Genomic DNA, 54,611 nt, shown 5'->3' with positions numbered 1-54,611 from the left:
TATCCCTCCAACCAGACAATAAACATTCTGCATGGGAATGAAGCCATCAGCACCTACCACTTCCACCTCCACCTCATAAATGGCTCCATCTTCCTCAAAGTCGATGAAGAACCACTCTCCCTTTGGCTGCTGCTGCAGCAGTACCATGGTGCGCCAGTCCTACCACCGATGCCAGAGCAAATGGCCTCCCGTGCCAGCTCAAATACCACCGGGATTTTTTTTTTAGATATGACTTTAAACCGCTCCAAAAGCAAGTTTCTTCGGTTCAAGGGTTCGTTTCAAGGGTTAACTCAAGATGCTTCTTGACTTTATGATGAAGGTTTTAAAGGTTATTTGTCTCCCCTGTTTGAGTGGCTTCCTCCTACTCCTGATTCTGTTTTGGATGCAGACCCTGAAGAAATGTGATGGAATCCCTGCAAAGTTCTGCACCACTGACAAGTGTTCTAAGCCAGACCGCAAGCATTCCAGTATGACAGTATGAACACAGCCTCCTGCCCCGAGACTACCTGCAATCTGGTCCCGCCCAACTCAGCGGTCATTGGACCTCACTTCGTAAGCGACCCTCCTTTATCCAATAATTGCTCTAATCTGTCCACTGATGCACAAACCTTCAATTAGCTGTTCTGCCCAGAGTACAAAACAGGCTTGAATAAGCTTCAACAAAGAGAGAGAGAGGGGGGGGGGGGGGGGAGAGAGAGAGAGAGGCATGGAAGGTTTCCCAGTTACAGTTTAGGCTGGTTGGGCCAACACTACTTTATAAAGGTATCAAGAGGTTTCTAGTGATATCTTATTTTTGGGTCTCATCTAAAGTGTGCCTGAGTGTCTATCTGGAAACAGATATTTCTGTAAAAAAAGCCCATATACAATGCCTCAAGGTTATTTTTTATATGGTTGGTATTAGCATAGGGCTCGTGGTGTTGTAAGATAAGCTCAATATCACTAACAGTACTTTGTTTCAGAGAATCATACATGTAAAGCTTTTAAAGAGAGACTTATGTGAGAATGTTGAAAATTATTTGAGATAGACAAACCATTGACTGGACAAGCACAAGTCCATTCACTGTGAGAGGGATAAATATCGCAGCCAAGCTGATTACTGTGTACTTGTGTGTATATTAGCGAGTGTGTGCATGTGTCTGTGTCTGAGCTCTTTGACGTAGTGACGTAGCCTTGTGCAGTTACAGTGTGATTACAGATCACAGGGAGAGTGCCAAACTCAGCAGGATGGCAGTTCATTCATTAGTCTCTATGTGTATGTGTATGTGTGTGTGTGTGTGTGTGTGTGTGTGTGTGTGTGTGCAAAAGGGTATAGGCTAGAATATAACATATAGATGCATTAGAGTGGAGCTGTAGGTGTACGCAAAACACCAATTCTATGCGCACACACACACACACACACACACACACACACACACACACACATACAGTACACTCACTCACTCACCGTGGAGTGCTTCCAGTAGCGTAGGATCTCTTGTAAGTTTGAAGCAGCACTAAATAGGAAATGTTCTCTCCATTCACTCCAGTCCACTGTCATGGTGCCATCAACATCAATACTGTACCAGTGCGAGAGAGAGAGACAGAGAGAGTGAGAGAGAGAGAGAGGGAGAGACAGAGAGAGACATGTTTAGTATTTTTTAGCAACACATCTCAGCTCAATATGTTTATATATGCATGGGTGTGTGTATTCTGTTGGGAGGCGGCTGGGCAAACAGTGAAAGTTGGACAGCTCCTTTGCCTGCATGAGTCCTTGGGTCAAATCCCAACCTAGTTTACATCACGGATACAGATAAAGCACACCATGGGAGCACTTCCAGTCCCGCTAGGCCCAGAGAGGAGTCAACACCTTAATTGGATTACTGCACATTATGTGTCCATCCCTCACACGCATACTGTATATCTGCCCGTCATTCACTAACTGTGTCCAGTGAGATGTAGAATGACACTTCATCACCCGTCTACACATCTTTTTTGTTGTATTATAAGCCTTCAATAATATCTACTCACATCATGCACTTAATAAAAACAAACAAATGTTAGCATTAGTTAGCATTGGTCTCCAAGAACACCATGAGTTCCCAAGAACTGAAGTCTGAGTTACCATGCTGCTAACCTTGAGTTAACTAAACTTTTGATTCATCTCAATAATTGATTAAAATTTGTTTGTTCACAGTTCAATTTGAACTTAAACCAACTTTGGTGCATATATTCAGAAATCTACATTAATGTAGGCATTGGTGCAGGCCCAGAGTAGCCTACTAAAACTTGAAGTAATTACCTGCATAGCCTCCATACTTGTCTAGTGAGTTTTCCGGTTTTACTGGCAAAACCACTATCACCACTACTATCACCAACCATTTATAAATGAACTACATAACAGGCCATGTCTATGTCTATACTAAAACGACGGGTACATTTTTTCTTAGCGTCGTTTTCACACCTTTAACAACACTGATGAAAAAAACTTGCGTCCGCACAAAGAGGTAAAAACGAGCGAAAACGCTGTAGCGCAATATGCCAGGCACTGTAGATGTCGCAGTAGCGATGTTTCACGCAAATTTCATATTTTATAGAATACGCCTATAGAAATTAACTATATTATAGTCTACTCCGAAGCAGTGGAGTGAGTTAAGCATTCCTGGACACAATTTATTTTTTAATTCAACTGTAAAACTAATAAAGTTCATTTTAAGGTTTGTGAAAGGTGCAGTTTAGTCCTTTATTTGGAGAATGGAGGTGCACATAATCTCCTTTACTTTCTTTGGTTATAGTCCGCGCAGGGGTCATTTTTTCAAAACCATGACAGAAAACCATGCTGCTGAATAATTTTCTTTTTCATTTTATAAGCTGGTTAGCTATAGTTTCCTTAATAAAAATATGTGAATAAATGATCACAGAGAAATTGAATTAGGCCTAAATTTGTGAGAGATATGCCTAGACATATTAAAATTAGAATCTTTTGCAGTAATCACAGCTTTCCCTCATATTTTCCCAGATGAGACCTATATTTACTGAATTATTTTCAGATTGAGTGAATAATATTATAATATATCCAGCAGATTAGTAATATCTGCTTGTGGAGTATTTGTTACAGCACTTCAAAGATTAGCTACAGTATTAGCTACTCGTATCAAATCTATAACAAACTGACTACACAACTTTCATGAGTATTCCCACCATGTCTGATAGCCTTGGTGTTATTAAGGTTCATCATGTAATCGTCCATCACAGGTTTGCTGTCCATTCTCTTCTCTTCAAGTAAATACTGTCCAGCTACTCAGAAACTCAGCATCAAGGTCTTGCAGGCAATGTTGCTTTCACCTTACTGAAAGTGTTAACTATGTCTGTCTGTCTTTTACATACACACATACACAGAGAGAGGCCCTGGGCGTTATCAGTCATTAAACAGCACTCTCCACCCAGAGCACATGATCCACTTTTTTCTTCCCAACCATTGCTCTCAGCTAGTTTAAAACTGGTCCTGGCTGATAAATGTATATTTACAACCTGTCAGCACCAATTTATTTAATCAAATACAGGACAGGATGTCTGTTAAAAACCTCAAATTCTTGAGTATTCTTTGCCAATCTCTACAGAAACTGCAGTAAACTACAACACTGGAAACCTGAGCCTTTCAATGATTGCAATGATGTAATGAAATTTATTTTACTTAGTGCTATTCAGCATGCTAGCCTTTAGTGTGCCATTTTATTGCGTATTACACTTAGACACAGTGCAATGACATGGTCCTAATATGAGGAGGGCCACTGTTGTAATCCATTATATTTAGATAAAGAAACTGGAAATATACTTAAATACTACTTTAAACTATGCCATTTATCAGAAACTCATGTAGCTCAACACATTTGTCCACAGAGTCTATTAGAAATGTAAACAGATATAATAAAGATACATGACACATGTTAATAGCCAACCTGTTTGGCTAGTCTCTCATGTTGGTGTTCAAAATATATTGGCAATAATATGATCTATAACATATAGACTATAACAAACATCAGTTAATCAAGCCAGGATGCTATCTCCACATTTTGTGAAGTGAGGTTTACAATCTCTATGCTTCATTACAATAGTCCCACAACAATGACTTATCATTAATCTGCCCTCTGGTGGAAAACAATGGTAATTGCATGATACAGAAAAAGGAAAAGGGTTGGTAATATGATTCCTCAGTTACTATAATGCTACTTGTTGGGTGTGTTGTTGCAGAATACCCAAAGCTCATTCTCGCTGTGTGACAGACTGATTCCTGCAACATTGTTGAGGTAGACAGTGAACTGTCCTTCAGAATGAGAATGAAGATTTGACAGAGAGATAGTGTAAATCAGCTTGTCTAACGTTACCTCTGTAGAATCTTCTGGGCCTGCTCCTCTGTCACATCCACGCCCATGTCTGTCAGAGACTGCCTGATCTCCTTGTAATCAATGCAGCCTGTGATGAGAAAAGTGTCAGTGAAGACACATCATGTGCTGCCATTTTCTTATAAGGTAACTGAGACAATCAGCAGTCATGTTGTAGTTCTAGCAGGTGGAGAACACTGTCTAGATGTTTAGATAGATGCCAGACCAATGCCAACTGGCCCGCTGCATATAGCTACAGTATACTAGCTCTACACGAGTCTCTCACTGTAAAAACTGTTGTACTGAAACTATTCCCATCACTGACAGCATATCACAGCCCACTGCTATTTGAGCAACAAATGAGCACTGTGTCCTATGGGGCATTATATTCAAGCAACTCAGTCATACAAAGAAACTCAGTTGTGGCAGGTTTAGTGTATGCGCTGTGTTGTTAGATGGATTTATGGAGGATAAACTTGGTTTAAAAAAATAAGCTACAGTAGCTCTCACCATCATTGTTTTTATCCAAACTCTTAAAGGTCAGCTTGAGTTTTTTTTCGTGTTCCTTCAGGTACTTGGAAAACTCGTTTAGGTCCAGCCCAGCATTTCCATCAGAGTCTCCAGATGTCATTATTTTCTGTTCAGAATGAAGGAAATGAGAAAACATCCATAAAACTATCAAGAGTTAGAGTGAAATTGTATTTAGTAGTAAAATTGTATTTAATTGTATTGTATTTATCTTTTTTATGCATTTTTGCATTTTGAAAGGTACACATGATGCATTATTCAGTTGGAACACTATCCTTGTTTTTGGACCCCTTATCAGATTTGTGTACATATGTCTTACATGTATGATACATGTTGACAGTTATAGGCTTTGACTCCAGTTACTATGTGTCCAGTAGATTCCAGGGTCTAAGTGCATTGCCACAAATGTGTGTGTGTGTGAGAGAGAGAGAGATAGAGAGTGAGTGTGAGAGAAAGAATGTGGGTGTGTGAGTAGAACAGGAGTTAATGTCAAGGAGTTACCTGCCGTAAAACCCCACCTGTAGGCTAATGTCCTAACATGAACACTTTTTATTTACAGATATCAAAGGTTTAACCAATAGGGTAATTATAACACTGGTGACTTCACTTGTGCCAGCTCAGTCCCACATGCACAGTTACATAGAACAATCGCTGCAAATATTTTGTTGAAGTAGGTCTATGTATGCAGGTAAGTGGAAGGAAGTTGACCAGATTGATAGCATTTGAGGTTACTCCTCTGGCACTAGAGATTCAGTTAACCTATTCTTCACAATATATTGTACTGAGCAACCAACCATTTAACAGCACAACATGGATCTAGCATTCATATAGGCCTATAACTCACACTAAAGTCATATGTTCAGTTTGAGTCTATTGTAAAAAAATAATTGATTTCGGCAAAGAAATTTTTTAAAAATGTGCACAGATGCAGATCTCTATGGGACAAGTATAGACTGTAGGGGGCCAAGACTAACCGCAGCTGATGCAGCGACCACTTCGCGCTTGAGCATGAGCAGAGAGGAAGAGGGTAGTTTTCCAACGTGCCTAAATTAATATCGGCGATGTGGGCCCCATAAAATGTGCAAGTGTGCTTTGTCATTCTAGCTGCCATAAAACATAATCTGATGCCGATTACTACATGCCTAAGATTAGCAGGGAGTGAACACGGCTGCCAATTGGCATGGGGAGAAGTTTTTTCTTACCTGTACTGTGCCTTTTCCGATAGCTATGCCCATAGAGGAAAGGCCTGCCTTCAACTCCGACACATCTACTATACCATCTTTGTTGGTATCCAGCTTCGCGAAGAGTTCTTCAAACGACTTTGCCGTCGAGTCGCTTAGGCAGAGAGCATCCGAGAAAAAAACTTTCCGTACAGCTTGATACATGTTGCCAGTGGAAAACGAACCCTTGGACAAATACAAAATCAAAGGATCCGCAGGAAAGAAAATATTTTCAGAATCAGGAAATGTACGAGGAGGAGGCGGCGCACCGTAAACTGCTCTAAAATGCCAATAACTCTAGCGCGTCACTGCCCACTGCTCTTCCGAAAAAGGCTACCTAGAAACGCCATAAAACGCTGTAACGGTTGCCCGCTATATAAATCCAAGTACCCTACGCTTAAAGGCTATGGTCTACTGTAAACTGACAAGAACGTGTTGGTGGAGAGAGAGAGAGATGAAGGTGGGATCATTGGAATGATTTCTCCCTTGGCCACTGCCTCTTCTACTTTCATGAGGGCACACCCTTCTGCGTAAACAAGCTCATGTCAGAACTGCCTTTACTCGACTACAGTTTGTTGAAATCATCTCGCTCACGCTCTGACATAGGCTCTATGGCCTATTTGTGTGGTGAACTCCTTTTCAGTAGCTAAACTATGCCAACACAATGCTAGTTTGGCTGCTGCTTAGGCTACTTGTTTTTCTGCATGAGACATGTTGCAGTTTTTCTCTCGGCACTGACTTATTCTGCACTGATAAACTGCTTTTGTCTTTTCTCAACAGACACACGCACACACAAACGTTCATATTAACGCCACACCATACGGTGCATGCACACCATATAAAGTAACAGCTGACAGATACTAAACAAAAGCACTCTGCCTACTCTTCAACAAATGCAGGGTTATTTATAACTCAACCCCCAAAGGGACAGATTGGACAAGTAATCTTATGCCATTTTTCTGTTATTAGACTACTGCGCTCATTGGGTCACACGATGGCGCCATAGACATTTACATCACGAGCTCAGGAAGTTAATGAGCTGCAGCTTTGCTTTGCTATGCATCTCATTTCAAAAAATGTTTCATTTATATATTTTCTTAACGTTGCTTGCACTCCCCACATCCCTTCACTAGCTCACACACAGTCAGTCAGTCAGTCAGTCAATTACCAGGATCAAGGATGTCAGTCAATAATAGGACATCCATTAATGGCCACAGTTCCACCCAGCCCCCGCTGTTATACTGCGATGAGCTGACAGAGGGGAGGACCTGCGTGTCACCCACCCCCCCAGGCCCCCAGCATATGCACACATCCCCCACTACCACGACCAACCACACCTCGCCCCCAGACCTTCACCCAACACGCCACTCTTGACCTAAATATGTACAGTATGTGAATGGCTAGGTTGAGGAATCTATCTAGTGTGTAGCATTAAAAGAAGTGGGCATGCATGGTGAATATCTGTCAGGATTTCCCCATGCACACCACACTTACCCTGTGTAAGATGTATGCCTCCTCAATGTGTGTATTAAAATAAGTGAGGCATGCAGATAGACACCTGATGAGGCATCTACCTGCACTCCACTCTTACCCTAGCCTGTTTTGTAGTTTTTGTTTATGTTTGGTGTGTGTCACCTAACATGTAGTGCGATTAAAAGAGAGTGAAGCGTGCTGTGTGCTTCCAGGACGAGGCGTGTGCATGAGCGTATGAGGAGGGTGCACACCGGGGGCCCAGGGCCAATAGATAACCCACAGGACCCAACCAATGCCAAAACCACACCGCGACCCGCCAGGACCGAGTCTCCCAAGCCATCCAATGGGGCCCCGTCAGAATAACGATGGGAGAGGCAGAGAGAAAGAGTGAAATTAGTAAAGTTTATCAGAGAATGTAAATAAAAGGGGGAGGGAAAGAAGGGGATGCTATTTATATTACTAATAATAATAATAATAATAACAATAATAGTTCCAGCTACCCTCCCCTGCCCAGTGTTTGATGATATGTGTATCTGTTGATGAAGTTTGTTATGATGGTGTGGAGATGGAACTCAGGCAAAGAGGGTCAGGACTGTAAGTAGGTGATAAAGGGGTACCAAGGAGAGGTTGTATCCTGAGTATTGATTAAGTTTGTAGTTGATAGGTTTTCTAATGATATATAGTCTGTTAACAAGTTTTTCCAATGAGTGATGTGAGCTTTGTTCTTAGATTTCCAGTTCATGAGGATTGTTTTCTTGGCGATAGTCAGCGCTACCAGCAGTGTTTTATTGCAGGAGTTGCTTAAATTTACTGTGGATGTATCACCAAGTATGCATAAGGAAGGGGATGCTGGGATGTGACAGCCAAAGATGGAAGAGAGAGATTTTGTGACACTCACCCAGAAGTGGTTGATTGGAGTGTAATGCCAAACCGCATGAATGTATGTATCTGGGTTATTTTGTGTGCAGTGAGTGCAAAGATCCGAGCCAAACCCCATTTTAGCCAATTTATGTGCAGTGAAGTGGAATCTGTGAAGAACCTTGTATTGTATTAGTTGTAGATTACTATTCTTTGTCATGAAGTAGATGTTTTTGCACATTTTGGTCCAGAAGTCGGCACCGGGAGTAATTGATAAGTCTGATTCCCATTTGTGATATGGCAGGCCAATTGTTTTTTCTGAACAAGATATAATTTTGTAAATTTGGGAGAGTATTTTTTTGGGAGAGGGAATATTAAGCAGCTCTGAGATTGGTGGGGGAATGTCAAGGTTAGCTCTCTGGATGTTAATTTTTCCTAGGATAGATGATTTAATTTGCAGGTATTGTAAGAAGTGTTTACTCTCGATGCCGTGCTTCTGGACCAAACAGGAAAATGAGGCCAGATTATTGTCTTGAAGAATGTGTTGAAGGTGAGTGATGCCCTTTCCCATCCATGTGTGAAAGTTAAGTGTTTTTTTATTGACGGTGAAATCTGGGTTATTCCAAATCGGGGTGCGAATTGATGGTGCTATAGGTGAATCAGTGATGTGGTAGAATCTCCACCAGGCTGTCAGAGTAGCTGAAATTGTTGGGGCTTTGAAAGATGGGTGTTTTTTGACCGACTGACTGCAGAAAGGGAGATCTGAGATTTTAATTTCTTTACAGATTGTTTGTTCTAGGTCTAACCAGGTGTTGTCTGAGGGGGTGGGGTGTAGCCATTTGTGGATGAAGTGGAGCTGGTTGGCCAGGGCATAGTGCTGGAAGTGTGGGGCCTCTAGTCCTCCCATTGCTTTTGGTTTTTGGAGAGTGGTGAGTTTGATCCTTGGGGTCTTATCTTTCCAGTAGAATTTAGTGATTAATGAATCGAGAGACTTAAACCAGAGTGGGGTGGGCTGGGTTGGAATCATAGAGAATAGATAGTTTATTTTGGGCAGTATTGTCATTTTGATTACTGAGATTCTGCCCATGATGGATAATGGGAGGTTCATCCAGCGTTGAAGGTCATCATCTATTGAAGTGAGTAGAGGGGAATAATTTAGGCTAAATAAGTCTGACAGCCTGGGGGAGACTTTTATCCCTAAGTAAGTGATGTAGTTAGTGCAGAGTGGGATAGGTGAAGAGTTGGCTGTCACATCCCAGCTGTTGGGATGTAATGGGAGAACTGCAGATTTATTCCAATTGATTGAGTATTCAGAAATTTTAGAGAATGTGTCAATGAGTTTGATGGTTTCTTCTACTGATGTTGTGGGGTCTTGAAGAAAGAGAAGAATGTCGTCAGCATAAAGGCTGATTTTGTGATGCATATATGGAGTCTGGACACCTTTGATGAGGGGGTTCTGACGGATGGCAGCTGCTAGGGGTTCAATGAAGATTGTAAATAGTGAGGGGGAGAGTGGGCACCCTTGTCTAGTTCCCTGGTGAAGAGTGAAACTTTGTGATGTTAGTCCATTGGTGATTACTGTGGCTGAAGGAGAGGTGTATAGAAGTTTAATCCAGTTAATGAACGACTCCCCGAAGCCAAACCTCCCTAACATTATATTTAACAGTCTGCGTGAATTTAATACCAGCAACACATCTCAAAAAAGTTGGGGCAGGGGCAGTTTTACCACTGTGTTGCTTCACCTCTTCATTTAACAACATTGTGTAAATCAGTGGTCCCCAAACTTTTTCTTCCGAGGGCCAGCTCACTATGCCTGGTTTATAAGAGAGGGCCAGAGACTCGGAGTATATCAGTAACCATAAATAGCTTAGCGCTGTGAACAAAGGCAGTCTACCTTAGTTAAATATTCCATTACATTTAATGTGAAATGACCACCATTCTAACTTTCACTCACCTGATGAGAACTTTGTGAACTCTGTATGAATATTTGAACGAGTGAATAAAAAATATAAATAATTATACCAGAAAGTTCCAGAATATTGACTTGAATAGAAGTTAGTTAGTTATTAACAATTAATTGATAAACTTTTAGAATACTTTGAGCACTGATGCAGTCAGCAGAGGCCTCTTACATTGTTTGCAGGTACAGTAGGCCTACTATACATTTCATTCCGTTTACGATGGCAAACGCGAAACAGAGCCAAAACAACCACCAGTGGACAAAAAGAGTATTACATAGAGAGAGACCCGCCATAGAGAATGAATGGGGGAAATTACGGAGGTTATAGTTTGACGATGTCGTACTCCCGTGCGGGCCGGATCCTATATAGGCCTACCACGGACATGTTTTGGGGGGCCACCTAAAATGAGGTGGCGGGCCGTAGTTTGGGGATCACTGGTGTACATGTTTAGGAACTAAGGATACCATAGAGTTTTGAGAATAAAATATATAAATTCCTGCCCGATAGAGGATTTCAGCTGCTCAACAGTCTAGGGCAGGGGTGTCAAACATAAGGCCCGGGGGCCAGATCAGGCCCGCCAGCAGGTTTCATACGGCCCCCTAGATGTTTAAGTTAGGAAGGGAAAATTAGAACCAAAGATATTCACCTCCAGATGTCTTCAACAATGAGCAATATCTCTATGATATAGTAATATCTCTATGATATTGTAACGATTTGATAGCGACTCACACAGTTGTCCAATTAAAAGGTTTATTAGCTGAAGCGGGAATCACACACACACCAAGACACCATTACATAGCAAACACAAGGGAAGTCAATAAAACAAGCACGATACACGAACAGGGTTGTCACATACAATACACCGGGTAAAACACATGAGGTAAAACCTAAAGAAAGACTACACAAGCTAACACATACATGACAAGGAAAACGCAACTACACTAACTTAAACCGACATTACACAAACCAGCATTCACACACATTGCATTCTGGGAGGCTAGCACTTAGTCCAAAAGACACCGACGTTACACAATGATACGTTGATTAAACCTAGCACTACAAACCACCCTCAGGAAGGAAGAAGCTGAGAAACTAACATGGAAGTAGGGCATTTCAAGAGAGAAATGGCAGTATATGACAGCAGTTCATTATTTGTACTTGTTTGCTCATAAGTGATATCATCAAATAACACTCTGATACTCATGCAGAAAAATGATAATGACCATGACAATGACGGGCCCCCACAAGGTCTCATTCCAACAAATCCGGCCCACTACCTAATATGAGTTTGACACCCCTGGTCTAGGGTCTTCTTAATCATGTTTTTCATTCCATGATGCACCCATTTTGACAGGTCTGGACTGCAGACAGGCCATTTTAGCACCTTGATATGGAGAAATACTGTTTAAATATGTGCAGACTGCAGAATTAATTTTAGCAGTATTTATGGTACATGTATTTGAAATAGTATTTCAAATACAACATAATTCATTTATATTTGAATTTTATTGGGTTGAAGAAAATGGCTTCGTATTTTGTATAAAAATACTTTATTGTGTTTTTTTTTTTTTAGTTGGAACCATGTATGTGGTTGCCCTGCAACATTGCTCAAAAAGTTGCCCCATGTATCACCTTAAGCAACACAATGAAAAATTCATATTTATGCCCTTTGGCGTTAATATAACACCATTTCACTAGTAATTTGCATCTGATTTTTCAACACATTCTAAAACTACACTCTCTCCTCTTTCCAATGACACCCCACTTTTTTGCCCTTTGAAAATATAGTATGTATTTTGTGAAATTGCAGAATTTCAGCACTAGAACAGCCACACTCATCTCAGGAAGGATTTTGCAAGGGATATTTCACCACATTCTGAAACTACACTATCTCTTCTTTCCAATGACACCCCACTTGTGAAATTCTATTGTGGAAAATGGCATATTTAGCCCCTCTGAAAATATAGTATGTATTTGTGAAATTGCAGAATTTCAGCACTAGAACAGCCACACTCATCTCAGAAAGAATTTTGCAAGGGATCTTTCACCACATTCTGAAACTACACTCTCTCCTCTTTCCAATGACACCCCACTTGTGAAATTGTATCGTGGAAAATGGCATATTTAGCCCCTTTGAATTTATATTATGTATTTGGGAAATTGCAGAATTTCAGCACTTGAACAGCGACAGACATCCCATAATGCATTTTGCAAGGGATCTTTCACCACATTCTGAAACTACACTCTCCTCTTTCCAATGACACCCCACTTGTGAAATTCAATCGTGGAAAATGGCCTTTTTTGCCGTTTGAATATATAGTATGTATTTGTGAAATTGCAAAAATTCAGCACTTGAACAGCAACAGACATCCCATAATGACACCTCACTTGTGAAATTCTATCGTGGAAATGTGACATTTCCACCTCTTAGAACATATAATATGTATTTGTGAAATTGCAGAATTTCAGCACTTGAACAGCTACACACATTCCAATGACAACCCCAATGTGGAACCCCCATCGCATAAAATGGCTTTTTTTTTTCCGATTATGGCCTATTTCTCTCATTGCAGTTTTTATACACTAAAGTTGGTCCCTATTGGTCAAGACTGATTTGTTGCAAACAATTCCACCCTATATGAATAGTTGAGTGTGTCCTCTTCCAATGACATCCCCCATGAGCAATTCCATCCAAGAAAATAGGCTTTTTTAATTTCAAAATCCACAAGCTATTATTCTGATTGGGGGCCAAGCAGTGAAGCTGCGAAGCATCATTACTGTTTCTACTTTTTTTTATTTTGGCCAGTAGCAAAGCCCAATTGTATATTTACGCTTTCCTATTATTCGGGACCAAGCAGTGTAGGCAGCCACTGTGTTTGTACATTTTCCTATTATTGGGGGCCAAGCATCAAAGCTGCAAGGCACCCACTGTGTTTTATATGTTTTCCCACACTAAGAACACACAATAAATGTGGAGTCTTTTTACCACTGTGGGGGCGCTATAATCACAGGATGTAGGCTCATATATCAGCAATGCTTTCGCGTACCGAAACCAAACTTGGTATATGGACTTAGGACCCCATCCCGAGGACACACAATATATTTGGTGACCTTGGACCACTAGGAGGTACTAAAGTTACAGGAAATGAGCTCATATCTTGGCAATGCTTTCTCGTGCCGAAACCAGACTTGGTTCATGGATTCGCCACACAATAATGTTGGTGATGTTTGGCCACTAGGGATAGATTAGATTAGACTCAACTTTATTGTCATTGTGCAGAGTACAAAGTCAACTAAATGCAGACACTGCTCTTGCTTGCTTGCCTGCCGGTTCACACCTCACCCTCAACTCTCAGTGCAACGTGCACCTCCACCATCAAAGGCTGATGCACCCCTCCCCCACAACGTGATCATGAACAATGCGACTACACTAACGCTGTTCACCAGCCACCAGTCTACAGCCACCAAATACCCCTCATCCCCCCTCCTCTGGACAAGGGGAAGAGTGCTGTGAGTATCATGTTCCTTGACTTCTCCAGTGCTTTTAACACCATCCAACCCCTCAGACTGGGTGAAAAACTCATGCAGATGATTGTGGATGCTCACCTGGTACCCTGGATTGCAGACTACCTGATAGAGCGGCCACAATTCGTCAGACTGAACAACTGCCTCTCCGACACCGTGATCAACAGCACTGGAGCTCCACAGGGAGCAGTGCTCTCTCCAGTCCTGTTCAACTTGTACATGTCTGACTTCTGCTACAACACAGAGTCATGCCACATGCAGAAATTTTCAGACGATACTGCAATTGTGGGGTGTATCAGGGATGGGCAGGAGGAGGAATACAGGAGCCTGGTGGAGGACTTTGTGCAATGTCTGGAGGTCTAAGCCTGCTCTGCTCCCAGTTACCATTGAGGGTGTCAATGTGGTAAGCACTTACAAGTATCTGGGGATACTGTACATCTGGACAATACACTGGACTGGTCAGTCAACACTGAAACACTCTACAAGAAAGGGCAGAGCAGGCTGTACTTCCTGAGGAGGCTGTGGTCCTTCAACGTCTGCAGCAAGCTCCTCTGGATGTTTTACCAGTCTATTGTTGCCAGTGTCCTCTTCTCTGCTGTGGTATGCTGGGGAGGAAGCACTAAGAAGAGGGATGCTGGGCGACTAGACAGGCTGGTAAGGGAAGCTGGCTCTGTTGTGGGAGCTGAACTGGAGTGCATCACTTCAATATCAGACAACAGGACCCTGAACAAACTAATGAACATTTTGGACAATGACTGTCATCCACTCCACAGTACTATCATACAGCAGAAGAGCTTGACCAGTTGGAGACTACACTCTCTGCCATGCACAACTGACAGACTGAGAAAGTCATTTGTCCCCAGGGCACAGACAGGAGGAAGAGCCATGTCCTCTCCTAAAGGTGAGCTGGGTGCAGATGTTTGGAGGCACGCTAATTATTTCCTAGTCTGGGCTTTTAAAAGCGCTTCAATGGAGACCGGGTTGTCAACCACTTCCGTTCCGTTTCTACAGCACCGTTTTGGATTTTTTTTTTAGCTTATTGTGTCACCTAGTCTTGATCCTTACAAGCTGGCTAACGATATGCCTATATCTAATCTCCCTTTCATGTGAAAATACTTGAAAAAATAGAGTCCAAACTAATCTGTGCCTTCTTACATATGAACAAAATCCAGGAACTATACCAAGCCTTTCGAGCTCACCATAGTACTGAATCAGCCTTAATTAAAGTTTTTAATGACCTCCTCATTGCTGCTGATAATGGATATGTATCAATACTGATCCTCCTGGACCTCAGCGCTGCCTTTGACGCCATAGACCATGACATACTACTTCATAGGCTTGAACATTCCATAGGCATCAAAGACTCACTTGCTTGGTTTATACCATACCTTTTTAACCATTAATAATTTGTACAGGTCCATAATGAACCATATACCCAGACTATGGTGAAATATTGAGTGCCTCAAGGCTCATTGGATCCCAGTTATTTTCCCATTATATGCTTCTCCTAGGTTCTGAAATTTGGAAACATGGCATTAATTTCCATTGTTATGCAGATGATACACAATTATACCTTTCCATAAAGCCTGATTAATTAACCCTGTTAAACAAACTTGTATGTATGTTACATGTTACATGTATAAGAGATATAAAAACATGGAGAGAATAAATATATATATATCCTGCTTTTGAACTCAGATGGTTTTAGGTCCTAAAAAGATGAAGCATATCCCATCCTCATCACAGGCTACATATAGTGATCTTCCACTGACCTCATCCACAAGTGCTAAAAATCTAGCAGTTATAATTGACCAGGACCTATCAATAAATAATCACCAACACGTCATTTTACCACTTAAGGAACATTTCAAAGATAAGGAAGTCCTTATCCTTACCAGACACTGAAAAATGAATCCACAGTTTTGTCACTTCAAGGATAGACTATTGCAATGCTCTATACAGTGGCTGCAATAATACCGGTCTAAGGAACGTACAGCTTATACAAAATGCAGCTGCTCGCACACTCACGAGGACCAAAAAATATGAACACATTTTCCCCCATCCTAGCATCTTTACACTGGCTACCTGTTAAAAGTCTCATTGACTTAAAAATATTACTTGTAACATAAAAAGCCATAAATGGCTGGGCACCTATATTAAAGATCTTTAGTACCATATTACCCACCTAGACTGCTACGATCACATACTGGACTTCTTGTAATCCCAACAGTAGAGGCAGAGCTTTCTGCTACAGCGCACCCCTCCTCTGGAATTAACTGGATTAGCAGACACCCTCCCTATTTTCAAGTCTAGACTTAACACATACAAGTCAAGTCAGTTTTATTTTTAAAGATGGATTACTTCATACATCTTTAGTGCCTCCCATAGTTACAGTAGGTATGGTGTAGTGTGCCCACCTCAGGGTTTTTATTGGAATGGACCACCTCTGCTGTGTCCTCATGTGACTGGCGCCCTAGTCATGCGTGTCATGGTGGCAACTGACCATACCTGCGCTGGTGCTGACTACCCTTCACCATGCCTTAGGTATGCTGCCATAGCATAGCGCTGTCATGGACTTTTCATGCGTCACGCCGTACAACTCTCTCTCAACTCCCCCTCTTACCTTAGTAATACCTGCTATTTATCTCTCTTTCTTCCCTTTTACCTCACTTGTTAGAAACTATTACCAGTCATCAGCCATCCTTGTGTTTGGCCCTCATCGCACCTGAAGTCCCATCCCTATGACTGCCCTATGTGATGTGATGACCCTGTGCCCCTTCAGGCCTTCTCCTGTCAGTGCATGGGAAGGGCTGGGCCTGGTTGGGCTAATACCCTCATTGATTACACCTATGATTAGGGTGGGGCTATAAGGGGTTCCCTATCTTTCTGATTAGGCATTTTTCTTACTTCTTGCAGGCACTCACTTTGATTCTCTCACACTTGCACTTTGCTCTCTCCCCTCATTTCTATCTCTACCTCTCTGTTTCTTTGTCTTTAGGCCCACTTCACTAGCTTCTTTGCATCCATACACTCATACACGCACGCCACCACTCCATTCATTTCCCCCTAGACATTTTGCTATTGGTAACCTTGTGCTTTACTTCAATAAATTAATATATTTGGTTTGAACCTTGTTGTCCGTGTCCCTCTTTATGTTTCGGTCTGGGAACGAGCTGGCCATAACACCTACCATTGCCTATTGCAGTCCCCTTGTGTGGATTCCTGGCCCGTGCAGCCTAGATACCCAGTACTGGACATATGACAATTCCTAATCCCTATGGACAATACATGCCCTACATTGGACTATTTGAATTTTCTGACACTAAATAGGATTTATGCATGGAATACCTCAGGTTGTTGTGTTCTATTCTGTACACCTAACTAACCTATTCATTTATTATGTATACAGTACAGACCTTACTGCCCTGTAACTGACCCTAGGCAGATGGGTCAGGCCCTTGAGTCTTGTATCCACTCGAGGTTTCTTCCTATATGTATCTCCAATTCTAGGGAGTTTTTCCTCGTCCCTGTTACTCATGGACACTCTCTGAATGTTTAACACTCTGTTAAGTGCCATGAGACATGAGTAATGTTTTGGCGCTCTATAAGTGACATTAAATATAAATTGAAATTATTCACTGCACCACATTATACTGATTGCTTACGCTTTTATTTTCCAACTCCACTCCATTTTGTTAAGTTCTATTCATTTATTAAAAATCTAATATATGTATTGCTACTCCGTGTGGTCTTTCCGTACTCTGTTACTTTGCTGAAAAAAACCCCAGCTATAAACCAGCTTATTCTGATTTTAGCTGGTCTTTGCTGGCTTAGTTGGTTGGTTGTCACCGGGATGCTGTTGGTAAAATATTACATACCAAAGTGAAACATGAAATCCATGAGCATCATACAGGGTTTAAGTACAGCAAAGCATAGATATTCATACAGTAACAGTGGCAAAGTCAGGAATCATCCAGGCTACCTTAATCAATGACACATGGCTGTTGACGCAAAACAGACAACAAGTGATATCAACACAGGCGCCTTACATTATCCATGTTCAGAAGAACAGCACAGATGTTATACAGGGTCGTGACGCAGACGTAGAATCATACTCAAAGTTGGTTTAACGCATCAAAACTAAACTAGGTATGAGAGGTTATGTGGTGTAAGGGGGAGGGGGTTTATCAGTGTGTGTGTGTGTGTGTGTGTGTGTGTGTGTGTGTGTGTGTGGGGGGGGGGGGGGGGGGGGTAAGTAAGTGTGATGAGAGGGGTAGCAGGTAATAGGGTGTGTGCAAGTGCAAATGCCAAAAGGAAGGAAGAGTTTGACAGTTCACTGTCCTGATGGTGGAAAGATGTGTATGCATCTAATGTAACAAAACTGAGTTGCCATGACAGCTCCTGCTCAACTGCTTGGCCCCCAAATATAGCTGCAGAGCTGCAAATCTAGAGAGAAATGGACAAAATTCAAGAGCTTTGAAGCTTTCGGAATGTTTTCACCTTGGTCTGTTGGTGGCGCTAGTGCACATGATAAAGTCTTGTAAATTGTTGGGTGGGGTCTTATCTTTTGCCTTAATCCACTGATCAAGTTTGAGCTTGATGGATCAAAGCATTGAAGAGCTATTTGCATTAATGCTGTTAAAAGATTGATGGATTTTGACCAGTTGGTGGTCCTAGATATTTAAGGTTTTGGGGGCAGTAACTTGGTGAAATTAGTCAGTGGCCTGAGTAGAATAAGTGTGTAAAGTTTGAGCATTTTACTATGTACATTTGTATGTGCTGCCATGGACTCCCATGGCACTAGACAGAAGCATAATAACAAATCCTACTAGCCCTATAGGGTCCCTACGCAGCTTCAATGCTTGGCCCCCAATAAGACAAGGTAGAAACACTAATGGCCCCAAAAATGACAGAAATGTGGGAAATGATAGGGACCAAATGTAGTGCTGAAAATGTATAATCAGAAAAATAGGCCAAAATAAATTTCCTATGACATGCATTATGGGAAGTCTAGAGCAAATCTAGTGCTGAAAATCTTCAATTTCCCAAATACATTTTATTTTCAAGGGCCATTTTTCACGATAGAATTTCACATAGGGGGTGTCATTGGAAAGAGGAGAGGGTGTAGTTACAGAATGTGGTGAAACATCCACATGCAAAATGCATTATGGGATGTCTGTCGCTGTTCAAGTGCTGAAATTCTGCAATTTCACAAAATACATACTATATTTTCAAAGGGCTTAAAACGCCATTTTCCACCATAGAATTTCACAAGTTGGGTGTCATTGGAAAGAGGAGAGAGTGTAGTTTCAGAATGTGGTGAAAGTTCCTTTGCAAAATCCTTCCTGAGATGAGTGTGGCTGTTCTAGTGCTGAAATTCTGCAATTTCACAAAATACATACTATATTTTCAGAGGGGCTAAATATGCCATTTTCCACAATAGAATTTCACAAGTGGGGTGCCATTGGAAAGAGGAGAGAGTGTAGTTTTAGAATGTGTTGAAAAATCTGATGCAAAATGACATGTAGGCCGTAGGGAATACATTTACTGTAGAAAAACTTCAAAATCTGCTACCAACTACATAACCCCACCCCCAGTGCAAAATGAACAAAGTTATTTAATAGAAAACATAACACAACATGTATCAAAAGATCCAGCACAGAAAATAAAGAAAAAGAAAAAACGACATAATCTGCCACCCTTTACATACCCCCCCCCTCTAAATTACCAAATTATTTAATAGAACACAAAAGGCAACATTTATAAAAACATTCGGCAATGGAGTCAACAGAAAAAAGATTTACAGGCTTTTGAACGTCTGTGAACATGCCTGTGTTATCGCGGATTTGCGGTCAACACTGGCCCCTTGTGGTAGAAAATTGCAATATATTAAGGTGGAATCGAAACTTAACTCCCCCGCGATCTGGAAAGTGGTGCTAACTTCAGCCTCGTTGTTGCCCTTCCAATAGGGAAAATAAATAAATACATCGTACAATGGATGCTGAATTTCGTGTAGGCCTAGATAAAAAAAAATCGCAAAGCCTAATTCAATTCCATTCGGGCACCGAAAGTGAAAGTCAGTAGGGGAAGGCCCAACTCTGTGGCTGCAGCGCTGCACGCGACCGGCACCTGAGCTGAGCCTGCATAAGCGGCCCTAAGGAGATTGTCGCGGTTGTCATATGAGACGAGTCGACTCAACGTTGTCGGAAAAGGTGAGTTTGTGATGTATAGGCTAACAAACGAACGATCATCGTCATCAAGTTTTATGAAATGAATTAAAATCTTCATAAATCCAGGCTTTGGAGTTTGCCAGTATTGAGTCACATACTGTAGCATATAGGCTACTATTTTTTTGGTAGGCATCAGGCGAACTAAGCTACATGTCTGCTGATAGTTAGTTTCTCACATTTCGTTTTAGCAAGAAGAATGAATGATGGAAGTAATGCATCACATTAATTATTTTATTCAAAATGGTTAAATGCCTAAATCCTAAAAGTATTTTGGGTATTGGGTATTGTTTGAAGCCAAGATGCCCACTGAAAAGGGTCAGATTCAGGAGAGGGAGAGACAATTCAGGGAGGCAGCAATCACTGCAGGGTTGGCTGCGAAAAAGCCAACCAGCAGGTGAGACAGAGACTTTGCACTGTGATAAAGATGACATGACACGTGTAGACGAATTGATTAATTAATCAGACTCATATTTTAGCCTAGCCTACTAATGGCAATGTTTCATAATTACATTACATTTAAGATGAGGAGCAGTCATCAGCCTCCAGACTACTGTATGTGAGAAAAATGTGGACCAGGAGGAGGCACAGTGGACAGTAAGGCCTAAGTGATGATCACGAGATGAGATGAGAGGACCATGCTAGAAAGTACAGGATTAAAGAGCTGCATGCTAAATAATTGTAATCTAAAAAAACATAGGCTATTTTAAAGGTAATTTCAAAGATCTTGCCTGAGCAGAACATAAATACCACTAGTGGGCATGAAAATAATAATAAGTTAAGGTGATTGAGTGCTGTATCTCAGTGTTTTACTTCTTATGTGTATATATTTTAAAAAAGACGCTGTTATTCTCAGTCCTGCATATAGCCCGTGAGTTTTTTATTTGGGGGGGGGGGGGGGGGGTGCCCTTTTTTCAGGTCAGAGCAACTGCCCCTCAAAATTCCTGTGCACGTCCCTGCTACGAACTTCACTTTGTGGTGACACTGGCAGAAAAGTGAGCGAGTGTGTCGGTATTCAGTTATCAGGGATGTCTACCAATACATAACCCTATAAGGCCAGTGTGAAAGATTTGTAATATTCCCTTTGCCCTTCAGCATGCACATTTTGCCCCTTTTGGTGCTTTGTAGATCAGCTATGCCACCAAAGAAGAAAAGGAACATTCAAAGCTTTTTCATTATGCAGAGTCTAATAGGCAAAGTAACTAGCCATACAAACTGGCAACTGGTGACCAGGCTTTCAAATGCGGATTTTACTGTGGAAAATAGCATTAACTGTTAGGATATTACCCAGGATATTGTCACAGCTAAACCTAGCTTCTGTAATCGTTCAACCAAGGTTAGGAGTCATGTTGAATAAGGGTGTGCTGCAGGACAGTCGCATAAAGCACAGTATAAAAGTTACCATGTCATTGACTGTTAATTGGGCTACCAATTTTGCAGTCGCAATAAACAATGGATCCGAGACATTTTCCTGTTCCTATTCTGTTTATGTAGGCTAATGTATTTGTGAATGTAGCCTGCACAATGCAAATAAATAAAACATAAACTATGGTACATTTCCATACTCATAGAAATGAACATTGCAAGACACTTATCTATAATCTCATCCCAGAAAGATTTTCTTTAACTTTGACTTATTTGAACATTCATTTTATCTAATGACATAGCAAACATGATGAATTGAATCTACATATCCTTGCACTATGCGAAACTATTTTCCACTAGCCTAAAACCGTGAGACTGAATTGCGTTACGTTCCTCTTAAAGTGACAGGCACTCAATTAGACCACAAATGTGATGATATTAAAGAAAAGTTATCATTTAAATATCAATATGATGTATTCAAATTACTAAATATGTTTAGCTATTAGTAATAACAATAAAAAGTTCATATGAATTCCAAAATATGAAAACCTATGACAACCATCACTTTCTGTGTGTGTGTGAGGGTCAATCAAATTCTATGATTGCCACTGATGTAAATGATCACATAATATTCAATATTAGGCTACTGATGGCGTCAAGGTGGTGGGGGCCCCCAAACCAAATAATTTTTTTAAAAATCGCAAAAGGACGACAAAAGTATCGAAAAGACGGCCAAAAGTATCGAGATCGAGATTTTTCACTTGCTATTGGTATTGAAACAATATTGACATGGTGACAACAGGAGTTGGGGATGTGTCCCCACTAAAGCTGAGACCAGACCTACACCCTTGCCCTATGGCCAGGACCACGCGGAGCAAATTCAACGGGAGAGTGAGGTGCGCTTTCCTCAGATCAGAAAGATTTGATCTGATTTAAGAGTGATAAGGCTGATAGCTGTCGGAGGACCACCGGGCGAGAGTTTTGAGGGCTTGATCGGACAGACCGTTATTTGCCGCAGTGGTGGCTGCACTAATCCTAAAAGAATGAGTTGAGTAACGGTCTGCTGGGATTCCGACTTGCGTTACGGAACGTCCATCGTCTGTAGCAAAGAGGGGATCTAATGCATGGGATGGAGGAACGACTTGAGTTAAGACAACTATGAGCCGCCTGTCGTCTATGGCAGAACGGGATCTAATATTGATGCAAATACCAATGAGTTGACATTCCAAACAAGCAAACCTGTCTGGCAAGATAGCCAGGGTCAAGAAGTGCTGTGCAGATTGTTCAGACCATCATTTGCTGCGGTGGTGGCTGTACCAATCCTAAAATAATGGGTTGTCTCAAGGGTTAACTTTACATGACATGCAGGGCAATGAGCTTGCAGTTGCAGAGCTTGGGGTCAGTGCAGGGAGTACAGCTTGCAGTTGCAGAACTCTGGTCAGTGCAGGGGAGTACAACTAGCCGTTGCTGAGCTTGGGGTCAGTGCAGTGGGCATAGAGGACTGATGCAGCTGCAGATGCTCATGGCATGTGATATGAAGATTTATGAGTGATTCATGAGTACACATGCCAAATTTACAATTCTGCTTGTTTGGCAAGATCCCTATAGCCAGGGTCATGGAGTGCTTTGCAGGGATCGGGCAGGAGTGTACTGCGCTGGCAGAAGTCAAGCAGGATCCATGCGATCACCACAAAAAAATGCAACCCAATTGAAAAGACCCTGGCTAGGATGATAGGCTATAGATAAGGTGACATGAAAAGTATCTAAGGACCCTGGTATCTAAGGCCCCTGAAGTATTTGAGCAAGTGCTTTGGTAGATGTCATTTGCCGCAATGAAATCTAAAACGGTCTGTGTCAATACCAATATGCATAGATCAAAGTCCATAGGTGTCCCTGTGCACAAACCTTCAGTTGAACAGGTGCAGGTGAGGCAGGTAAGTAATCCAAGAGTGAAAGATCAAGAATCACCGCACACTGATCACTATTAACTTAATATTTATTTTTTTGAACGAACAACGCGTTTCGCCTAGCACTTCATCAGGTTCGCTCTGTACCATCCCCCCTTCTTTTCCACAGGTGAATAAATCAGGTGATTTATTCCTGATTTATCCACCTGTGGAAAAGAAAAGGGGGATGGTACAGAGCAACTAAGGCACCTTAAAGATGAAGCAAGAGGGCTTTGTAAAGAGCAGAACATGAAAAGCAGAAAGAGAAACTAAAGAAACTATATAAGATTCAATAATGTTCATAGATTGACCTGGGTGTCCAATTGCGTCTGGTCCAGGTGCATGATGCGGTCAACAACACCACAAAGAACAGATAGTCTGAACAACATGCAAAGTTGGTCCAGCTGCAGAGTGCATTCTAGTTTCTACCAGAGAAAAACACCACATATTACCTTCTTTGAGGCTAAGAGTTGGGTGAGGGAGACGCACCAAGTCCAACCACAAGCGCCCCACTTCCTCTGATAACTTCTGTCATTATTCTCCTTTCTCCCTGGTGTTTTAATAACTTTTGGAAGTCGATAATACTCCAGATGTTTTTCTCAGTCTGACCTATTGGTACAACCTAAAACACGGCAATAATTAACCATTTTCCTTGATGACATTAGGGATTTACTTCAGTGCCTAATGCTTTCTTATGATGCGAGTATCTCCAATATGGCGACGTCCCGATCTGATGACACGCTGTGCAAACCCCTTATATGATTTGTTAGTATCTCTGTATTACATTTTTACTTTATTCATAAATACTAGTTTGGAGGATTAGAGCCAGCTCATACTGTGTTGATATCCATGCTGCTGCCTTGCTACGGAATCCCTAAGAGTTATCTTTAATGCCAGGTCAATAAATGACGAACTGTTCCCACGTCTCATTGCCATTTCTTGGGAAAACACAACACAGACAAGTAAAAGAGGTTACACACGCATTTGGATAACACTATGACCAATGTTTACTGACTGAATCCGGACTGCGACACAATTGGATAACACTACGACCAATGTTCACTGACTGATTCGTTGCAGCGCTGTCGTCATCTGTTTAGCTCGCCTCTGGCCCGCCTTTATCCGATACACCGATGTGATTTGGTACCCCACGATACAAGGGAAATGAGTAATGAGCATCATTACTCATTGCCAGAGTGACTTGCTTAGCAAATTCAAATTGTGCTCCTGCGAGAACTCTGGATTTCCAGGGTATGTTTTAAATGTTTTGACATTTTTTTGCAACAAAAGTTTTTAAAAACATTCAGACAAACATTCTTACATAAATAAAGGAAAATAGAATCACACTTTAATCAATGCAATACTGTAAGTGAATGTACTCTAAACAAATCAAAAATGTAGCAACAAAACAAAAGTAAAAGAAAAAAATGACTGGTGGGGGTCCTCTCGGGCTAGGCAACGTGGAAAATATCACCTTGTGTGCCATATCCACCCTTGAACTAACCCCACCTCAATGTCTCTGCATGCCTCTTCCATTGCTTGCCAAAGAGGCATGTAGGTATGTGGTTGGTGGTCATAGGCTATACTTTTCATTGGCACACTGAAAATAGTTCTTCGATAATAACTAGAAATGGGAAATAAAGGGGCAAGAACTGTACGAGGGTACTCAATGTAAAAGTACACACTTGGTCTAAGCCAGTGGTTCCCAATGGTGGGCCGCAAGAGCCTCATAAATAGAGAGAAAAAATTGTATGAGATGACATGAAAACACAATTTTTGTTTTTATTCAGTATTTGATTCTCTATTTCAGAGAAAATGTTGTAATTTTGTGCTGAAAGCTGCTTCTGCTGACCAGATTCTAAGGCTCTTTTACTGCATAAAATATCCAATTTTGTTTACAGTGCATGCTGGGAGTTTGGTACTGGGCTGGTGGGTGCCCTATTTCCGCCCACTCACTCGGCACTTCAACGGTTATGCCGGTCTCAAACTAGGCTACAGGGTTTGAAAATCTTTTACGGTACATACCATAGCATTTCGGGGGGACCTAGTGCAGGGGGGGGGGGGGGGGGGGGGGGCAGGCAAACGCTTATTTTCCATTAAAGTCTAGGCTACAGTAGTGGGGCTACATGCCCACCAAGTTCCATGTGCCCTGGTGTTTCGGTGTCCCAGGAAACGTGTAATAATTTACGAAAGAAAAAAACCCAACAATTTAACAACTCCTACATGACTGCTATGCTAGCGGTGGTCATAATAAATGTGTTCAGGCAACTGAGTATTTGGTTCACAGAATGGTGTTTTGTGTTTTAGCAATTTAGAAAAAATGTAATATGAAATCAGGACACCTGTGATTATAACCCTAACCCTGAAATAAATATTATGAGGCATCTACTGTAGGAATGGTATAGCAAAGACCTGCAAAACAAATCAGTAAAAAAATCCATTCTTTCTGTTACCAGATGATGGTACTGTGGCAGACTACCATTTTGCACATGTGGATATCATATTCATCACATCTAATAACCTGTGAAGTTTGGTGAAATATTTAAATGCTCATTTGGTGAAATGTTTCAATTCAAAATCATATCTCCTTTTCAACATACAGAATTACATATCAAAAATCCCTTTGAAACACAAAATCCGGCATAAAAGTAAAATTGATTATCTGATCATATGGTATAGTAAAACATGGGATTTCCAAATCCGGATCATTCTGATCCAGATTAATCTTTTTGAATAACTGGGCTCTGGGCGAAACCGATCTTAGCGAACATTGCCAGTCGTACTTGCGTTTCTCCTTGTGTCCACTAGGTTCGAAATGCTGAACAGACTCGTGTCACACCCGTATGGTACACACACACAGTGCGTGCGTCGCTGTGCTGTGCAGAGTGGGAGGAGAGGCTTTTGCCCTGAAGTCGTCGTAGCAACATCGCTGAATTCGTGACAAGGACAGGTTTACATTTTAAGGTTAAAGCGGCTTTTTGGTCGCCAGGGGTAACATGTTATGTACTGTTTTAAGTGTTTGCCAGCAATGAGGGGGGACTTGTGTGAAATTTCAGCAGTCGCTAGCTAACTGGGCTAGTGGACTAGCCACGCAACATCATCCGTCGCTATCACAATGTAGCAGCGATGATTTGGTGAAGATTTTTGGCGCCGTACCACCGAATTGCAGTCAGAAGGATCCGTATCGACAGCGGGTGAACAGTGAGGCCGAAATCATGATGAAGAAAAAGAAGTTTAAGTTTAAAGTGGACTTTGAGCTGGATGAGCTGTCCTCCGTTCCCTTCGTCAACGGTGTGCTTTTCTGTAAAGTCCGACTGCTGGACGGCGGCTTCTCCGAAGAATCCTCGCGGTGAGATTGGACTTTCTGTGCTGTAACGTTAGCTTTCGGTTGTAGGCAATACAACATGTTTTCACATCACAATAGTCTTTAATCAATAAGAGGTCATTTAAATAGTTTTTTGAGCAATCCAGTCTATCGAAAAAAATGAGTCACAGCTGGGAGGAGTTGAAAATCTGCTGCTGCTTGAACAGCTGATAACGTTTTCAGATCTCTTTAGGGCAGACGGCAGTAAGGTTACGATGAACGATTTAGCTTTTTATGCGATACATTTTTATGCGTTGACGATGATTTGCTGTAATGTTAGTGTAGTAGCTCTAACGTTTTATCCTCATTGACAGCCATTTGTGTGCTGATTAGGTGCTAGCTGGGATTACACACACGCACACCCAAAGATGATTTGTCTGGTCTGTTATTCAATTTCGTGTTATGAGGGAATGGTAGACAGGCATAGGAGTATTGCATGCGGTTACGCCCCCTCACGGAGCATATTAGCCCGTAGGGTCTCTGCCTGCATGCTTTTACCAAAGATCCTTTACCATTACTAGCTCCGATTTAACCCTCTGCTTTTACTGTATGCGAGGGAGACTCAGCAATGCATGGCTGCGTGCAGTTGTGAAAGCATGAAAGAGTTATGTACGTAGTGTTGAACCTCTGCGGCATGTGGTTTGTTTATTGACGAGGTTTAGACACGAGGATTGTAAATACCCGAATACCTCTGTTCAATTAATATTTGTGGCGTCATGAACCTGTCCTTTGATTTTATTTGTACTGGTATAAAGTGCCGTGTGTGTTTCGAGTCACTCACCATCTGTTCCCAATATCAAACATGCTTATGATTTAATATCCCCCTAGCTTGCACTGTAGTGCTGTTATTGGTCAGCTGGACTTAATATGGCTCCAGTCAGAGTGAGTAAGCAGAAAACTCTGGAAAGTGAAAAAAGTTTGTCCAGAAAAAGTTAAAAGTCTCCTCCACTGCAGACCTGCATGCTGGCTAGTGCATGTTTTGGAGTTTTAACAGAGTAACTGAAGCAGTATCCACCAGAATGATCTCGTATATAGGCCTAGCTATCTGGAAGAATCTCAAACATTATTAATAAGACACACACACATTCACATTGAGTTGTACATCAAACACCTGTGCAAGAAGTAGGGTGTTGTTCAGTGAAACAGTAGGGGAAAGTGGTGAAAGCTCTCGCTTTGGGACATACATAAACACACCCACATATATATGGACACTCAGACGCACATGTTCAATAGTTTAGTGATGAGTCAGTGGGATCCTCCTTGGGTTTTGCTGCTGGAGCTGGAGGCAGATGATGTCATAATTGGGCAGTTACTATGGTTGTGAAATGAGATTCCCAGATTCCTCTGATGGAGATGAAGTTATGTGCAAGTCTCTAAGTATAGTTGTAAACGCATCACAATAATTCTCTTTTTGACGGCATACGTTGACATGAATGAGTGTGATATACAAATGTATGTGTGGTGTGAAAATGGGAGGATGAGCAAATGGAGGAAGAGTTTTTACTATCTATTTATTACTTATGTTATGATCTATTTTACTCTATACTGAGCCCAGTTCTTGAGTGCACCTGATTTTCTGGATGTGTGTACAGTGACAATAAAGAAATCATATATTATCTTAATCTCCCAATTTCTTTATTATTTTTTGATTGATTGAATGGGCTATAATTTTGAAGATGATTTTCATTAATTGGAAGGTGGAGCTCATTCATGTTTGGCCTGGGCTCAGGAGGTGCTGAGGGACATGTGTTCTGTTTCACTTAATTTTCTTTTGTATTTTTTTTTTTGCTGAGCTTCACTGATGGACGACCCATTATTCTTTTTTTATCACCCTGGGTAGTACTCAACTGGAGCCCTGCAGACAGTGAGAGTCTATGACCTTTAAAGGACACCCTGCTCTGGCGCTCCACCTTTGAGTGGCCCAGCTGGAGATTGCTCCTGACCTGTGGTCACTTCAGGGAGCACTGCGCATTGGTCCTCCGCATGCCGTCTGCTATTGATGCACACTGCGTGGGATATTTTCAGTTCACTTTTCTGGGGGCTGTGCGAGTGTGTGTGTGTGTGTGTGTGTGTGCGCACTTGCGTGTGTTATTTGTGCAGGCAACTCCACTTTCAAAGCTCTAAATATAGTGTTGCCGTGGAAACAGGATGCCTACTGTGTTGGGCCAGGGATGGTTGGGGACGTCCGTGCTCACCATTAGCTGAAGGCAGTGACATGAGGCTAGAGAGGCTTGCTTTAAGCCATTTATCTCACCCCAGATGTTGCACTTAAATGCACAAATATTGCTCTACACTCATTCGTTCACACACACATACACACGCAAACGCAAACAGAGAGCAAGAGAGAGAGAGAGAGAGAGAGAGAGTCAACAGTGGTATTATTTGTCATATCTGCAGTGCGGCTGGTGATGGTTGTTTGGGCGTGTGGTTTAAAGGTGCTGGTCCAGAGCAGAATGCTGTAATTCATGTCGCCACCAGCTGGATGAAGTCTGTCTCAAGGTCCACCCACAATGGGCCACTTGTGGCAGAACCACAGAGAGAACTCTGTCTGTCACGGCTCCTTCTCTTTCTCTGCTCCCTTTCCCCAGCCTCTCAAGCTCGCCCCTTTTCGCTCAGCTCAGTGTAACTGGGTTGTCTTCAATGGAAAATAGCAGATGTTGTTTCCTGGTAAATGACCTGTAAAAGTAGACTGTGTGTGTGTGTGCGTGTGCGTCAGCTCTGTGCATGAGTGTACGGACGAGATGAGAGTAATCCACAGTTTTTTTACCCTGCTCGTTTCTCGCTCGAGGTCACCATGGCAACGGGTAGCCTACATAGTGCAAGCTCTCTTTTTTATTTTTATAGTCACCCATCCTGGATGCTGATTATCTGTGACGGTTCAGGTTTTTTTTTTTTTTCCCTTCCCTTGCTAGTGGTGTGGTGTGCTTGGGTGCTATAATGATCATTGCCCCTCACGCTGGAAGCCCTCACCAGTGCAGCGAAAAGGGTTGGCTTCTTGTCTCGGTGTCAGGCCATGGAGAGGTCAGATGAGGACCAGCGGAGTGTGTAAAGGGCCCTCACTGTGAGTCACATGACCCAGTATGGGACGCAGGGAAGCAGAAATGCACAGATGCTTCGGCAGATAAGTGGAAGCCCCCAGCTCTCTATCAGAAGGTGCTGTCCAGGCCTCTAGTGGCCGACTGAAGTCTAGATCCTATATCATTGGCCAGCAGAGATATCCCACCAATCATTGCTAAAGACACCTTGCTGGGTTATAATGGTCCTCTGCGCTGATGATAAGGCTAGAAATGGAACATGTGCAGTTGCTTCTAACCATCTTCCACCACATATAGGCTTGGGGAAATCTCAACAATCAGTAATTGAGATCACACAACCACTGTGGTTTCTTCTGATTTAGTTCTCCGACAAGAAGGTCTTGCTCATTTCACATCATTTCCTACAGTGTTGTAGCCTGACGAGCCAGACCCACATCAAGATGTAGGGTCTGGGAACTTACCATTGGCAGTGCTCAATCCGATGGGCGGGATAAACGGTTGTCTTTCAAATGTCCTCTGCACGCAATAGGATAGCGCTACAACTCATGAGTCCCATGCATTTTCCCACCAGCAGAGCTAGTTGGATAGTTGATCAAACTTTTGCCAATTTAAAAAAAGCTTAAAGGATAATTCCGGTATTTAGCACTTTGAGTCCCTTTTCTGGTTTGTTTTTGATGAACTAGTGGTGGACACCAACATTTTGACGATGGGCCCTGTCTCGACTTTTCTGACTCGTTTTGAATCGCCTTTGACTACTTCAGAGTGGCTGCCTATGGGCATGCACAAACGTGCTTAAAACAACACTTAACGTTCGTTTTCAAAACTGTGCAACTCACCGAGTGGTTAGTGGTGTTCGTTGATGTTCCAAAACAAGTAGCGTAGCGAAATACAGTTTCTGTCGTGTTTTATTTGGCATTTTGTAAAATCCCATTGATTTCTGTTGGAAGACTCATTGCACGTTGATATTACTGTGCCACCAGAAACTGAAACGGAGGCTGTTTACATTTGTTTTTAATAATTAACGAACACCACTAACCACTTGGTGAGTTATCCCACCCTTATATCAGCCAGGTCCAGGTCCTCACACATGCAATTTTTCTCACCCGCTCCACACACCCTTTCCCTGCATGACTGCCCGCGTTGCCCACGGTGCGTGATGGGTAGTCTGGTGTCCAGATGGGGCAGGGTACAGGGCTCCCCCCACCCCCCTCCCCCCCGCATGGGTCTGCCAATGGGTCGGCCGGCGTGGGAGGAGGGCGCTCAGTCACATGAAGCAAGAGCGAGGTTTGGAGTTTAATTTAAAAAGGTTTTACGACAATACCCTAGTCTGCTCCACCCTCTGAGTCATTTAGAATATCTGTGTGAGATGTTTGTGTCTCCGTAGGAAGAGCTGTTTTAGCAACCACAGTAGAATTTAATTAAAATAAAAACATGTTTGCGTCAGCCTTTATAAACATTTTGGAGATTTAATACTATGAGGAAGAGGATTTGCATAGCAGAAAATGCACTATTGCAGGCTACTTCACTTACAGTTTTTTCTGATTGCTTAAGCACATTTTTTGTAACTATGGCTTTTTTTGCAAAACTCTTCACACAAATAGGAAAACATTTCACCCAATCAGCAAAACATTGTAGTTCTCTTGCAAAAGCCAACACACCTTAACTCTTCACACCTTCGTAAAAATGGTGTTTTCTTATCAAACAGTAAACACAAGCCATAACAATAGTAAGCACACAATGTGCCAACTACACACTGATGGTATGAATAAAAAACACATCTGGCTTTTGCTTTCTTTGTGTACAAGGTAGATTATGTCAGTTTGAGGTCATACTTTTGTCATCGTTTTGTAAACATACAGGGATCCAAACTTCAAGTATTGGTGTTTATTTACACACATCAAAACAAACACAAGTGTGTTTTTCCAAGTCAAAACACAAAATAGCAATTTCACTGAGACAAAACAAATCAGTCTACATCGGGTCGTCTCTCTCAAAATTTCGTCTACATCACATGCAAATATATTCTGGAATGATGTATCCAGGCCTGACATGACAATATTTCTTTCTCTTCTTACCCTTCCTCTTCCCCCTCCTCATGCCCTCCAACTTCACCTCCTTGTCCTTGTCATCCTCTCCCTCTCACTTCTTCACCTCCACATCCTCTTTCTCCTACTTCCTCACCTCCACGTCCTATTCTTCAGCCTCCTAATTCTTACTTTTCTCACTTATAGCTCCCTCCATTGTACCCATTGTACATTACCTGTGGCTTATTTATAGTGCTTAGGCTGATTGCAAAGTGAACTAATTATCTAAAACAGTTTTCATATGAGAAAGTGTGCCAGAGAGTTGGCAAAATAGTGAAAATAATAGCCATACATGTGTATAGATTTGCTAGGAGTGTGTTGATCATTTGGAAATTGAGTGTAAAGCATTAGTTGTGTTTACAGTTCCGCAAAAAAAGAGTGTTGTGCAGTGAATTGTGCCTACAGTTGTGCAAAGTGTGTGTTACAAAATTGCAAACTGAGTGCAAAGCAGTGTTTGTGCTTTTAGTTTTGCGAACTCAGTGAGTGGTTTTGCTATAAGTATTAATAGTTTTAGAAATTGTGCTATAAGAATCACAGTTGTGTGTAAGCATTCAGAAAAAAACTGTAATGGAGGTGGTGCAGGTGTACTGTCAAATGGGGGCAACACAAATGACCTCACCGGGCTGCGTTAAAAGAGACTCCTGTCACAGACATGGGGAAGAACGGGCTGCGTTAAAAGAGACTCCTGTCACAGACATGGGGAAGACCAGATGTATCCAAAAGTGAAGTGAGCAGAAAATACATTCCCCCTCAGTCACACCCACCCACTCAGATTCGCCCACACGCTCACACATCCTCTACTCACTTCCCTCAACACCTTTCCACTCCTCACTTCCATCACCTCACAAGCACGCGATCACGTACCTGTTCATTCATTAAATCTATTGAAATAAACCACTCTATCTTTGTACGAGCTGAATCATATGAGTTCACCCTACATGTCTACAGCAGAATAGAGCACTTTGTGTACCTCTGCTGTTGACATGGATGATCTCACGTTCTTGCCTCTTGGAGTGGTTGATCTAAAGTGTGGTTCAGCACTAATGCCTATTATAAAGGCCTTCACAAGTGCACAGGTGACCTCTTACATGCAGTATACTTGTGACCTACTATTACCCAGAGCCCGCTGGGTTATATATACTTTGGATTTGTAGGAGCTGAAAGCTGATGATTGTTACGAGCCCATTAGTAGAGACAGTTGTGTGTCAGATATGACACCTAAGCTTGTTAGCAGTCCAGTTCACAGACCCTATTTACTGTGAACACAAATAATATGCACACACACACATTCTCATATGAGTATGAGTGTGTTTATAGATGGGTAGATAGAGAGCATATTGCCTGTATCCTGAAGGTTAAGAATTGTGGTAGAATAGAAACACACGAGTTAAATGGCCATCTGAGTTCCCTTGCTCTGTGCAACACCCATCATGTTCCAGTGAAATTTCAGATTAGCCTGTGGTGATGGTGTTTCCATGGAAACGGGAGTTCTTGGAACTTCTTCAGATGTCAGTTGTGAGATGGTCCTCAGGCAGACCTTCTGGTGTGTATGGGTGTTGGAGTGAAATATGGTTTGTGTGTCTGTGTGTTTGCTTGTAGTTTGCTCTGGTTGTGTTACTCAGAAGGGTTGATTTGTGCATGAGACTTTAGTGGCGTGTTTCATTAATCTCATGACTGAGCCTCAGAGAAAATCCGATTTGATAAGACTTGTGTGTGTGTGTGTGTGTGTGAGTGAGTGTGAGTTTTTGATTCAGTGGGATCACCTGGTAGGATTTGATTTGCTGAAGGGGAATGGAATTAAAATGAGAAGTGTGTATTATGTCATTCATGGAACAGGAGTAGTGATTACTTGTGAATGGTTCTCTCCATGAGGTTGAGCAGTTTTTGCCACTAGAATGATTTGTGTGTCAGAGGCCAGTCTTTTGAATGGTCATAATGCACATGGGTCATTCCGTGTGAAATCACCCAATTTCAGCGCAATTTGGCAGGTGACCCTCTCCGAAAAAATCTGAAAAAAATCAGGTGTTTGTAGACCAAATCCATGCATAGATCTTAAATAGTATATCTGTATAACTAATCGTTGCAAAACTACAGCACTTTGAAACTTCAAGTCATTTTAAGCATTGTGGTGAACAATCCTTTTTGTTCAACTTCCAGCATTATTGGCTCTTTTGGTATTTCACACACATTAGTGAAACTATTTGAATAGAAGTACATTTTCCTGTTGAATTAAAAAATCCAATCGGATCAGACGTATTTTGTATACTTTCCCCTCTGCAAAGCTCTGAAAATGGCTATAAATTCATAATGTGAAAAGACATCACCTTTGAGGGCTTCTCATTCAAAAAGTATGTGACACAAATTCATCAGATTTTTTTCCTACACATATATGTATTATAAGGTCCTGTCCATGCATTAACTTTGGTTGTTATTATTTTCATATTTCCAGAGCATTTTTTTAAAATTGGGCTTGATTTTCAAAAAGCCTGTTTTCATCTTCTCATTTCACCACGTGGACAGTTAACAGGATTTTTTTTAATTTTACCATATATCATTCTGTATGTGAGGATCATCTGCCCAAAATTTGGGCTTGTTGCTGAGTTTCTTCATTGAGATAAGATTTTTTTTAAATATTGTCTATAAATCCACTGAATTTGTACTGGATCTGCAGTACCACTTTGCACCACATGTGGTGCTCTTTTAATACAATGGAAGTCAATAGAAGAGTAAGAGAGTCACTTGTTTGCTGCACATATCCAATCTAAACACACAGTTTATGGTTCATAGTTGAATTGGTCCAAATAATTATTGCAACATGAACAACATACTACTCGTACATAAATCTTATTTAGAGAAAATAAACTGATCAAGTAAATTATACACACATAAGACTGACTGGTCATCATACATGCAGCAAGAGGATTTAGCATAATTACCATCTTTGTAATGAGTTTTCTACACCAGCTTCAACCTATCAGTGCCTATGTGAGCACTTTAATAATTTTTAGCCAGCTGGTTAGGCAAAGTCTATATTCATCGTCATATGCTTGGGATGCAGTCCTCTGTGATACATAGACAAAGAGCATCAAGATGGAGATCAGTGCTTTAACAAACAATCAAACAATGGGTTTCTAAAATTCAGTTCATCAAGGTATTTCACTTGATGAAGATGACCATGTGTGTTTCCATCACAAGTATTCATAACAAGGTTTGAGGACTCGTGGATCCAAGAGGCATTTGTAAAAAGATGATAAATCTTTAGTATTGATTTTTCTGCATCTGACAATGCACTGAATTTTAGAAACCCCTTTTTACTTGAACCATATGAACCATAAACTGTGTGTTTAGATTGGATATGTGCAGCAAACAAGTGACACTCTTACTCTTCCATTGACTTCCATTGTATTAAAAGAGCACCACATGTGTTGCAAAGTGGTACTGCAGATAAAGTACAAATTCAGTGGATTTATAGACAATATTTGTAAAAAAATCTCAATGAAGAAACTCAGCAACAAGCCCAAATTTTGGGCAGATGATCCTCACATACAGAATGATATATGGTAAAATTAAAAAAAATCCTGTTAACTGTCCACGTGGTGAAATGAGAAGATGAAAACAGGCTTTTTGAAAATCAAGCCCAATTTAATAAAAATGCTCTGACAATATGATAGTGTTAACAACCAAAGTTAATGCATGGACATGACCTTATAATCCATACATGAGTGGGAAAAAAATCTGATGAATTTGTGTCACATACTTTTTGAATGACAAGCCCTTAAAGGTGGTGATGTTTTTTCACATAATGCATTTATAGCCATTTTCAGAGCTTTGCAGAGGGGAAAGTATACAAAATACGTCTGATCCGATTGGATTTTTTAATTCAACAGGAAAATGTACTTCTATTCAAATAGTTTCACTAATGTGTGTGAAATACCAAAAGAGCCAATAATGCTGGAAGTTGAACAAAAAGGATTGTTCACCACGATGCTTAAAATGACTTGAAACTTCAAAGGGCTGTAGTTTTGGAACCATTAGTGATACAGATATACTATTTAAGATTTATGCATAGGTTTGGTCTACAAACACCTGTGATTTTTTTTTTTTTTGGATTTTTTGGGAGAGGGTGACCTGCCAGCCACTGGGTGATTTGACACGGAATGACCCACATGCCATGCTTTCATCTCAAGATGGTTTTCATATTTTTGCCCACCTGCACTGCACACTGTATAATATAGCACCTGGAGCATTGCACAGGAAATCGTGTGTGTGTGTGCCTGTCTGTCTCTGTGTGTACTTTGAAGACATGCCACTAACTTGTGCTTTGTTCTTTGTGTGTGTGTTTGTGTTTGTGTGTGTGTGTATTTCAGGGAAACGGTACATGCTAACTGTGTGCGCTGGAAGAAGAAGTTCACCTTCCCTTGTAAAATGAGCGCCAGTGCCAGCACTGGGATGTTGGACCCTTGTATCTGTCGTGTGTCTGTCAGGAAGGTGCGACACACACCACACACACACACACACACACACACACGTCATCCCTACTCTGTGCTTTATCACTGTTCATGAATGTCTGTCTGTTTTTCTCCCACAGGAGCTGAAAGGGGGGAAGACCTATGCAAAGGTACTAGCAGAAGTGTTTCCTCCTATTTCAGTTTGACAGTTGACAGTTTTCAGTCTCTGTGTTGTAAATGCTGTGTGGTAAATGGTCAGTTGCCTTCCTCTTTCATTTTCTGCTTCAGTTGGGGTTTGCGGACTTGAATCTGTCTGAGTTTGCAGGCTCTGGCAGCACGAAACGCAGGTGTCTGTTGGAAGGCTACGACACCAAAAACACACGGCAGGACAACTCCATCCTGAAGGTGTGCCTCAGAGTCTTAACAGTCAGTGCATTAATGCTTGATTAATCATCACATTGAATGAACTGGACTGTCTATGTGGGTGTGTTTCCTCTCTCAGGTGATCATCGGCACTCAGTTGATGTCTGGAGATCCCTGTTTTAAAACGTGAGTTGTGTCCCTGTCTGTCTTAGTGCGTTCATGTGGCGGGGAAGGGGAAGGGGGAAGGTCCCCACTTTGGAACTCCATACTGAGAGCGTTCACTTGACATCAACAAACGGGCAACGTTGCTAATGTTCATAGGCTAGCTAGTGTAAAGATTAACCGATATGTATCGGTATCCGTTTTTAACGTGTAAGATACGGCTACATCGATACGTGAAGCCCCGTATCGGAATAAAACTGAAATGAACCGGTCGTTATATCGATTTACTTGTTACAAATCGGTTCACAACCTTTTCTGCTCGCTCAGACTGTCATTTACGTTGCAAGCAGCGCGTTCATCCCACTTCCGGTTTTGAAACTACACGTGCCACGGATTTGTGGGTAATGCAATTAGTTTTGGGCTACATTCATTGCCCAAAGTTGTCTCAACTCTTCATTACCCATACATCTACTGCAACTTAAGCACGTGACAACTCGCACTCGGTCGTTTGTTTGACAGTTTTTACTCTTTTGTTTTTCAAAATCCAGCGCGAAATTAAACACTTACTATAGCATTCCTAAACAGCAAGGATAGTCTGTAGAGTAGCCTTACGTTTGATGAAGGGATTTCCTTAATGTTAAAGAATAATTTGGCCCTTGCTGTTAAAACAATGCACAAATTATTATTAGCCTATTTTGTTCATATTCACTCAGAATTGGAACAAAATAGGCCCAGTTCATTGATATGTAGGCCTATTTTATTCTTGTAGGCTATATGAGAAAAGGCCAAGATTGTCTTAAGCACTGTTTTATTTTATTTCGGTATTGTCTTACCTCAACAATAGGCTACAGCTCCTTGAAAACAATCAGATATAACTCTATAAAATCTATAAATATATTTTATGTTGTATTTGGCTGCTGTGTTTGACTGAAATGTAGACTATTCTTTTTTTCATTTCAATACAGTATATGATACAAACCTCAGTTTAGATAATCATACATTTGTTTTTGCCTAATTGACATGACCATGATAATTGGTAATAAAATGAATGTGCACCTTGAGCAATGATAAAAAATCTTTCAGAATGCTTTCCATTCTTCAACTGCATCGAATTGCATCGAATCGCATCGCATTGAATCGTACTGAATCGTTTTTTATGAACATGTATCTTTTCTTGTATCGAATCGTGCCCATGTATCTTGATGTGAATCATATCGTCTTTTACATGAGAGATTCACACCCCTACTAGCTAGCCAGAAGGCTAACATCACGTAGTTACTCAAAGGTACTTTGGGAAGTACTGTTCAATATCACAATCACCTGTGCTTATGAGTATACCATAAACAAACAATGAAGTGACTTATTTGGGCATGGAACAAGTCCATTTTTTATCATCAAAACATTCTCCTGGAGGCTCTCGCAAAGCTCCCAATTCAAAGCCCGAAGTTCCCAGTTCAGGTGTCACACCTAAACTATAGAATTCTCCCATTTCTCAGGTGCTCATGAACGCACCATCTGTATGGCCCTCTGTAATGCGTCAGTGTTCAGTGCCCTTATTTTTCCACACATCTAAACCACAACAAGATGGATATGGCCTATTACAGCTAACCTGACCCTAGCCAGATGAATTTCGTTCCGCCTAGCTTCACTCACATCCATCTGGGACCTCTTCCATTGAGAGTGATTTCTGCAACCGATTTTATGGTACAGCCAATCAGGACGCAGGGCGGGAGTTTCATAGATGTGACATAGCGTAGAAGTGACTGTGAGACTGTTATCAGCGTTACGGGTTGGCTTCGATGTGAGTGGTTGAAGTAGCACGTCAATAGATGACGGACAAGTGGCTTATTCAATCATATGCAAGCATTTTTTGATTATGCCCAGCCTTCTGAAGCAACACTTCAATGGATCGGTTCCAGATGGATGAGTGGAGCTAGGCGGAGCGAAATTCATCTGGCTAGGGTCAGGTTATATTACAGCAGGCGTTGTACTTAAAAGCCCAGGTGTATTAATCACAGGTGTGCAAATGGGTTTGTTGTTGTTTTGTGGTGTTGAACGCAAACTGCATCCTAGCCTCAGAACATGAGAGGAATCTGTGTTTTCTGCCAGGAAGCAGCTCAATGCAATTTGCATATTATATCTGTGAAGGTTCACACACCACCTGCACACACACATTTACTGACAAGCTGCTCGGTTGTGTGTATGTGTGTGTGTGGGTTTGACACAGCAGTGGTCTCCTACGCATGACCGATTGTAAGTGTGTCAGTGTACAGCTGCTTAACACTGCTAGAGAAGAGCCCTCTAAAACCTGGCGTCTCTGTGACCGTGAGGAGGAAGTGAAGAGGGAACTGAATTTCTGCATGAGCAGGACAAATCTGCATTGTGAGATATGTAGGACAGAAACATATCAGAGTGTCACGCAATCACCTTGAACCAGAAAATTCAAAGCTTGGGAATCTCTGAAACGGTTCAATGTCAGCGTATGAAATTCAAGATGCTATTTCAGTTTGTCAATCTGTAAATGAGATGTGTGGGGCAACAGTATATATGCTATGTGATATATTAAATCCTTCGAACTGTGGTTCGAAGTCCTGTCTGAACCTGCGGTTCCTCTCGTACTGAGCAGGATTACCATTGCAACAACACATCATCAGTATGGTAAAACTAACCTGTCTCACGATGGTCTAAACCCAGCTCACGTTCCCTATTAGTGGGTGAACAATCCAACACTTGGTGAATTCTGCTTCACAATGATAGGAAGAGCCGACTTCGAAGTAAAATATTCTTCTTTTTTTTTTTGTTTAAATTATATTTTGGGCTTTTTAGCCTTTCTTGACAGGATAGTGCAGCCTGGGTGAACCTAGACAAACCTGTTGGCAAATTTGAATTTGCTCTGCAGGTTGGTCTGGAAAGGAGTCTATTCAAATTTGCTAAAAGGTTCATCTGGGTTCATAGTGAAAATCAGACCGGAAATGAGTGGGCGAGCGATGAGCTGGAGTCAGGATGGACTCAAAACTCCCTGTGGGCACTAGACCCGAATGTGATGCGTTATGAATCGCTGCTGCTACACTACAGCTCCCCCTCAATCAGTACCAATGTAATGTCACAAAAAAGCAGAACATGAAAAACACAAGTGGGCCCGTTCTGAATTGTTGAATGGTTTTAGTTATGCAGCTGTGGTCACAATTTCATTTATTATGGAGGCTCTTGGATTCCATTGGCACATTTCTTTGAATTTTAGCACAATGCTCTACATGTGAACAAAGGACTTATTTTATAAACTTAAGTACGGTAATAGTCTTTATTTTTTTATTAAACTAATAAACACTGAAAACATTGACGTAAATGATTAGCTATTGCTTAGTAATGAAATTGATACCAGTATCCACACAGTCCTTTATTCTGCAAAGTGAAAAATTCAGTATAATTTTAGAGGTTCCTCTTTTGACATTTTTCCTTGTTTCCATGCGTCATCATTCTAAAAAATGAGTAAGGAAATGTGTAACCACAGCAGGAAGAGGAAATGGGACTTCTGAGTCGTCTCGGCCAGCTGTTCAGTCAAACAGGGCCTTCTACCGGCTATCAGTGCAAAGCTAGGACGGTGACCCACTGCCAGTAGGACCCTCTTCTCTACCAACTTAGAGGAGCAGTTAAGGGCTAACCCCCTCTCTATTATAGGAGGATGTTGTCCTTTGTGATGATGAGGACATCGTCCAAAAGATCCAATCCTGTTGCTGCAGCCTTCCTCGCCAAGAGGCAGAAGTTCCCTGCAACCAGGGATGTCTCGTGACCTCTATGCCCCGACAGAGATGCAGCACAGGGCAAAGTCACCTTCTCTGCTAAGGGTTGAAATTCTAGTCATCACTAGTGATGATCAAGATTTTGAGTTGCCATCTACAGGCACCTAACCCCTCACTGCTCCCCGAGCGCCGCTGTAGCAGGCAGCTCACTGTGCCGGGATTAGTGTGAGACCAAATTTCCCTCACAGGATCAAAAGAGTATATATATACTTATACTTATGTACAGCAAGGGTAGGAACACGTGCAGTTATCATTTAGTGATGATGAGGTTATTGGTGAAGCAGATGATGTCATTTTCGTCTCCTCTTGCAGAACTTGTCTATTTTTGGGAATTTTGCCTTTATTTTGATAGCACAGTGAAGATTGACAGGAAGCAAGTGGGAGAGAGAGATGGTAGTAATGGGTTGAGATCAGGATATGATCACAGGTTGGATTCGAGCCATGCACTTGAACATAGTATGGCCGCAGTACATACATGACCTTGGAAAAGTCATCTGCCTTTGTTTTTCAACTCCCCTGGAAGTCAGCACCATTTTCAGTGTTACACAGTATACTTACACATATTTTCTAAATTATTTCCTTGTAGGAAATGTAGGTACACATTTCTAGGACGGCATAGGAAAGCCTTAATTTTTTAGTCTTTATTGGATTTGAAAAGGTGGCTTTAAAAAACAGACATTTTGGTTCATGTTGGTATGATTGCATCACACCGTTGCTGCAGATTTGGGTCATTCCAACTCCATATGAAGCTCCATAATATGAATTTTATTCTTCATAATGCACCATTTTGGACATTGTTTCCAGAAGTCTGGAATGTAGATCAGGGAGAATTTAATGATAAAGTATGAAAATAGTGGAAGTATTATGCTCAGTGATGGCAAACAATTAAATACTGAGACTGTCATGGATTAACCCCTTATCCCCCATGAAAGAGACCCTCCATGAAACTTCAACATTGATATAAAGCAATGATGCGATCGTGTTCCACTGATCATTTTGGCAGAGGCGTAACGTCTCTCCAGTTTGTACGTTTCCTCGTGTTTTTTTTTATATCTTCAGCACTAACAAAGAAGAATGTAATGTTCTTAATCTTTTCTGCAAGTCGCTTTTTTGCAACTTTGCATGGGAAAAGCCCATGTGATGGAATCGGCGGAACTCTCAAGCGTCTTGCAGCACGAGCAAGTCCGCAGGCCACTGATACAAACCATATTCTGACACCAATGGAGAGGTTTCAATGGGCAAAAGAAAACATTAAGAACATTACATTCTTTGTAAGTGCAGAAGATATTAAAAAACACGAGGAAACATATGAATTGGAGAGACGTTACGCCTCGGCCAAAATGATCAGTGGAACACGATCGCATCATTGCTTTATACCAATTTCCAAAAATAAGATACGGATAAAAATAATATCACAGGATACAATATTCACAGATGTCGATGCAGGACAACAATCGGATTCAGAACACTTGGATACAGAACACCCGGAGGCAGAACACTCGCAGTCAGATCAGCCACAAAACTCAATTTTCCAGCCAGGAAAATACCTTGCCTGTGACTGGTTCATTGGAAACATTGTTGAACGTTCAGATGAACATGGTGACGTTTTTGTGAAATTCATGAAGTGTGTCAACAACATCCTCACATGGCCATCGGACCAAAGACAGATCCCCTGTTGGGTGCCATTCCAACATATCATCAGAGTGAACCTGATGAAGCGCTAGGCGAAACGCGTTGTTCGTTCTACAATAAATATTAAGTTACAGTGTGCGGTGATTTTTGATCTTTCACTCTTGGATTATACTTACCTGCCTCACCTGCACCTGTTCAACTGAAGGTTTGTGCACAGGGACACCTATGAACTTTGATATCATTTGTTGTGTCAGTGTGCCAGACATCTATGGACGCAGTGCTCAACAATACAAACTTGACCAAAAGGACCATGACACAGTTATGCTACTGCTTCCACAATTTCTGGATAATAGTTAAAGACACTATTCAATTTAATTTTCAATTTTATTTGGAGAGTGACAGGGGCAAGGAAAAACTCCCTTGTATTTGTAGTGTTCTTACACTATGTAACATTCTTGTTATTTAGTTTTTTAAAAAGTTTGATGGCGGGTCTCTTTCATGGGGGATAAGGGGATAATCCGTGACAGTCTCAGTATTTAATTGTTTGCCATCACTGAGGATAATACTAAGTTATTTCCACTATTTTCATGCTTTATCATCACTAAATTCTCCCTGATCTACATTCCAGACTTCTGGAAACAATGTCCAAAATGGTGCATTATGAAGAATAAAATTCATATTATGGAGCTTCATAGTCAAAAAATGTATTTCATTAAAAGAAAGAACAAATATGTATCTTTATCTGGTATACATGCCATTAGGATCATCAAGTGCCCACATGGTCATTTGGGGATCCAAATATGGGGTTCCAAGAGTCACCTCTGCCGGAGAGGGTTTTTTGACCCCCATAAAACCCCCACCAGTGGTACCATACCCTTCAAATACATTTAGGCAAGAGCAAGGTTCCCACATATAACAAATAATCCTGTTTAGAATAAATATGATCATTAATTGTGGTGCTAGGGCCACCCAAAAAGTGAAAAATCACACATGCCGTCAACATTTTTTAGGACTTTGGTGACCCACCTCTCACCCAAACAGTGAGGAATGTTGATTCTGCCTCCAGAATTGTGTAGTACAGGCTACAATGAACTACCACACCAGTTTCCAGCCCTCTACCATTATTATAACAGACGTTATGGGCTTCCAAAAATGGCAAAAGATGAAATGTGTGAATTAGGGCCGTGGCACCCGAAATTCAAATGGACGCCACAGGCAAACCGTTTGAAATATTGACCTGAAACTTCAGATTCCTTTGTTTGGTAACATAAGGCATATATTCACCGCTTTTCAGCAAAATCTGAGAGGTGTCATGTACATGATACCCCGATATTGGCTGTTTTCACATGGAATGACCCATTTGTTATTTCAACTCATGCTGTTCATCTCCCTTTCTGCTACCTCTTTAAAATGGGCTGGACTAATGGGCTGGATTGACATCTAGTGAAGGCCTTTGGACCACATTGACCACATTGTCAAAGTTCATGGAACTAGCTTGAGATGTTCTAACAGTCTAACAGTTAGTATCATGGCTTGGAATGGGTCCAACCTGGGCTCAATACTTGACCATTATAGATCTATATAAGGTGCTTTGGGTAAAAGCATCGGCTAAGTGCCAGGACCCTCTTATCAATCACCAGGAGCAATTCGAAGAGCTGACCTCCTCTCTGTTGAGGGATGATGTTCTCCTTAGCGATGACGAGAACTCCGCTTCATCAAAGACGCCCTAGCCTGTTGCTATATCTTTCCTGTCAAGCAACAATGAGAACTACACATGCCTTTTATGACCCCACAGAGGTATAGCACAGAGCTAGGTCATCCCTGCCAAGGGTAGAAATGGCAGTCATTTTTACTAATGAAAGGCTTTTTGCGTTTTATTTGTATAGGACAGTGAAGAGTGAGACAGGAAGTAAGTGGGAGAGACAGATGGGGTGGGATTGGGAAATGACCGCAGGTCGGATTTGAACCTGGGTCCCCGTGGGGGGGGGGGGGGGGGTGGTATGGTATGAGCGCTGTAGCCTGTTGTGCCACAGCGCCCCCCCACTGATGATGATTTTAAGTGTCGTATTTATGGCCAGGGCAGAAACAACATCAATCATCATAAGGGATGATGCTATTGATCAGGCTGAACGGGAGGATGTGATTTTTTTGCTGGCATTCTTGGTCAAGGTTTACTGGAGCTCCTTCTAGTACAGGAATTGGAGAAGTAACTTTTTGGACCTGACCAACAATTAGCTGATCAACGACCCTGAGAATGTGTACTGTGCCATTTTGGACTGCCATTCCAGTCCCACTTTCCAATTAATAATAGTTCAGTAATATATAGTAATTAATAATAGTTAATTAATGTATAGTAATTTGTGATATTCATTTCCATAACAGTGACTCTTGTCAACAAAAAGACAACAAAAGGCAGTTTGCGTCTAACCAGAAGTGCAAAAAAGCAGGAAAGTGCTGACAGAAATGCAGAATATATATGGCTATGTAGTATAAACAATGTATGAACAACATGTACAGATATGTGCAGTGTAGTAACAGTGTATATATTATAAGAAAAACAGAATCAATATGGTTATTCAGTATGAACCGATTTTGTATGAATTCAGTACGAAAAGATTTCTATGCAAATTCCAAAAATTTCCATTGGGGGTTTTGTGTTCAAATGTTCCAAATTTGCATCAGACTTGGCTGGACACCTGGCTTATGACGGGGATTTATATTATGCAGCTCTAACTGAGAAGCACTAAAGCCATCTCATTTCACCTTACATCACCTTATGTCTTGACCAGGAGATATCCTAGAATTTAGAAAGAAGAAGCTGAGATTTGAATGATGTAATTATTATACATTGAGCAAATGTAAAAAGGCTAAATTAAATGAAAGGACGGCAGCCCTCAGAAAAGCTTGGAATCATGCAGTTGGGTGTCATTTGAATGTGTGTCTTGAATTTCCCCTTGGAGATCAATAAAGTATCTATCTATTTATCTATCTATCTATCTATCTATCTATCTATCTATCTATCTATTTAAAATGGCTGATGTTTATTTTTTCACATGATGTTTTTAAGTCTCTCATCAACTACAAACAACTTAACTCCTTGCATAATACTGCAGACAGATTATCCCTTGGTGGCTATAGTTCAATATAACAATGTTTATCCCTTGCAGGCCGCCATCCACCGCCACAGTAGTAGGTATCCAAGGAGACGGAGAGCGCCTCCTGGAGGAAAGAAGAGGAGGCGACAATCAGAAGCCTTACTTGGCCATCACAGGTAAGACTTGAAAGTCTGTCTGTTCCCCTTATGGCTGTGACTCACCACCCTAATCCAGTTTGTCTGTCGCTGCATCTCTCTCTCTCTCTCTCTCTCTCTCTCTCTCTCTGTCTCTCTCTCTCTCTCATGTCTTTTTTTCCTAAGGGCTCTGAGACATCTTGCTGCAATATATAATTCAACTAGGCAGTTCGCTGCTATAGCAACCTTTGATTACAGCATGCATTGTATTTCCTTCACTACACTAAGATTGACCCACAAAATAGATCTAACATAGACACAGACACACGTATAAATACACTGATGGGTTGATGTGACATTCCCTCGGCACAAGGAGCCTAAAGATTCACAGTTATAACAAAAATAATTGTTTGAACGATTGAATGATGGTCTTGGGTGCTTCCAAGCTTACATACATACATACATGACAGAGATAACAAAAAAAAAACATGGCAGCTTTAAAACTTTACGGTGCAGTCAGCAATAGCGCATGACGTTACATTTGTCTATGCTTATATTTATATTTAAATTTCTTTGCAGATGCCAAAACATTACATTGACAATACATTATTGTCCAAAACAACATACATTATATTTTAATCAAGGACTAAACAAAACACACCAGAGAGGTAGCTCATCCCTTACGATGCGTACGATCGCTGTACTGCTGACTCTACCTTTAACTAAAACAAGCTGTGTACCCCAAGATACTTAGAAACATAGCTGTGTATGTTTATGATTGAGTTACATTAAGTACAGAGTTCAGTTTTAAGTAGATGTACAAAGCATGGTCATTTGTATAGTGTGTGGAGATGTGATGTGGGTGTGTAGATCCGTATGGATGTAATGCCCTTAGATTCACACATGACACGCAGTTGCAGCAGTCGCAGTGGCTGACAGTAGCTCTCCCCTCCCTTGTCTCAGAGGCTGCAGGCAGGTGTGCCTCTCTCCCAGAGGAACTGGGGGCCTGTGGCCACTCCCGGACTTCCAGCTACGCCAGTCAGCAGTCCAGAGTATCAGGTAGAGGTCCCACTCACACTCACACACACACACACACACACAGGGAGAGAGAGAGAGAGAGACATACATGCTCATACAACCACCGAATCAGTTGCCTGGTCTAATACCTCTTTGCCTAACACTGATGTAATGTCTGTGCAAGTGTTCTTGTTTTCCGCCTCGGTAGCTGCATTGCTGAGCTGTGTGCTTGTCTGCTTAGCTGTGCTGCACTGCTCTTTGCTACACTGTGCAATTCTATACTGTGCGTAAGCACAGTTCCCTTGGGGATCAATAAAGTATCTATCTTTCTATCTATCTATCCATCTATCTATCCATCTATCTATCCATCTAGCACAAATACGTAGCTGCGTGTGTCTAGCTCCTGCGGCAACTCCAGCAGTCTGCCCTTCAAAGAAACATTTTCTCGCAGATCAAATATCAGAGAGATCTGACTGAATGTTTGGCTGCACTCCTAACTGAAACTCTCTGTTGCCTGCTCACTACTTAATATGGTTTTCAGCATCATTGAAAGCTCTCGGCCATGTCCAGATTTGATTAGGAAGAGTTACTTTTATGAAAGGGCTTAGCAGTGAGGATGTGAGATCATTCTAGCATGACTGGGCCAACAGTTGAGAAGAACTTCACCGTTATGCCTCAATCAGTTATGCTCTTGAGAATGAAAAGCTCTGCACCATTTTGTCTGTGTTAGTGTTTATATGTCTATGGAAGGTGCTGTTTTTCTGTAATATTAGTTTTTTATTTTGTGTGTGTGTGTGTTAATTTGGGTGGAGGGATGTTTGTTTTTATGTGGGTAGTTGGTTGGTGACCTCATTTGACTATAAAGTAATTTATCACGCTCTAAATCTCAAATGTAGGTCAGTCATTTAAAATCACCGAAATGATGGAAAAGGGCCTGTATCCTTCTGTCTCTCTCACTGTCCGTGCTCATATGATGTTTATTCACATTGTGTATTGTATACTAAACATCTCTCGCCTCCCGTGCTCATAGCCTGGAGATTTTACACTCTGTAGAGCAGTGTGAAGTGTGTATGTCTTTGTATGGTGGAATGTGAAGGGTTGACTAGTGCTCAGCCTCTATGTGTGAAAGGAGTGCAAGTCTGTGTAGTATACAAACGTAATAATAATATTAATATGTTTTATTTATATAGCGCCTTTCTCAGACTCAAGGTCACTTTACAAAGTCAACACAAACAAGCAAGACGACACAAAAAACAAAGTCAAAAAAAAAAAAAGCCCATTTTAAAAGGCCATATTACAGTGGTTTTATCTGTGTGTAGGGTACAGCACAGGACATTCGCGCTCCTCGTCCGTGTCCGAGACGTCCCACCGCAGGAACACCTCCGTGGGCAGCGCTTCCACAGGGATCGCCAGCATCCCCGAGCCCAGCGAACCAGCCCAGCAGCCAGGCACGCCAGACCGCGGTGCCAACAGGTCTGTCTGCTCTGTTCCTGTGTGTGTGTGTGTGTGTGTGTGTGTGTGTGTAAATAACCTGATACTTTGTATTCCATGAAGTACTATCTTGCTTGGTCTTAGCTGAAGAGAAATGGATGCAGAATTATATTTGTATAAGTCTTTGTGTGTCATGTATGTTCATATGCATTAACTTTTGTGTTTTTGTGTGTGTGTGTGTGTGTGTGTGCGTGCGCAGGCATCCACTGAAGCAGGATTCCATGGAGTCTCAGCTGAAGAGGATGGATGCCACGCGAGTAGATGCTGACGACGTGGTAGAAAAGATCCTCCAGAGTCAGGACTTCACTCCCAGCATGCTCGACTCCAGCACAGAGGGTAACTATGGCAACCACAAGTCCACCAGACATCTGACAATTACTGCTGCCTCTATATCCGTAGCATCATGAATTCTCAAGTCTCAAGTGTTTGCATCATTAGTCATTTGTTAAACAGAATGTAGATATTATAACTAGAGAAAAAAATCTAATTATTCTAGTCTTGAGACCATTTATATGTGTAATAAATCTAGATAGATAGATTGATAGATAGATAGATAGATAGATAGATAGATAGATAGATAGATACTTTATTGATCCTCAAGGGGAAATTCAAGATCTATGTGTGTGTGTGTGTGTGTGTATGTGTGTTTTTCAGAGGAGGGACTGCGCTTGTTTGTGGGACCTGGTGGAAGCACAGCACTTGGCAGCCATCACTTACCCACCAGGTGAGAATTGTTGTGAAAATATGATGTGTGTGCAGGGTGGCAGTGTTCTCATAATCCAGCCTCAGGTGTGTGTCCCCTTGAGATGTCTGTGTAGGTTATTCAAGGGTCGCTCAACGTGGCGTGTATTGTGGCGTGTGTGTGTGTGTATTAGTGTGGTTAGTGTGGTTAACCCTGGCAAACTCGTATGTTTTTCTCGCAGGGTCGGAGCCGGAGCTTATGAACAGGTGGTTATGAAGCGTTAGCGCTGAGCTGTACCAGGCAGAGAAGTGGCACCTACCAAAATCTGGACGGGGGAGGGGAGAGGAGGCGGGGCATCAACACTGGTTTAACGGGACTAACCATCTCTTTGCATTCCAGCTGCACAACACCACCCAATATTATCATTACTAATGATCAAATTAGTTGAGGTTTTTGGAGACAAGAATGGTGCGAATGCACTGGCCAGTGCGATGGTTTGGGAGGAATAACACTAATGAACAGACCGATAGAGCTGGAAAAGAATGTCTGCGTGATGACAAACGAAAAGCTGTAGCTTGAAGCCTAGGAATCTTCTGTCTATTCACTAAAGCCATAAGTGATGTGTTTAGTAGGACATTGTGTGTGTGTGTGTGTGTGTGTGTGTGTGTCATGCGTGTATGGTTCTCAGGAACGTTGAGCGCAACATGACTGGGGCTACCACAGCTGGCCTGTGGGAAGCCAGATTAAAAATGTGAGGGACTTTCTAGATGAACCCATAGTGATAGTAGGAAGTAGGTTCTCTAAGAGGACGTGATGTTCCAGAATATACTTTGTCTGGGAACTGGACTCCCCTCTTGGGATAGAGCATAATGCTGTCCTGTTCTCAGGGTTGGCGATTGCATTTCTGTGTAGCTGGTTATAATATGTATTCTGATACTGTGATATCTTTGAATGGGTGCCAGGTATCGATCAGGTTTTGGACAGGTCTGTGTGTCCTTTTCTCTTCTTCGAACAACATGGTTGTGCACAGTGGACGGGTGGAAAGCTTTGACCATACTGGAAGTATATTCCAGCGCAGTTAACCTCTTTGTGGATTTTAAAAGACAAATTACAAATTACAACTGACACTATACACAATATATCACACACTACTAAAAAGTACAATGTCTGTACCAGTGATTTTTACTTGTGATGTTATGCTTGGTGTTAATATCTCAATGAAAGAGAAAAAAAAAACAAGATTCCTGTGTATTTTGAAGTTAGTAAAAAGTAAACATCTCAAGATTGTCAGTTAATATCTGCACATGTATCACCGGTGTTGTGTTTTATAACCTTAACTGTGAACTCATCCATGGCGTGTGTGTGTGTGTGTGTGTGTACTGTCTAGTGTGTATGTGCTATACATGTATGCTCTCCTCGTAAGCCACGGCCTAAGCAATGAAGTATTCATTCGCTTTGAAAGCCTGTTTAGCCAGACTCTTGTGCTGCTGTTGTCTGCTCGTGATTCTTACTTCTGTCGAGCCGTACTACCCTCTGTGGTGAATGAGTCATGGTGGTAGAAGCATCCTCCTCAGCCCTGACAGCTGAGCAGGCATTTATACGGCTGTGAAGTGCTGACACGCCAGCCCACTTCAGAGCTCTGAAGAGAAGCATCATATTGACACTCAGACACTCGGTACCACACATTGTTAAAGCAGATGTTTTAAGTTGTATTGTTTCTTGAAGTTCGGTTATTCATCTAGGGGGGGAAAAAATGAACATGGTAAGGCTGAGTGTACCATAACAAATTTCCATGAGTTTGTGTTGCTATATATGCAGAGATTTTCACTGAATCTAATTTTATATGTTTACTTTTTCGTTTACATTTTAAAACTATACTGTTGATGTAGCCATAGCAATGCCTATAGAAAAGCTGAGACAGAAAAAAATATACTTATGAGACAGTTAAAAATCTCCCCACAGGTTCTCTGGCCTGAAGTCTTGCCTTGTCTAATCTGTATGGATGTGCTTTACAGATGGACTGACAATGCAAAGCAAGTGCCCTCTAGTGTTATCATGTGGAATTGTTTCTGGAAGGGATTAGAAAAACCTGGCGATAGACAGAAAGATGGTGAAGGCATTACTAGTGCACATGTTTTCTGTATTACTTCTGTGAAGCGTTGTGCCAATGTCGGTGTGTCGTCCCTCCTGTGGTGTGGCTTCTGACCGCTGAGCCCTGCTCTTTTGACTGGACCCCACCGCTGCAACCCCAAATGTACTGTATGTCTGAGTGCAACCACATATTGTCCATTAAAACGTGTGCATCCTCAAACCAACGTCCACTGTAATTTGTAGCACATTATGGAGAATTTCTGAGAGGGTTGAACTTCATAAACTGTTCTTTGGTCTCGTTTGCACGTCATTAAGGGATGGAGATGAACAATGGAGTCTAGAAAGAGGCGTCGAAGTGAAATCATGGCCATGTAATTAGTTGAATTAAAATAAAAACTAGATCTAGTCAGTGGCATAGAAGGGCATCAGAGAATGCGTAGGACCCACTTTACTACTTTCAAAACTATGCAGTTATGTTTGGCCTAATATCTTCGTATGACATTGTAGCTTTCTTGGATATGAGTCTCCAAACCAGTCAGAGAAGAATAAATTACACTTGAACACACACTGTAAAAAATAATTTGCCCTTTTAACTTAAAAAGGTTTGTTACCCCGCTGCCTTACGTTTTTGAGTTAACTTGACATAAAATTAAATTTGATTTAACTTATCTTTCTTAGTTAAGTCAACTACAAATTTTACATAGACTCTTGTGTCAAAAAAGCCATGTAAGTTAACTTGATTAATTTATATGTTGTTTCAAAATAGGATCATTAGTTGAAATAAATTTGTTCAGACATGTAATTTTCCTTGTTTTTATTAACTAAGTTTTTAAGTTTTTATCAACTTTTAAAAACTTTTATACTTATTTTTTTCAAAGAGAGGATGCATATCATAATAGCGAAGAAAAAAACAAAAACTAAGAATACACAGGTGGATGTACAGCACATCAAATTTGGGGGGGGAACCCATTATGCTACATTAGAAAAAATAATCTGAAAACACACATAAAAACAAATCAAAACTGAGGACCAAGTCCAAGTTCTACGGAAGGTTGTTGTACTACTCTTTACCAAGCAGCCTGTTTTGGAGAAAGCAGCTGCAATGTTCATGTGAAGAGGAGCTCCCTCCAATGTTCAAGAACAGCTTTTGTAGTACTTCAAACCTGAATTTTAGATGCTTCGGGTAGTCCATATTGAGACCCATCAGTCCAAAGAGTTCAAAGGCCTTTGGAATATTGGAAATGTCCATGACGATAAACTGTTCCTCCAAAAGACATATGTCATTGATTTTGTAGAACCACGCATTTGCTGCAGTCCTCATACACGATCAGGATCCCCACACTGGTTTCTTTTAAAGACATCTTCAACTGGACCAGTTGGCTGAAAAACAAATCACCAGAAAGGTGAATATTTAACTCATTACCAGGGACATGCTTTTATTCTATTACAGTTTAGAACAGTTAAAATAATCTGCTTAGTTCAAATACAATGTTACATGCTTTATAAAATGATGAGTTTCCATCTGTAGAGCATGCCCTTGTATTTCAACCAGTGCTTCCAAATCACATTTGAAGTCATTTGCTAAACCTACCTCACAGGTCTTTAGAATGCTGGAAGTATCTTGACGAAGAAAGTGGGGCATGCCAAGCAGGACTGTTGTTCGCTTATTCTGTTGGAATCCTGAAATGCAAAAGGAAACACACAAACACAAACACAATGTTAAACAAAAACAAAATAGAAAAAACTCTGAGCTCATTAATATTCACATCATAGAATGCAGGAGTCATATGTTCAATACTTACATGAGCATCAAGCCATCTAAGAATGTCTTGGAGCTTGTGATGGCAGGGTCCCTTTTTCTGAAAAGGACAAGAAACATGGGCAGATATTCATCAAGTTCACTGAGGAAGGTTCTCAAGAGATCAGCAGACATCAGACAGTTGAATTCCGTGAGGATGCAGAATGCAGAATATGACAACAAAAAAGAAAAGATAAAATACATTAAATCAATATTTTTGTGTTCATTCTACAGGCAATTCTGTTAATACCTGGTGACACTATAAAATAAAAAAAGAAGTCAATTGTGTGTACAGAAATGTCCGTTCAGGTCAACTTGCCTTCTGAAGGTGATAAAACAAGCAGAGCAAGGGGCAAAAGTGGCTGTGCTGTCCGTGCTTCAGAGTATGTCTTCTGATGACCCTCTGATTCCACGTTGAAAATGGGCTCAGTTTACAGGTCCACTTCATTAACACTCTTCTGTAACAGAGATAAATTACAAGCATCTGAGATTTCAATGCACAAAAATGTGTTTGTAAAAGCATTATTGAGATATCTGTTAAACATTGATACTACATGGCCTACATTATGATACGCAATATTATTCAGATTTGAATGAGGACTTTCTATGAACACTGTAGAAATGCTTAGGTAACTTTTATCACCTATACTAAACATAATGAAGTCATGCTTAATAAAGATATGCTTAATGGGTTCATAATTATAATCTACATTTATGTCCACTGTGCTAAATAGCATCGGAGATGGTTGATATAGGATGTAGGCTACTAAAGGATCTTTGATAGCATCAAGTAACCAGCAGTGTAAAATCCTTCAGTTATTGACTCATTTCTTGCCACACACTCTCAGTGCTGTTTTTAAAGTAATAGCCTATGTGTCAAATACAAATACTCACAATGTAGGTTTGAAAAATGATGTGACCTCCCCTAATGACTTCAACAAAAGTGGAGTTAACTGGAGTAGCCTATGGACTTAGTATATAGCCTACCGGGAGTCCTATGAATGAAATGTCCACATGAAACATCTACTGAATCTTCAGTGAGGTAAGAACCCAGGGATACCAGCAAAGGATTTGAAGGAATCATTGGAATTGGCCAATGCCTCTGTTCATGAATCTACTTGCCTATTGAACAAGTAGGGTTTCCATGGTAGGAGGAAGGTTTGTGTATCTTGTTTTGTTTATTTTGTTGTTTATGAATTTGTCCGTCTATTTTCCTTTATGTTTGCCACTGATAGTTGGTCATTTGTCCAGCGCTACTGATCCCCAGCGAGACAGCGTTTGGCCCATTTTCGGCCCTGCGTTTGGCTCATCTGAGACCCAGTCTGGGGAAGCTCTCGCTTTCTTCAAGCCACAACATCTTCAGGCCTCTGTAGCTATGACAACCCTCCTCTCCCAGACTGGAGGGAGGAGGAGAAAGACCTCGGCTGGGGTGTTCATTCGTGCGCTTGGCCTTGGAGTGCAGGATGAGGCTGGAAGGAAGGGGTGGAAAGATACCACATTTCCACAGCTGAAAATCTTGACAGGCAGATCAGACAGGTGTCCTCACCTGCCTGTGAAAATGGATTGTTCCTTGGGCTATACACCAGTCAAGGTATACATTTCTAAAAGGTAAGATGAGATGAGCATCAGAGATTTGGTCTCAGAAGCCCAATGACCAAACCCATCCTTCCCAATCATCATTCTTACTGTTGTAATCTCTTTTGTTGGTGTATAACTGATGGAATTTATTAGTTAATAGGATATTATACACATACTGTACACACACACACACATATACACACAACAATGGACTACAAACAAAGTGTTTACCTTTACAAGTAATTAGAAGGCCAGATACCTGTATTGATCTCCAGTAGGGAAAATGAAGACAGAAACTTTGGTACAAGGAAATGTAATGAACATCACACAAGGAATTAGGATAATGAGGATAACAAGAATGAGTTTAAGCAAGTAT

General features: G+C 41.3%; 2 protein-coding genes and 1 long non-coding RNA gene across 4 annotated transcripts in view; 1 reads left to right on the top strand and 2 right to left on the bottom strand.

Annotated features, from left to right (window-relative positions):
- The window catches only part of slc25a24 (solute carrier family 25 member 24), a 13,943-nt gene extending 7,347 nt beyond the window's left edge, over positions 1-6,596 (bottom strand). The window contains exons 1-4 of the mRNA XM_042111643.1: positions 6,089-6,596; positions 4,869-4,995; positions 4,362-4,449; positions 1,445-1,556 (exon numbers count right to left, since the gene is read on the bottom strand). Of these exons, the coding sequence (XP_041967577.1) occupies positions 1,445-1,556; positions 4,362-4,449; positions 4,869-4,995; positions 6,089-6,271 (510 nt within the window). The 5' untranslated portion in view covers positions 6,272-6,596. The remainder of the gene's footprint in view (positions 1-1,444; positions 1,557-4,361; positions 4,450-4,868; positions 4,996-6,088) is intronic.
- A 19,695-nt stretch (positions 6,597-26,291) lies between these two features.
- fam102bb (family with sequence similarity 102 member Bb) lies at positions 26,292-51,079 on the top strand. Of its 2 annotated transcripts, XM_042057225.1 has the most exons (11): positions 26,293-26,810; positions 36,312-36,432; positions 36,533-36,562; positions 36,681-36,797; positions 36,895-36,941; positions 45,517-45,620; positions 46,542-46,637; positions 47,915-48,068; positions 48,286-48,422; positions 48,741-48,810; positions 49,010-51,079. In XM_042057225.1, the coding sequence occupies exons 1-11, from the start codon at positions 26,677-26,679 to the stop codon at positions 49,050-49,052; spliced, it is 1,053 nt and encodes a 350-aa protein (XP_041913159.1). In that variant the 5' UTR covers positions 26,293-26,676; the 3' UTR covers positions 49,053-51,079. The 2 variants fall into 2 exon arrangements, with proteins under 2 accessions (XP_041913160.1, XP_041913159.1); XM_042057226.1 differs by lacking the exon at positions 46,542-46,637 and having other exon boundaries at positions 26,292-26,810.
- A 708-nt stretch (positions 51,080-51,787) lies between these two features.
- LOC121677943 lies at positions 51,788-52,724 on the bottom strand. Its single transcript, XR_006021112.1, has 3 exons — positions 52,662-52,724; positions 52,451-52,539; positions 51,788-52,239 (listed from the first exon to the last, which is right to left on the bottom strand). It is a non-coding gene; the product is annotated as an uncharacterized LOC121677943 (long non-coding RNA).
- Between the last annotated feature and the right edge of the window lie 1,887 nt (positions 52,725-54,611).

This window comes from Alosa sapidissima, chromosome 12 (assembly GCF_018492685.1).
Source record: "Alosa sapidissima isolate fAloSap1 chromosome 12, fAloSap1.pri, whole genome shotgun sequence".
Lineage (NCBI taxonomy): Eukaryota > Metazoa > Chordata > Actinopteri > Clupeiformes > Clupeidae > Alosa > Alosa sapidissima.
Note: the sequence above shows the minus strand (reverse complement) of the source record. Positions and strands in the feature narration are given on the sequence as shown.

What these genes read in the sequence shown, in the direction of transcription:
- fam102bb (XM_042057225.1), top strand. Translation starts at nt 26,677, where the DNA reads ATGATGAAGAAAAAGAAGTTTAAGTTTAAAGTGGACTTTGAGCTGGAT. An exon ending in AGGACAACTCCATCCTGAAG is followed by an intron (nt 36,798 to 36,894) that starts GTGTGCCTCAGA and finishes TTCCTCTCTCAG; the next exon opens with GTGATCATCGGCACTCAGTT. An exon ending in GCTCGACTCCAGCACAGAGG is followed by an intron (nt 48,423 to 48,740) that starts GTAACTATGGCA and finishes TGTGTTTTTCAG; the next exon opens with AGGAGGGACTGCGCTTGTTT.